The sequence below is a fragment of the Papio anubis genome, chromosome 10 (genome assembly GCF_008728515.1).
Source record: "Papio anubis isolate 15944 chromosome 10, Panubis1.0, whole genome shotgun sequence".
NCBI classification, from domain to species: Eukaryota; Metazoa; Chordata; class Mammalia; order Primates; family Cercopithecidae; genus Papio; species Papio anubis.
Genome location: NC_044985.1, coordinates 107324185 through 107396273, shown reverse-complemented (window position 1 = coordinate 107396273; position 72089 = coordinate 107324185). Strand labels below are relative to the sequence as shown.

At 39.5% G+C, this 72089-nt stretch overlaps 1 protein-coding gene and 1 long non-coding RNA gene across 2 annotated transcripts; one reads left to right on the top strand and one right to left on the bottom strand.

Annotated features, from left to right (window-relative positions):
• Positions 1-13623: 13623 nt before the first annotated feature.
• Positions 13624-19172, top strand: SCG2 (secretogranin II). The gene is made up of 2 exons (XM_003908006.3): positions 13624-13835; positions 16816-19172. Exons 1-2 carry the CDS (start codon positions 13799-13801, stop codon positions 18681-18683), a joined length of 1905 nt encoding a protein of 634 aa, XP_003908055.2. The 5' UTR covers positions 13624-13798; the 3' UTR covers positions 18684-19172.
• A 15409-nt stretch (positions 19173-34581) lies between these two features.
• LOC103876562 lies at positions 34582-42320 on the bottom strand. The gene is made up of 3 exons (XR_635838.4): positions 40855-42320; positions 35965-36497; positions 34582-34598 (listed from the first exon to the last, which is right to left on the bottom strand). It is a non-coding gene; the product is annotated as an uncharacterized LOC103876562 (long non-coding RNA).
• Between the last annotated feature and the right edge of the window lie 29769 nt (positions 42321-72089).

The following is a 72089-nucleotide window of genomic DNA, read 5'->3' as shown; positions in this document are numbered from 1 at the left end:
GGGATTAGTCTACTTATTTTTTCCTCTCCTTTGATCAAGGGCCAGTTGGTATAGAAAAAAGAATGTTGCAATCTCAAAACGTGCTAGGCACTTATTTATTAGCATATCCAATTTAACAACCACTGCCCCCCAACATCCTTATGAGGGTAGAAACTATTATTAAGTGGTGTCACCAGAAATCAAACCCAGATCATCTGACCACAGTTCACTTGCGTCTATTCATGACCCTCTCTAAGCTGCAGTTTCCCCATCACCAGAATGGTAATGATATTAGCTCGAACCACATGAACTTGCTATATTCGATCATTTTCTAAATTGAAAAATGGCAAGTTAACATAGTTCAACATGTAATATTCCCAATAGGTTAAGTGTAAAGATATAGTAATTGTAAACGGTGTGATGTATAGTCGGCTTAATAAACATCAGCTATTCTCATGATCACATACCCTTCGTTTTGCCACTTTATCTTTCTTCATCCAAGAAATTCTGAAAGGTCATTAGCTGAGTGTCCTATGGTGACTACTTGATGAAAGCTATGAGAACTTAATTCCAAAGCCCCAAGATCAGGAATATCCTAAAAACAAAGAATGTCTTAGCCTCTGGCAAGTGTTTGATCCCTTTCTCTCTCTCTCTCTCTTAAAAAAAGAAGACCCCTTCTTTCACTTGATTTGTTATCTTCAGATGCAAGAGACATAGTAAACTCCTGGAGCATGTAGTGTCTTCTGGAGCAGCACAGGTGTGGGGACAGGACCCAGACACAGAGATAAGGCTCTAAAACATCCACATATCCTGTGGGTCATGTTCAGGGTCCGGGATCAGCCTGCTCTTCTCTTTGGACAACTGAAGAAAGCTCTGTGTAAAGCTGCAGACTTGCTGAGAGACTGAGATGAAGCAAATGCTTCTATTCTTTCTTTGTTTTACTTTGAGACAGGATCTTGCTCAATTGCCCAGGCTGCAGGCTGGAGTGCAGTGCTGTGAACATGGCTCACTGCAGCCTCAATCTTCTGGGTTCAAGTGATCCTCCTGCCTCAGCCTCCTGAGTAGCAGGGACTACAGATGCATGCCGCCACATCTGGTTAATTTTTATTATTATTAATTTTTGTAGAGATGGGATCTCTACATGATGCCCAGGCTGGTTTTGAACTCCTTGGCTCAAGGAATCCTCTTGCCTCAGTCTCCAAAAGTGCTGGGATTACAGGCATGAGCCACCACACTCAGCTGCTTCCAATCTTTTCCTGGTCAGTTTCTGTCCATCTTAGACACTCAAGTTCAAAGGTTCCCTGCTATCTAAAATCTCCAGCCCTCCTATGCAACACTAATCATGGTCTCTCTCCAGCCACTGGTCCCTTGTCTTCCCATTTATCACAGCCTGCTATGATGTGTGATATGGTTTAGATGTTTGTCCCCATCCAAATCTCATGTAGTGATGTAATCCCCAATGTTGGAGTTGAGGCCAGGGGGACTGAATCATGGAGGTGGATCCATTGTGAACGGTTTAGCACCATCCCCTTGGTAACAAGTGAGTTCTCCCTCAGTTCATGTGAGATCTGCTTATTTAAAAGTCTGACTGCCCAAACCTGCTCCCACTCCTGCCATGTGACATGCCTGCACTTACTTTGCCTTCCACCAGGACTGTAAGCTTCCTGAGGTCCTCACCAGAAGCTAAGCAGGTGTTGGTACCATGCTTGCACAGCCTGCAGAACCGGGAGACAATTAAACCTCTTTTCTTTATAAATTATGCAGTCTCGGGTCTTCCTTTATAGGAATGCAAAACAGCCTATGCAATGTGTATAGATATTTTCCTCACTAGTTTCCACATGAACAGCCCTTGAATTTTATTTGCTTTGTATTGTTGGTGCCTGATGTAAGTCTTGGGGAAAGTAAAAGTTCAATAAATATGTCTTAATGATAATAGCACTATATTTATTGAATGCTTATTGTTCTGACTGAAGTCACACAAAACCCTGTGAGGTACCTGCTATTATGATTTCTGTTTTATAGAGGAGAGAGCAGAGGCATGAAGACAATAAATAAATAGCTTGAGGCTCCACAGCTAGGAAGAGGAAGAGGCAGGTGCAAACCCAGGCAGTTTGGCACCAGAATGTGCCCATTAACTGACTCTCTGTCTCTTTTAATACATGGATGCTTCTTGACTTTTGGCTAAAATAAAGAGTAATGAAGCCGAGTTTAGAAGAAAGGGATTCACCATTGTAGGGAAAAAACCCCCCAGGATTTTAATCTCCTTGTTATTGTTAAAAGACCCAAGTCCTACTTCAGCTGGTGGATGCTAGCCAGACAGATGCAAACAGTTTAGAGATGTTAGGGTTGAGGTCCGGAAATAAATACCCCAAAGGGAATCTGAAGGGGCTCATTCACTCAGAACCCTCAAAGACGTCTGGGGGCCTTGGAGATGGTCGTCATTTCGGGGTTTGCGTGTGAGCCCCCGCCCTGGTTCCTCTGAAACCGGCTGCATCACCAGCATCATCGTGTAGTTCTTCCATCAGGAAAAGACACAAAAGCATCGTGACATTTAAAGCCTTGCTCCTGAGTCTCATTAGGGCAGAGCCTGAGGATGACTGTAATGAGTGGCTGCGCCTCTATGAATGTGTAATGTGCAAACTGCTCCCGCCGTGCCCCTCCAAGCGGGGCTGTGCGGAGACACTGATGATTAAAACCGTGAACCTGGACTTGGGCTGAGGAGGCGGTGGCGCAGGCCTGGAGGAGGCGTTCATTTTCATTCATTATTGCGGCTGATTCCCCGGAGCCGCTCAGCCCCGGCGGAACATGACTCATCGTATTCCCTATAGCCATGTGTGTTTTGACTTAAAATCCTTCCGTCTGACGCCAAGCCCTGCTGAAGTCAAGGGAGCCAGAAGCAGCCTCCCAGAAGAAACTCCACCTCCGCCGGCTTGACAGAGAAACAGGCTTCTAGCAGTTACGCAAACACTTGCGTTTCGTTTCTTTTTCAGTCTAATGGAGGAGAGGCTGCAAATGACTTGCTTTGCGACGCCGTTCAGAAATCAGTTCTAATCACATCAGTATAAAGGAAATTCTTATTTTTTTAGGTTGGTTACAATGTTAAAATTCAGGCATGGCAAGCCCTGTTTCAGTGAATTCCCAGGGACTGGGAGCTGAATAATAATCAGGGAAGGCATCTGCAGAGTGCCTCAGACCTTCCAACGCGTTTTCTACAACTATTATATAATTGAATCCTTGCGGCAACTCTCTGAGGCCTCAGCCTAGGTAATGTTACCCTCATTTGACAAATGAACAAACCGAGGCCCAGGGAGGTTAAGTAATTTGCCTAAGGCCGCACAGCAGACCCAAGCCCAGTTTTCTACCTTCTGCTGTACATAACTCCTGCCTATTGAATATGTTCTGAGGCGAGTTTTGCTGTGGAACTAAAGTGTTAAAACACACACACAAAGTTTCTGGTCACTGAATTTTTTTTTTTTTTTTTGAGACAGGGTCTTACTCTGTTGCCCAGGCTGGAGTTCAGTGGCATAATCACAGTTTACTGCAGCCTCAACATCCTGGGCTCAAATGGTCCTTCCCCCTCAGCCTCCTGAGTAGCTGGGACTACAGTTGTGTGCCACCATACCTGGCTAATTTTTAAAAATTTTTTGCAGAAATGGGGTATCTCTACATTGCCCAGGCTGGTCTTCAACTCCTGAGCTCAAGTGATCCTCCTGCCTCGGCCTCCCAAACTGCTAGGATTATAGGTGTGAGCTGCCTGTAATTACATGGTGCGCTGCCTGCTCCGTGAAACTTTAGAACCCTTGGAGACAGGAAGAAGAGAGAGGCGAGAATATACAATCAAGAGTTTTGGACTCCAAAATGGGGATTAGGCCTCGCCCAAGATTGAACTACAAGATAGTAGAAAATTTCCAAAAAAATTAGTCTTTTTTAAAGTATTACTTTGTTATCTCTAAGCATTATTCGTACTACTATTTACTTAATTTTTTTCAATATTGAACATCTTGTTAAGCCTAAATCAAAGAAGGTTTACATCACTTCCTCAACTTGAAAATTTTATTGCCTATATAAATGGAAAGAAATTCAAACCATAAATTCAATACAACTATAAAGATGTTAATAAATTTCTGGTTAGATCCTGCAGCCTGCAGAAAGCTCAGAGTCTAAGGCCAAAAAGGAGGATTTTCAAGCATCAGAAAGGTGTTCATGCTAGCCTCCAACTGATAGTTTCTTTTTTGTGTAACTAGGAGAATTGCACAAGGAATACATTTCAGACAACTATAGAACCTAATGCTACTTAATGCCATGTCTATGCTTGGCAGAAAAATTCCAATAGTGTTATGGATATGCTTTTCATACTCTGGGAAACAGATGCATCTGATTGGCCCCTTGGAGTACATGAACACCCAGGGGAAAGCAGGACAAGCTTCTCACTGTCAAGTGATCTTATCTCCTTTCTTTGGGTAAGATTTTAACTAAAAATCTGTCAACATTCATGCTATAACAATATTCCAAACCAGTCGTGTTCAATAGTTATATCAATCAAGCTGGGCTAGGTTATGTGTGATAACAGTGTCTCAAAATCAATGGCTTAAACAACTTTATTTCTTTATTTTCTCACCTTACCTGTTCATGAAAGGTCTGGAAGGTAACTCTGCACATTGCAGCCAATCACAGAGGAAGCTGTGTGAGCAACCACCACCTCAAAACTTGCCCGCATCTATGGTGAGAGCAAGTGCCCTGGGACATGTCATTCAACTCTAAGCTTATTGACTAGAAGTTGTCACATGGTGCCACTCAATCACAAGAGTTCAGGCGGTGCAATTCTATCATAAGCCCAGGAGGAAGGGGAGCCAGAACTATTTGGTGACTATTACTAAGAGTTACAACAAAATCTCAAGGTCATAGATTCACTTGAGAACTTCTTTATAGCCCTGAAGCTTCCTGCAACAAAAAGCACATGATCACATTTACATAAACACGTGCCTTTAATCTCATAGGATTCAAGGGACTTCCGGTTAAAAACCTGTACTCTGATAATGGGGTAACTGCATGCAAAGGGTAAAGGTTCATTAAGGAAAGTGTTACTGAGAAGATACATATAGTAAAACTTTGTTTTTCTTTTCTTTTCTTTTCTTTCTTTCTTTTTTTCTTTCTTTGGAGATAGGCTGGAGTGCAGTGGCAGTGGCATGATCATGGCTAACTACAATCTTGAACTCCTGGGCTCAAGTGATCCTCCTGCCTCAGCCACTCAGGTTCAGCTGGTGGTACATGGGCCTACAGGCATGCAGCACTACACCCAGCTAATTAAAAAAAAAATTGTAGAGATGGAGGATAGAGTATTACTGTGTTGCCCAGGCTAGTCTTGAACTCTTGGCCTCAAACAATCCTCCCACTTTAGCCTCCCAAAGCATTGGGATTATAGGTATAAGCCACTATACCAGTCTCAAGTAAAACTTTTTAAAAGAATCAAAATGGTGGGGAAGAGAGGAAGAACATTTTCAAGGCAAGGAGAATGATGCAGATAAAGATGGACTGAGAAGATTAAGTATATCTTCTGGTTGAGAAGATTATAGTACTAGCCAAAAATCTAGGGAGGGTGGGAATGGAGAAGTATGAGGGAGCATAAAAAAATCAGTGGAAGACCTTGAACTATGGAAAGTTAATCCAGTTGGCACCAGTTGAGCAGGGGAGGCTCACGATGGAAAAATGTTGAAAGATAATTTGCTATGGTATTTGAAAAGATGGAGCCCCTTGGCTTGTACTTAGGCATTTAATAGACATTGATTGCTTTTTTTTCCCATTGTCGTTCATTTTTTCCCATTGTCATTTCCCATTAGTTATCCAGTCAGCAGTAGTTCCTGAGTGCTATTTCAAATTAGAAGTAGATATTATTTCCCTTAAGGTGCCAACACCTAACTTCCTGGAAATAGAAAGGCATGTATGAAAGGAGATTAGTGATAGACACTTGAAAGTCTGGGGAGAGATTTTTTGAATGGCCAAACATAAGAGAATGCTAGGAGGCTATGAAAATGGATAAACCGGAAAGGGGCAACTGGGAAGAATTGGCAATGGTTGGGGAAATAAAGGGGTGAGACAGTGGAGAAGGATAAGGTACAAGAATAAGCCAAGGAGATAATAGTTCCATGATTGAACTGGAGGGATGAGACTAGAATCAGTTAGGAGAGAACTTTGAGAAGGAGGTAAGGGATTAGAAGGAAATGTGGTCAGTTTGGATCTTGATATGCTTATTTTTAGATGTTATTATTATTATTATTATTATTTTGTGTGTGTGTGTGTGTGTGTGTCTGCGTGCTGAAACTCAGGTCTGTAAATGTGATTATTTTTAAGCATTGGTTTGGCTGGGTTTTGGGTATAATGGACTTACATCCTAGACTTCTTTATGTCCTCAAAGACATTAAAGTCATTTGGGAAGACAGTAATCTAAGAATCCCACAAATAAAAATGCTATAATATATTGCAGCTATACTAAGTACTAACCAAGAGAAATATTTGGTTCCATGAGAGAATATTCTAGAGAGAACTGGCCGAGTCAGGAAACTCAGATCAAATTCTCTTAAGGAAATGAGCTTCCTCACAAACAAGATGTTGACTGGGCAAAAGCGGGCAGCGTGGAGGGGTTGGGGAGAACTTTCTAGGCAAGGGGACTGGGATGAAGGATAGCCACTCTGAGCTAGATGCTGTTTTCAAGTCTTATGTTGAATTAGGCCAAGGACTGTGCTTTGGAGCTGAGGACCAGCACCATGAATTATGGAGAAAATTTAATAGAACTGTTTCATTTAGAAAAAGCAAACTGGCTGGGGAGGCCTGGTTCTGGCGACAGAAAAGATGACCAAGACTTGCTCCACATAGCCTTCCAGGGCAGAACTCAGATCCATGGTGAAGCCACAGGGGATCATATTTCAGCCCAATACAAGGGGGGAAATACCCACAAAACTTGAGAATAAATTTGCCCAAAGGTGGAATAGGGAGCATTGGGAGGTAATGAGTTGCTATTTATTTGGAGGTATTTAAGGAACCTTAATATTATATGCTGCAAGGCTGTTAGGAATTTGACAGAGCAGATGCAAGCAATGAGCCAGGTTAAAGTGGATGACATTTTATATATCTTTCCAATCATAGCAATCTATGAGCTAATTTGTACTCAGATAAACCCATCTGTATTTATGCAAGAATCAATTTGAAATCTCTATAAAGCCAGGAAGAGACGTTCTTTGCAAACATCAGTAGCATTTCCAAATCGGGAGCAAATAATGGGCTGGTGAGCCAGTCTCTAGGAAGGCTGTGGGGAAAGGTCAAATGTATTTACATTTATATTTGGTTTTATGCTAAATGAACCCTTCTGGGTGGGGTCTGAGAATGTGTGTTGCTAACAGATTGCCGAGTGGTGCTGATATTGCTAACCTGGGACCACCCTTTGAGAATCACGACTCCAATACATGCTTTTAATCATGCCCCTGTAGTATACAGGACCTGTGTCCTTTCTTCATTGTCAAAGTAGTGAGATGATTTGATTTGTGTGCTAATTCCTGCTAAGGAGGTAATAACTGATTAATGAATTATCCCTTACAATGGAGCTCCTAAGGACCCTGTACCAAAAATTCTAAAAAAACCCCAAACCATCTGTGATGTAGAATACAGACAGGCTGGCTGGATTTGGGGGAGAAAGTTCTGGGTTAAGGAGCCTTTTCTCAGTTCCCCACATCATATTATATATGCAAGTGCCCTACCTCCAGAAGTGATATATTCATTTTGCCAATATAGAAAGCACTCCAGAATTCCTACAAAGGCTAAGTGAACTGTGAAAAGTCATCTGGTGAATCTGTGGGAGCCCTGGACACAAAATGCTAAACTTAACCATAAAGATGCTGCACTTTAACCTTGAAGACTTTCTTACATCTCTCTGGGCTTCTGATTAAAAGGAGGGGTAAGAGAGTGTAGATGGAAGATTTCCAAGCCAAAAAAAAAAAAAAAAGAAAAAATTCGTTATTAAAATATTGGCATGTAAATGCTGAAAACATTGATTCACAAAACAATTATGCCAGGAGAATCTGAAAGATTGAGACATTCAGTGTTGTTTTAAGCTAAGTAATTAACTTCCAGTGCACAAACTTCCTTCTCTCGAAATCCATTGAGGGAGCAGATGCCCAAACATTCATGGTATTAGATTAAGAAAATGCTACTTGCTTTTCTTCCAAGTACCAGGTGGTTCCAAGAATCCAAAGTCAATGAAGAGAGGAGGCTGTGTTTATTCGGTTTATACAATTCTTATTGAGGGTTTATGAGAAAAATCATATTTTAATACCTACTAGACAAATAAAAAAAATTTCACAGCAGACTCCCATTTCACAGGGTAAAGAGGTCAAAGGGTAGAAAGAGCCTTAAATGTTATCTAGTCCACCTAGGGCTGTCAGTAATGTGGTTCCTTGATATGCAGAGCAAAAATATTACAAAGAATAAACAAATACTGGAATTAAGAATAGCTCAATTTTCTTTGTATGTGCTATATTTTTACTCAAATACTTGGAAAATATTTTACAAAATGAAGCAAAAGTTAGAAAAATACAGAATGCTCCTGTAGTGGAGGAAAATATTCCTTAAAAAAACCTAAACTTAATTTACTAGCAGTGCATGCAACGCAAATGAATAAAGTCAGTGCATTTGCATAAGGATGCTGCTGTAAGAGGATTAAAAAACTCCAAGAGGAAATGTGTGAAGCTTTGGTAGTAGGAATGAGAAAACTTTAATTCAACTCGATTCACAAACATATTTTTGGCATGAGGGTACAATAATAGAAAACAGTTTCTACCTCCTAGAACCTAGTGGATTTTGTCTGGGAAACTGTGCAGTCACATTATTAAATAAAATATACCCTGTTTCTGACTTGTGTGTTCTCCAAACAGCAGTTTGGCAGGCCCTGCCTCTGCAAGGGAAGTGGAAACGTATTTCACTCTTCTTTGACACTGAGTTAAAGAAACAGTCATTTGTTAGTAAAGCGTACTACAACTAAGAATGGAATTTAAATTTTGGAAGTAAAAGGTAAAGGTGGTAAAGAGTAAACAAGGAGTATAAAGGAAAAAAAAAATGTAACAAGAAGAGAAGGAAGGCAGGCCAGTGAGGACTGAGCAAGGACAAGCAGCCAAGACCCTGAGGGGCCAGGGTGGACACTACACCCTCCTTGCTGGCCACAGTCAGGCGAATGCTGGAGGACCTCAGCTTAAGCGTGCTGCACCTGGACTCCTCTGTGAGAGTCTGGTCTTCCATGGGAGGAAAGGGCAGGCAGGGAGGCAGTTAGAGACAGGGAAGAAGCAGACAGGAGAAAAAGGAGAAACAAGACATATTGGTTTTCTGGATCTCAATTGCTTTTACGTAAATTGAAACAAAATGAGAAATGTAATGAAGTGTAAGAGGGAGAAGTTTCAAATGAAAAGATTACTAAGGTAGAGGATTGCTTGTATGAATGATAGAAATCAAAATCTTGTCTAGATAAAATGTGAAATTGAATAACAAAGAATAAAATGACCAAGATTTAAGAAAATCCCGTCATAAAAACAAACTCATCTGTTCTAATTACTTAGAGTTAAATTGTGAATGATTAACTTGAAATTAACAGTACCCTGGTGAGGATGCAAGCTAATTTTGTAAAAATCCATTATTATAGACAGTACATAATTATTTTGAAAACGTTCACAATATAGAGATTCATTTCTTGGCGGCCATGATAGTTGGCAATTTAGTCCTAACAGGAAAATTAAAATTTTGTAAGGCATGTTTAAATCATTCCTTGAAACAGGCTCAGTGATGCAAAGATTTATAGGTTATTTTAATGTTTTATACATGCTCTAAAATATTTTACATCAATAAACTATTCAGATATATACATGTGTGTGTACATATACGTGTGTGTGTGTATATATATATATATATCATTTTAAATTCTTCTCCAAATAGATTTCTATTTGAGAAATAGCTCCCTTTAGAACAAATAACTACTGGCAAAAATTTAATAACTTTTGGAAATATGTTAAATATAACACACTGGAAAATCTATAAAAACAAAAAATAACAGATATTGGCAATGTTGTGGAGAAAAAGGAATGCTTATACACTGTTGGTGGGAGTGTAAATTAGTTCAGCCATTGTGGAAGACAGAGTGGCGATTCCTTAAAGATGTAAACTACCATTCAACCCAGCAATCCCATTACTGGTTATATACCCAAAGGAATGTAAATTGTTCTATTATAAAGACACATGCATGTGTACATTCATTGCAGCACTATTCACAATAGCAAAGATGTGGAATCAACCTAAATGCCTATCAATTACAGACTGGATAAAGAAAATATTGCATATAGGCTGGGTGTGGTGGCTCATGCCTGTAATCCCAGCACTTTGGGAGGCCGAGACAGGGGGAACACGAGGTCAGGAGATTGAGACCATCCTGGCTAACATGGTGAAACACCGTCTCTACTAAAAATACAAAAGAAAATTAACTGGGCGTGGTGGCGGGTGCCTGTAGTCCCAGCTACTCGGGAGGCTGAGGCAGGAGAATGGCGTGAACCTGGGAGGCAGAGCTTGCAGTGAGCTGAGATGCCACCACTGCACTCCAACCTGGGTCACAGAGTGAGACTGTCTCAAAAAAGAAAGAAAAGAAAATGTGGCACATATACATCATAGAATACTATGCAGCCATAAAAACAATGAGATCATGTCCTTTGCAGGGACATGGATAGTGGTGGAGGCCATTATCTTTAGCAAACTAATGCGGGAAAAGAAAACAAATTACCGTATGCTCTCACTTGTAAGTGGGAGCTAAACGATGAGAATACATGGACACAAAGAGGGGAAAGACACAGCCTATCAGAGTGTGGATGGTGGGAGGAGGGAGAGGATCAGGAGAAATAACTAATGGGTAGTAGGCTTAATACCTGGGTGATGAAAAACTCCCATGACACAAGTTTACCTATGTAACAAACCTGCACATGTACCCCTGAACTTAAAAGTTAAAAAATATGTTTGGGGAGTCTGATTTTGAAAAAACAGGCTGGTGAATAGAATTTTCCTAATTCAACAACTGCTCTCTTATTTGGAAGATGTATGCCCCATTGCATCAAGGCCGTGATCTACTGTTTATTCTTGTTTTCCATTGGTGCTGCACCAAATAGAAATCCAGGCCTATGCCTATGCTTTTCTTAGACCAGGAAAAGCAACTGGACAACTGGGGATTTTTGTCAAAGAAACTCAATTCTGGACTTGGGTCTTTAATGATTAAATTCATCCCATATTTATTTCTGTATTTCCATCTCTAGCAGTGTCTGAATCATAGTTTTTGTTGTAGAAATACCACAGAAAGGACTTAAATTCAAATTCTAGCTCTACCAATTATGAGTCAGAAAATAGTGGGCAACTTACTTATTTCTGAGCTTTAGTTTCTTCATCTGTAAAATGGAGATGAAATACCTACTTGTTACAGTTGTCAGGAGGATTAAATTAGGTTCCAAATACAGTGCTTGGGCCGTAACAGAACTCAATAAGTGAGAGGTATTCATCATAGTCTCATAAGATAGGCAGAAATTCAATAGCCCACAATGGCTTATTGTTCTACCCACATCTTGAGCCTAGTGGAGCCTATCCATCCCAGCAACAGCCTCCTGGCATCTCACATCTACTTGGAGATTTTGAATGAGATTCTGCATGTCTTTTGGATGATTGAAGATATTTCCAGGCAAGACGTTGACTCTGGAAGAACTGTAGCTTCTGGTTCTTGCCAAAAAAGTTTCGTTCCACATAAATGAATTAGCCTGGCCAGGATGACTTTCTTGAGGGCTTTTGAGACCTATACTGAACTAACTCAACATTTTAAGAATAATTGCCAAGTTTTCTAAGGCTGTGTTGATACTGATTATTTGAACTGGTCACACAGAACTAGCTGCTGGACAGGAAATTAGGTCAAACTCAGAGCAGCTAGCCAGGGCTTTGTTAAAATTTAAGACAATCTTAGCTCAGGATGTCAGTGAATGAACTGGTGCCATTGAGATGATGCTTGAGAAACGGGTCATGTTTAGGTCTCTTCAACCCAGCATTTGATCATGCCCTAAAAAACCACTATGAGGCAAAATTTGTTGGATGAATTGGCCATATAACCCCAGTCTGAGTGTATATGAGTTCATGTCAATCCAAAAATGATGATCTCCTAGTCGTTTAGGAATATCAAATAGGGAGAATCAAGATGTGTTTTTTTTCCAAGATTTTTTCCATAAGACTTTAAGCCATTTCCTGCTTTTTCAAGGAATTCAAAAGTACTAGCATAGTTAGAAATCATTGTAAGAAAACCTGATAGTGAGAACTCTCAGCTTAGGCCTTTTATTCCATGGCATTGCTTCCCCCTGAATTTCTAGGTTGAACCTATTGGCTATCCAAATGGTCCCAAATACTGCTAGCTAACCTCTCTATTGCTGCTTTCCAATTTATATGAAAATTGTGTGTTTATTTGCATATCATCCCCATTAAATGAAAGGCTCATCAAAGGCAAAAAAAAAATCACTCATTTTTGTATTAGTTAACAATTGTGCATTTAGCAATGTATCTGGCACCTAGTAGGTATTACAATTTATTGAATCAGTGGCTGATGGTTCATTTAGCAGAAACACATGGGATCTCTTATATAGCAAGATTCTATTGCATTCTTAAAGTATATGTCAATATATACAGTTTTTAGAAACTCATATCTTTAATAAAATAAAGTTTAAAATTTATATTTATATAAATTATTGAAATATATAATCAGGTTATCTGGCAAGGCAGAGCAATGATTATGAATTATAAATCTGAGAGATTGAGAGTTAATTGCTGGATTGTTCACATTCATGGAAGGTATTCAACTCATCTGATTCAACAGGAGAAGGGAAATATTTATAGTACAACGTCCTTTCGATTGCAAATGAATTCTAGTTACGTATGTGTCACATTTTTTCCAAACAGTGAAAAGACTTTTTTTTTTTTTTAGTAGATGAAAGTATTTTCATCAGCACTCAACTTCTGAGCTTCCCTTTCTGAGATCAGATATTGTAAAAGACAGTAAGAGAGATACAAAGAACTATTAATTACTAAGCTTGAAGTCTTATAAACACCCATTTAAAAAACTATGTAAGCTATTAAAGTTGACTCTTATATAAAAGAGAGACAACTCTCTGTTTTATTCAAAAAAATATGATTTTGAAAGAATGATGGCTATGGTCATGATAAGAAATATGGCCTTTCATATTTATAATGTGTCCTTTATTCATCTTGGGTATACCAGGAAATGGTAATGTAATTTCTTTGTGGGCAAAGATGGAAAAATAATCCTTGTCTGTAAAACTTTCTTATAACAATGACGACAACAATTACAACAGTGACCCCAAGAAACTATTATAACAAGATGCTAGAACATAGATGAGATTGTCTTGCAATTAGCTATGTCTGTCTGACACACATTTCTTTCTTTGTAAGAGAAATCGCGTCGGCAGTTTATTATTCTGTTCAGTGTTGTTTTGATTAAAGAAAAAGGAAAACTGCAATTTTTGCCACAAAAAGACAGGTGGCGTAAGCATGCAACTTTTTTTTTCTTTTCTTTCTTTTTAATATAAAGTGATTATTTTCTCTCGGTTCTTTGAAAAAGCTCGCTTGTGCTGGGGTTTGTGGCTGAGCCCGGTGACGTCAGTGTGGCAGTGCGGAGTCAGGCGCAGCAGCTCCCTATAAGCAGAGGAGCTGTCCGTGTGCTGAAACGGCCGAGAAGCTCGCCCGGAGAACGGGGAGGAACATGCTGTGGAGCTCCTCTGCCATAGAAACAAAAAGAGGTAAGGCTGCTTTTCTCTTTGATTTACTGGAAAGTTCTAATATGCATGCTCTTCTTTTAATTCCTAGCTGAGGAGAAAAAGACTGTTTGGCAAGCTTATGTGATAGGATAACTGAATAGCAACCTGCTGCTCATCAGCCGATGTGAGGACACTACATATGTGTAGATACATGATCGGGTCTATGCTTTATACTACTTGATGTTGGATATTTACCAACCAGAATGTTATTTAGATAATCATATTAAAAGGAGTGAAAAAGTTAAGGATTTTAGTGTGAATACACAGATTAGTGTAAAGTTAACCAAGCCCAATACATTGTTTCTTTCCAAAATTTATTATTTCTGCTACTAAGAGCCAGATATGAAGCCAGGGGAGTAATTTATATGTTTAATATTCTTAACAGTAGGTTTCCAATGATTCAAAGGCTGTTAAGCATGTTAGTCACAAAGACAACCAATTTTGGAACTAGTTTTTTTTTTCTTTGATATTCATCTCACAAGAGCTCTGAATTAATTAACCATATGAAATTCTTTTCTGAACTTGTATATTTGAAAGAGCTTACATCATTATCTCCTAATTTTAGTCCTAAGGTATTAACTTAGGATTTTCCTGAACACTGGATTCTTCCTTTTTCCAGGGCAAAATATTATCTGGGGTTATAGTTTGGTTGTGACCATGAATTACAGAGAAATGATAGTTTTGAATACATGAGAAAATATTCATAACTTTGTAAATTGTTGTTATTACTATAATTTGATTTAAAGAGGATGTTCAATATGTTGTTAAAGTCTGGGACAAGTATTTCTTTTTCTCTGTTTCCCGACCAGTTGAATTGCTTAAATTATATATAGTCACCTGCATGTGTCAATGCTCTAGTCTGATTTCAACAGAAAAGACATTTTAACTTGAGAGATATTAATGATAGCTGTCAGGGGAAAAATAATGTTCTAATTATTTGGATTTCAGAAAATTCAATTTTAAATCAAACCTTATATAGAGTAGTAGAGCTGTTGAAACATCTTTACTACTTGAAAGGGCTGCTACCTGGGAAAAAAATCCTTTGGGTCTCACTCAAAGGCAGTAACTATGTCATTCAAACTGAAGCAGAATAGATAAGCAAAGGGTAGCACTCGTTAGGCTGTGGTGTAAACAACTGCAAGGAGTATTGTGCTTCAACTTTACAGCAAAGTGCAGTTCCAAGATAATGATTTTAAAGATAAGCATATAATCCATATGTTAAGACTATTTCAGTATTGTGGCTTCAGAGAAAATAAGTTCAATAAGGTTTTTAAGATTATTATTTCAAATCCCAATGTTGAAAATTGATTACCAAAGCTAAATTAATCCTGAAATAATATAAACAAGAGTGCATAATGTATTTTTACTTGAACCTCATTATTTTATGAATAAAATTACTTATAGTAAACATGTATTTATAGTAAATACTTTGGAAGTATCCTCTCAAATGCCTTTCAAGATTTTTCTTTCAATAAATTACGTATTCTGGTAAATGTGAATCATTTAAATAAATATATATGTATGCTAAAATGTTTTCATAACTAAGCCATTATTGGGCTCTAAAAAACTGGAAACAAAATCGTCAATATGATCTTGTGAACAATGGTATTTTCTACAATTGATGTCTAGGCTAACAGAAAATTGTATACATATAACTTAGCTTATCTATCACAAAACCATGATCTGGTAAAGATATGAACAAACTTATAAACTCCTTTTACATTCATTCTGTTTACAACAAAATAACAAATATTAAAATAGTTTTTTTCAATGTTAGCAATATTAAATGTAAGGCACATAAAAACTAATCCTCTTACCAATTCCTATGTGAGATTTTAAGGCACTGGAGAAAAAATGAATGGAGATTTTTAAGTAGGAAGAATTCAGCACATCATCTGTGTTTATTTGAATTGGGATTTACATAGTGGTTATTTTAACATTTTTCTAAACAGTATGAGTGATTTAAGATTTCACAGGTCCATACCAAAATAGACACAGACATAAGACAAACTGAATCTGAACACTCACAAGTTCAGAAATAGACTAGCTAAAAAAACTTATGTTCTCTCTGTAGCATCTGTTATTATTTACTATGCACTCTTGAGGGCTGATGAAAAGTATAACCACAATTGCATTTTGCAAGACAGTCATAATAGAAATTATTGGAAGAAATATGGAGCAAAGAGATTTTAAAACGCTTTATTGGTTTAGCACATTTACACAAAAAGAAACTTCATTGGTTTAGTCAACTGGCTGGAATCTGAGAAGACCTGTGTTCTAGAGGTTATTTATGGATCATTGGATTTGCTATCAGATTGAGAACAAGTTATTTCTGAAAAATATATGTGGATAGGACTCCCCACAAGGTAATTCAGTATGATTGACATATAACAGAATCACTTTGTCATATATGGTCATGTAACTGCTGCTGTGTTTCAACAACAAAATTAGAAGGACACTTCAGGAAATAAACCACATGTTTTCTGACACAACTTTAAGGACATAGTTTGTGGGCGTGTATGTGTACATGCATGTTTTAAATTAAGCCAACACATTATTTTGCCAATGACTTCAATACATAACATAATTAAAACATCTTGGGAAGTATTTGCTGCTTTATTATAAAGAAACAACATGTACTAAACATCCAACTGCAAGTTCTGTAAATGAAAAAATAAAATTTGAGAAATCTCATATCAGTGTTTTTGCTGTTGTTTTAATTAAAAGAATGCTATGCAAGTTTTTGGTGAATGAGTAATAATTTTGCTAAAGATTCCTGTGGTTTGCTTGTGGGAATCATGTAGAAAATATTCATGAATTTTTAAAAAGAGTTATCCTAAGCTTAATGTGAAATAATATCTACTATGTTTTTTTTTCTCACCTCAATGATCAGTTATTTCTTTTGCTATAGTGTCTTCTAGTTTGTTTCATTTGTGTTAACTCATATTTTCTATGTTTTAAGGAAATCTTTCAAACATGGCTGAAGCAAAGACCCACTGGCTTGGAGCAGCCCTGTCTCTTATCCCTTTAATTTTCCTCATCTCTGGGGCTGAAGCAGCTTCATTTCAGAGAAACCAGCTGCTTCAGAAAGAACCAGACCTCAGGTTGGAAAATGTCCAAAAGTTTCCCAGTCCTGAAATGATCAGGGCTTTGGAGTACATAGAAAAGCTCCGGCAACAGGCTCATAAGGAAGAAAGCAGCCCAGATTATAATCCCTACCAAGGTGTCTCTGTCCCCCTTCAGCAAAAAGAAAATGGCGATGAAAGTCACTTGCCCGAGAGAGATTCACTGAGTGAAGAAGACTGGATGAGAATAATACTTGAAGCTTTGAGACAGGTTGAAAATGAGCCTCAGTCTGTACCAAAAGAAAATAAGCCCTATGCCTTGAATTCAGAAAAGAACTTTCCAATAGACATGAGTGATGATTATGAGACACAGCAGTGGCCAGAAAGAAAGCTCAAGCACATGCAATTCCCTCCTATGTATGAAGAGAATTCCAGGGATAACCCCTTTAAACGCACAAATGAAATAGTGGAGGAACAATATACTCCTCAAAGTCTTGCTACATTGGAATCTGTCTTCCAAGAGCTGGGGAAACTGACAGGACCCAACAACCAGAAACGTGAGAGGATGGATGAGGAGCAAAAACTTTATACAGACGATGAAGATGATATCTACAAGGCTAATAACATTGCCTATGAAGATGTGGTGGGGGGAGAAGATTGGAACCCAGTAGATGAGAAAATAGAGAGTCAAACCCAGGAAGAGGTGAGAGACAGCAAAGAGAAGACAGAAAAAAATGAACAAATCAACGACGAGGTGAAACGCTCAGGGCAGCTTGGCATCCAGGAAGAAGATCTTCGGAAAGAGAGTAAAGACCAACTCTCAGATGATGTCTCCAAAGTAATTACTTATTTGAAAAGGTTAGTAAATGCTGCAGGAAGTGGGAGGTTACAGAATGGGCAAAATGGGGAAAGGGCCACCAGGCTTTTTGAAAAACCTCTTGATTCTCAGTCTATTTATCAGCTGATTGAAATCTCAAGGAATTTACAGATACCCCCGGAAGACTTAATTGAGATGCTCAAAACTGGGGAGAAGCCTAATGGATCAGTGGAACCGGAGCGGGAGCTTGACCTTCCTGTTGACCTAGACGACATCTCAGAGGCTGACTTAGACCATCCAGACGTGTTCCAAAATAAGATGCTCTCCAAGAGTGGCTACCCTAAAACAGTTGGTCGTGCTGGGATTGAGGCCCTACCAGATGGGCTCAGTGTTGAGGATATTTTAAATCTTTTAGGGATGGAGAGTGCAGCAAATCAGAAAACTTCATATTTTCCCAATCCATATAACCAGGAGAAAGTTCTGCCAAGGCTCCCTTATGGTCCTGGAAGATCTAGATCGAACCAGCTTCCCAAAGCTGCCTGGATGCCATATGTTGAAAATAGACAGATGGCATATGAAAACCTGAATGACAAGGATCAAGAATTAGGTGAGTACTTGGCCAGGATGCTAGTTAAATACCCTGAGATCATTAATTCAAACCAAGTGAAGCGAGTTCCTGGTCAAGGCTCATCTGAAGATGACCTACAGGAAGAGGAACAAATTGAGCAGGCCATCAAAGAGCATTTGAATCAAGGCAGCTCTCAGGAGACTGACAAGCTGGCCCCGGTGAGCAAAAGGTTCCCTGTGGGGCCCCCGAAGAATGATGATACTCCAAATAGGCAGTACTTGGATGAAGATCTGTTAATGAAAGTGCTGGAATACCTCAACCAAGAAAAGGCAGAAAAGGGAAGGGAGCATATTGCTAAGAGAGCAATGGAAAATATGTAAGCAGCTTTCATTAATTACCCTACTTTCATTCCTCCCACCCCAAGCAAATCCTAATATTTCTCTTTAGTGTGTTGACTTCTATCCTGTTAACACTGTAATATCTTTAAATGATGTACAGGCAGATGAACCCAGGTCACTGGGGAGTCTGCTTCATTTCCTCTGAGCTGTTCTCTTGTGTATGAATATGTGTAAATGTTATGACTCCTTGATAAAAAATTTATTATGTCCATTATTCAAGAAAGATATCTATGACTGTGTTTAATAGTGTATCTAATGGCTGTGGCATTGTTGATGCTCACATACGATAAAGAGTGTCTTATAATTCTATTGAAAGTTTTTAATATTTATTGAATTATTTTGTTACTGTCTGTAGTGTTTTGTGGAGTACTGGAGCAAAAAAAAAAATAAAGCATTATAAATATATAGTTTTATTTATAAGGCCTTTTCTATTGTGTGTTTTACTGTTGATTAATAAATGTTATTTCTGGACAACTCTGGACTCTTAATTCTGGAAAACCAGATACAATGTCTATGGAGCAAGCAGTATGAAGCTAAAAGAGAAAATCATCTTCACCAGACAATTCAGGTAAGAAGTAATGAATTTTATACATGTGATCATGATACCTGCTTGCAGAATGCCACATCCTCTCTCAGCCCACTAGTTATGCTTGCCCATGGTTTTCCTCAAATATATAATTGATAGGGTCTTTGTTTTAGGTATTTTTTTACTCTTGATTTATATAAGTAAAAGAAATTTCAGTCTCCAATACCCATAAGCAGCATCAAAACAAAAAACAGAAAGAAAAAGAAAAGGCTGCGTAGATGGCAATCAAAAATGACTACAGACTTGAAAGGAACCTGTGTATTCCCAGGTCATGTTGGTCCCCAAAAAACAAGGCTGTTACCTCTCTTATGTGACTTAAGGGGAGCCAAAGGACCCCCAAACTGACCATTAGGTAAGTGAAGAAGCACACTAGTGGTGGGAACAGACCAGCCCCATCTCCTGCCCTAGTGGGCAAGGTAGTGGATGATTATGACAGCACACATCACTTTAGTACAGTGTCAACCACCTAACACATCAACAGAGAATCAACACAACATCAGCAAGAAAATGTATAGAGCAACAAAACAATAATGGTCATAAACAAGGAAATAAACAATAGCTTTTATTTTTTGAATGCTTATTGTGCTATAGGCTCTATACTAAACACTGTACAAACTTTGCCTTGTTTAGTCTATAATTTGTAATTATAGACTATAATTTGTTTACTTTATAATTTTCCCTTCCCTTTTACAACAGGAAAAATCAAACTCAGAAAGATTAAATAACTTTCCCAAAGTCACTTACCATTGTGAGTTGTCACATCTGTGTTTTCAACCACTTCACTACACTGCCTCTCTGGGAAGTGCCCTTTCAACCGAGGAATGGGACATTGGGGTTGAAGCGTGAGAAGCTCCCAAGGTTTTAGTATGGGCCACTTCCAAAAAAGGACACATGTGTGTGTATGTGTGCATGTGCATCATGTGCGTGTGTGTGCATGTGCCTAGGGGACCATCCCTAAACTATCAAAAGGCTGAACTGTCATAAGGCAGTCCCAGAGCCTGGATGCTTTGGGGGAAAACATTGAATGTATGTTTCCTAATTTATAACTTTGCCCAGATTCTTTTCTGTCCAATGATCATGCAATTTTGTGGTATTCTAGAATCTGCAAGTGAGCAGAAACTTAGAAGCATTATCTCTACAGTATTTCTAATATGTAGACTTTATTCTCAAATACTCTCAAGATAGGGGGTTTCTCCCTCACAATTCAGTATTATAAATTGGACCCTATGGAGTGGCTGCTCCACAGAAGGATTATTACAGGTTATTACAGTTCACTTTCTACATAGCCTTCTGAGACTGATGTGTTCTTTGTAGCTTTGGAAGCTCAGGTAAAATAAGTTGCTTCATTTGTACAGCAGGTTAGTAGTGAAGTGGACTTTAACCCACAACTAACCATAGGTCTCAGGCATGCACCCGTCCATGTGGGTCTGATGCTTTATCATACATGGAGTTAGGTATGGGGGGAAGCCAGAGAACGTGGGGCTCCTTCCAGTGGAGAGATCTAGGATACTCATGTGGCTTAAAGTTTAGAGAACATATTTATATGCCATGCTTTGCAGGTATCCACACACACCTTCCACCCATTGTATACTCTGTCCAATCTTCTGTGTCATGCTATATAACTCATTCCTTGGATCCTAACTCAACTGCGTGCATATTTCCATGGTAGCCCTAAGCAGAAATAAGAACTTGGCACGTGCATCTCTACCGAAAAGAAATTTGCCTTCACTGTGATGTTTAAACAGTTTACTGAGAGGTCAGGCAAGGAAAGCAGTGAAACTGACACGACACAGCAGATCAGGCTCCTATCTGGGATTTATACACAAACCAGGAGCTGCCAAAGCCTGCACTCTTGGCTACACCATGCTGCTTTGTTCTTAAAGCCTCAGTTAGGTCTGAAATTCCAGGATTTTCTAATGGAGACATTTCAGGCGTCAGGATTGGCAGTTGAGAAGATGTATTAATTTGAGATACGTATTCTTCCCCGACCTCACTTAGGCATCAGTCAGCAAGCACCTTTGCCTTTTTGCAGTACTACCGTATCTTCAGCTATTGACTCATCAGGTTTACTTACTTCTGATCCAAAGTTGGTGTTTTTTTTGTTTGTTTGTTTGTTTGTTTCATAAGTACTTTAGTGTGTAATTCCCTAACATAAGAAATTAAGCTCTATGCACAATTCAAAGATGTAGATGACAAATTAGTTACAATTAGGGCAACACTGCCCCTGTCCCTGCCCAGAAGCCTCCTTCATTAGAAGTCAGGAGTAGCTCAGAGCTCCAAGCAGACACTCACTGCAGGCTACTTTGGGAAGAGAAGAAAATTGCATGTGCACTATAACAGGCCCCCTTGCAGGAGTCCTTGTCTCCATCAGTAGGAATCAGATAGGATCTTGGTACTTTATGTTCTTCACAAGCCCCCACCTACTAACCCTTCCTTCCCCTCTTCACTCACAGCATATCCTCCCATCCGCTTGGGGACAATTAGTACTAATTTGATTGTGTCCTTTATAACAAGACTTTTTTTTTTTTTTTTTAGATAGAGTTTTGCTCCGTTGCCAAGCTGGAGTGCAGTGGCTCAATCTTGGCTCACTGCAATCTCCACCTCCTGGGTTCAAGCGATTCTCCTGCCTCAGTCTCCCGAGTATCTAGGACTATAGGCGCATGTCACCACACCCAGCTAATTTTTGTATTTTTAGTAGAGACGGGGTTTCACCATGTTGGCTAGGATAGTCTCGATTTCTTGGCCTCATGATCGGCCTGCCTCAGCCTCCCAAAGTGCTGGCATTACAGGCATGAGCCACCGTGCCCGGCCTTAAACCAAGACTTTTTGTTTTGTTTTGTTTTGTTTTTTGAGACGGAGTCTTGCTCTGTCACCCAGGCTGGAGTACTGTGGTGAAATCTCGGTTTACTGCAAGCTCCGCCTCCCGGGTTCATGCCATTCTCCTGTCAGAGTAGCTGGGACTACAGGCGCCCGCCACCACGCTGGGCTAATTTTTTTTTTCTTTTTGTATTTTTAGTAGAGACGGGGTTTCCCCTTGGTGGCCAGGATGGTCTCGATCTCCTGACCTCGTGATCTGCCCGCCGCGGCCTCCCAAAGTGCTGGGATTACAGGCGTGAGCCACCACGCCCAGCCTTATACCAAGACTTTCAAGTCAGCCTCTTCCTCACACTCAGACCTCCCTAAACTTTGTATATCACCTTCATGGACTGTGATGGGTAATACTGAGTGTCAACTTGATTGGACTGAAGGATGCAAAGTATTGATCCTGGGTGTGTCTGTGAGGGTGTTGCCAAAGGAGATTAACATTTGAGTCATTGGACTGGGAAAGACAGACCCGCCCTTAATCTAGGTAGGCACAATCTAATCAGCTGCCAGTGTGGCTAGAATATAAAGGAGGCAGAAAAATGTGAAAACCAGACTGGCCTACCTTCCCAGGCTACATCTTTCTCCCATACTGGATGCCTCCTGCCCTTGAACATCAGGCTCCAAGTTCTTCAGTTTTGGTACTTGGACTGGCTCTCCTTGCCCCTTAGCCTGCAGATGGCCTATTGTGATTGTGTGAGTTAATACTTAATAAATTCATATATGTATATATATCCTATCAGTTCTGTCCCTCTAGAGAACTACATGGACCCAAACTTCCCCTTCTTCCCTTATTCTATAACCTTTCTCAACATGCCCTTTGATACTCAAGGTTAGTCATAAGCACGACACCCTGCATCCTCAACCTCTTCTATGAATACTCTCTTCAACTTCTTGCTCTAGGGGAAACCTACCTCTCCTTTAAGGTTGCTGCTTTCCCTGCATCCCTCTTCCTTGCTCCTTTCTTCTGCTTAAAGTACAGTTTTTTCTCTCTTCCATAAAAATATCCAATGCTGAATCTCTTGCCATCAACCATTACTACTGGCGGTTGCAGTCGTCTGCTGTGCCGGGTTACTTCATCTCATTCCTGAAAGGTAGCAATGCCTGCTCACTGTTGCATTTTCCAGCACTGCTTCTGCCTTAATGTTTGTTGGTTTCAATATGCATAAGATGATTTTTCCAGCCCAGCCTCTGTTTTTCTATCAGCTCTTCACTTACATGGTTATGCCCCTGATGTTTTCCTTACCAATAACTATCCTAAATATGAATTCCAAACATTTCACTCTATCAATCGCCTTCTTTATTGTCAGTGTGCTTCCTCTGGTACTTCAGTTCTAATAATCCCTCCATCCCCAAAATTGAATCCAGGCATCCTGCCATATTTCCACTCTCCATCATCTCTTTTATTCTTCATCACCCATTTTGTCAAGCATAGATCTCGTGGTGAGTCATTGTAATCACTACCTTGTAAACATTTTAACTCTCTTCTGTCTCTCATGTTCCATTGCATTCTCTTTGCTAAACAACTATTCTAGTTAAGTTCAATTCTCCACCCTGTCTTACCTTCTCTCTTACAACTGAGCATAGCAGAAGCAAGATACATAACAACACTGACTGATTTCACTTTAAATTCTTGCTCACTGCCCTCAAGTGAACCATAATGCTGACCCATAATCCTCATACACCCCTCATCTATTCAGTCTTTCACTCCTTCGGCAATAATATCACATTTTTCCTGCTGTCTGAAAATATCCAGCACCGTCTGCACATTCCATATTCTCCAATGGTTATCTGGCTTCGTGTTTCACCAAAAAATAAAGCAACACCAAGGAAGAGATGTACAGATGCCCATCTCCACTTTGCACCACCTACCTGCATCTGCAATGCACTCTCTGCTTTCCTGTTTCCTTTTTTGGGAGACAAGGGAGGTGACTGGTCTGTGCTCCTGCCTTATTAAATCTATCCTCTTGCTTACTTTAGAACCCTGTTTTAGTAAATTTCCCCCTTTTTGTTGAATCAACTTTCCCCTCTCTACTGAATCATCCCTATGAGTATACAAATAGGCTGCTTTCTTTCATCTGCAAAACCAGCCAGATAAGCAAACAAACCCTCTCCTGACCCCACGATGTCCTACATCTGCTGCCCCATGTCTCTTCCCCTCACAGAAAAATTCTTGTAAAGAGTTGTGTGTCCTTATCCAAATCCTCTCTTCCCATTCTCAAATCCCTTCAGTCTGGCTTTTGACCTCACCTCTTCACAGAAATGGCTCTTGCCAAGGTAAACGGTGACCTCCATATTGCCAAATCTGATGGCCAATTCCAAGTTCTTATCTTATTTGACTTAGCAGCATTAGACGATATCATCACCTTTTTACCTTTGAACACCTTCTGTGCCTGGTGTCTGGCCACTAAATATGCCTGGTTCTCTCCATACCTCAATGGCTACTCTTTTAGTGTCCTTTGCTATTCATCTTTATCTCTCTGGTGGCCAAACACTGGAGACCAGAGTCCAGACCTTGAAACTCTTCTCTACTCTATCCACATTTATTCCATAGGTGATCCAGTTCTAGCCTCATGGCTTTTACCATCAACTATTGGCCAACAACGTCCAGTATGTGTAATTGATAATGTTTCCATTAACTCCAAACTCATACATTCAACTGTCTAGATGACAACCTCACCTGGATGTCCAATAGGTGTCTCAAATGTCATATAGCCGTAGAAGAATTCCTGATTTCCCATTCCTTGGCAAAATTCCAGCTCCTCTTGCAGACTTTTCTCTCTCAGTTGTTCAGAACAAAACCCGTATTTTCTTACTCATTTATTTCATCCGAACACTGCTCTTTATCTTACAATACATTCATGACCTGGCATCAAATCTTGTTGGGCCAATCTACAATACATCTGCATTTCATTTTCTCACCACACCCACTGTTGCCAACATGCAATAAACCATAATAATCACTCATTCGAGTTATTGGAATATCTTCCTTTTGGTTTTCCTTCTTCCACTCTTACTTTTCCTATACGTTAAACATAGCAACTAGTGTAATCCAATTATAACCTAGATTAGAGGATACAGAGTGAGAGAGTTCTACATAACCTAGCTCTGAACTCATTTCCTGGTACTCTTTCCATTGTTATTGCCATGATCTACAATGGCCTACATGACCTAGCTCTGAACTCATTTCCTTGTACTTTTTTCATTATACCTTCCTTCCTAGGTGCACTGACTTCCTCACCGTTCTTGAAAGTGGCAAGCACATCCCCACCTCAAGACTTCTGCATTTTCTGTTTCCTCTTTCAGAAATGCTATCTCCCCAAATAGCTGCATGATTTTCTCCTTTACTTCCTTCAAGTCTTAGTTGAAATATTGACTTCTTGGTCAACTTTAATTCCTACACACCTTTCCTATCCCCTTTTCTTGCTTAATTTTTTTCTCCTTAGCATGTATTACATCCAACATTCTCAACTTACAATTATATCTAAGTTATTGCCTACTTCTTTATCACTAGAATGTAGTCTTTCTGGGGGTAGTTATTGTTTATTTTATTTATTGTTGCATCTCTAGCTCTCTAGATCAGTAACCAAAAATGCAGAAAGTGCATAGGAAATAGTTATTGACCTAATGAATGAATAGGGGATGAAGGAATGAGGGTAGAAAAAGGAGACAAAATAGTGTGTTGTTTGGTTCTTGCATTGCTATAAAGGAATACCCGAGACTGGGTAATTTATAAAGAAAATAGATTCAATTGTCTCATGATTCTGTAGGGTGTACAGGAAGCAAAGCCCAGCATCTGCTCTTGGTGAGGGCATCAGGAAGCTTACAATCATGGTGGAAAGCAAAGGGGGAGCTAGTGTGTCATGTGGAGAGTATGGGTGCAAAATGGGGGAGGAGGTGCTACACTCTTAAACAACCAGATCTCAAGCGAACTCAGAGTGAGAACTTCACTCATTATTTCAAGGACAGCACCTCTCCATTCCCCATGACGCAAGCATCTCCACCAGGCCCCACCTCCATCACTGGGAATCACATTTCAACATGAGATTTGAATGATTGATTCAAACTGATGTACAGACCATATCAATAGGAAGAATAGAGGTTGACTTTGAATCTAGAAGAATGAAACAAAGTAAAGCCTTACTAAAAGAATAAACTTGATAAGTATACAATTTTATATATAAATTATTATATTAATTTTTTCATCAGTTACATAAAGTAGCAATTTTATTACAGTACATCAATATAGATTTGGGTGACATTTTAAATTTTGACAGAATGAAATTAGTGGGGGAAATAAAATTCTTGATCCAGATTTCAGTATCTTTCTTTTGCAAGTCTTTTAGCTTTGCCCCAAGGAAATGTAGCAGCAGCATTAGAGCTCAATTACCTCTCTAACCTAGCAGGAAGAGGGTAGGTAGGAGCTGTAAGCTTGTGAAAACTGGGCCCAGCTATATTTTTCAATTTAACTTATGCATTATTAGAAGGACTCAGATCATAATTAGGCAATCCTCTAAGATGCCGTAGTTTTCTTGAATTACAAAATTACAGTTATTTTGGTATTTTTATCAATATAAGTGAGAATTATAGTTATTTTGCCCTAGAGAAGAAAAAGATTACTGTTATTATAATGCTATGGAAATAGTCACATGCTGATAAAAGTCATGCCAGCCTGAATACGTAGCTACTACGGCTAATGCTATTTATGCTTCGACTATTATTCTTCACAGTTGGAAGGCTGGGAAGCCCCGCGGGCTTTGATCAAGGAAGTTCTAAAGGGTGAAAAGAACTAGGGACTGAAAAGCCAGTGGAGTTTTCTTGGTGACTTTAAGCCTTTTGATTTGGAACAAAGATGATAATTTGTCTGCAAGTGTTCAGACTTTAGTATCTACCTTCCAGATGGTTTATTATAGCAACCATCAGCAGATTTTTTTCTGGAGAACTGAAGCCACATGCGTATTTATAGTTAATTTCCATGTCATTTACATGTGCCTACATTCACCCTGTTTTCTATTTTCGGGACATATTCACCGCAAAATGTATTGTTGATACCTTGAGATTTATTATTTTTATCAGAGTCTTTCTTTTCCCTTAATGCCCTTTTATTAAAGCATTATCATTGAGGTGACTTCTGGACATCATAGAGGGTCAGTGGGTTTGGGGGCTGGAAGGCTTAGGTAAATACTAGACTACAGTGTCTCTGCTAAGACTTAATAATTGATATAGTTTGGCTGTGTCACCACCCAAATCTCATCTTGAATTGTAGCTCCCATAATTCCCACATGTTGTGGGAGGGACCTGGTGGAAGATAACTAAATCTGGGGGGCAGTTTCCCCCATACTGTTCTCATGGTAGTGAATAAGTCTCACGAGAGTCGATGGTTTTATAAGGAGAAATCTCTTTTGCTTGGTTCTCATTTCTCTCTTGCCTGCCACCACGTAAGATGTGCCTTTCTCTTCTGTCATGACTGTGAGGCTTCCCCAGCCATGTGGAACTGTGAGTTCATTAAACCTCTTTTCTTTATAAATTACCCAGTCTTGGGTATGTCTTTATCAGTAGCATGAAAACGGACTAATACAATGATGTAATAGCCACAGTGGTATCTCCTGCTGCTCCAGCTCATACTCATATCTTGCTTTTGGTTCCTCCCTCCTTTATCTGCTGCTGATATTTTAGTCATCCTTTGAGGTTTAGTGCACACACTGCTACCTCCCCTGAGAGTACTCCTTGGCTTACCCAGTATTTTTTAAAATTTTCATTGTAATATTTATTTTTCTTGGTCTGGCTACACAGCTGTGGCTAGGCAGGTTGACCTGTCTGTCCCACCTATTAATTTAGAAGCTCTTCGAAGTCAGGGACCAGTTCTGAACATCCTTTCAGTGTCCTGTACAATGTCCAACCCTGTGCTTCTTTCATGTGAACTGCTCAAAACTTGTGTGTTGAATAAATAAGCAGGTATTATTAAGCATATCTTCCTCTTTGCACTCCACGTGGTCATCTGCATGGTCTTTTGACCTTGGCATTTTCAGAATATCTGAAATATCAAAATGGTGCCATGCTTTAAAGGGTACCTAATTCAATATGTGGCTTAATTTAAGTTAAAAGCCTATCCTAGAGTCCTGCACGGCATCCCCTTTTAACTGTGATTTTCTAATTCTGAGGACCAGAAACACTCAAGAGCTTTCTATTTTGAACAATGAAATCTTCACACATGTCTTACTGAGTGAGTTCAGCCCACCACATAACAATTTAACTTTTCTCATGTTGACTGGCATGTCAATTCCTGCATCCCAGCTCAAAGAGCATTCAGATTTCCATTCCAGAAACTTCTCTGATCTGATGCACTGGAGCTTTTAAAGAATACATTTTGGGGATAATAAAAAGGTGCAAGAGTAAAATCCTGGCTTTCCTACTTACCTGACAGACATGGGATCTAGCTGGGTCTAAGGTGGGATTCTATTTACCTTTCAGGGCTGTTGTAAGGATTTATTGACAATACGTGTGAAGTGGCTTTACAGTCCCTGAAACAAAGTAGTTGTCAAATATAAGGTAAATTTGTCCAATCAATTAGCCAACAACTATTACTAATCATTTGCATTGTGTAAATCTTAATATTAGGCATTATATAGGGAGTGAGCTATAAGGGATGCATATAATGGTTTCCCCATAAACAGACCACATTGTGAAAGCACTTTTGTTCCATTTACAAACAGGATTATTTCTCATGCTGCAGCTATTTTGAGAAAGTGGTTTGTAATGAAGCAACAAGTTCTGATTCCATCTGTCATGGGGTACAATTTAACTGGGGCCATTTCATGGGAATTGGAATGTTTAGAAGCCTGTGGGTGGTATGAACCAACACTTCAGGTTTATTTTAAGTTTAAAAATCCCAATTTATGCTAAAATTATCCCATATGGACAGGGAAACAGATGAGATCAAGTTTCATTTTGATATGATTTTCCTATCTACCTACTGTCCAAATTCCATTATTTTTAAAAAGAAGTGAATTTGCAATGAGATAATGAAGATTTTTAAAATTTGTTCCCTACTGCCCACAGGTGATACAGTGATAAACTAACCCCTATAAGCTTAACATGGATATTTAATAATCCTGATAGTTTTAAAATACAACATATATTTTGAAAGAAACAACAAAATCATTCCCTTCTGTTCTTCCCATTCATAGGCATTGCACAGTGAACTGATGAAAAAGTAAATAAAACAGAAGCCCCTCCCTTCCTCTTTAGTGATAATCTCATAATTCAATTCATTCTGAACCAACAGGTTGCTATGGTAGCAGGAGACTCAGGGTTACGGCATTGAACCGTTCATTCTGCAATGTGAGATCAGTGCAGTGCAGGAGGCGCTTCAAAATTCATGGCAGTGCTGAAAGCAATTTTGTGCTTTAACCTGCAGGCTCCCTGCATCTTTAAGAAAATAAAAATAACAAGGTGACAATGACAGCCTGAGCCTCTTTAATAATTTAGCAGCTTTTCCAGGGTGCCGAGGGCAGTAAGCTGTGATCTGTGCTTTTTATTTATTGAGTTTAAGATTTGATCCTGATAAGACTCATATTATTAAAGAAAAGCTACATGCAACAAAAAATGAACGAGAAGGGCTTCTAATTATGTGTTCCAGGTTTCTATTCATTTCCAGTCAGAAAGAAGCTAATGGTTTAATTTTTTAAAATGTGTATGTTCAGACACACTGAAGCTGTGTTATAACCAGAATCCTTGGAACACAGAATTCAGTATGAAATGTTCACTTTTGCATCTATTCATTATGCGAAAAATGCCTTCCTAATATAAGGTAATATATATGTAAATATCACATATACATAATATATGATACCTAATATGTGAAGCTATTGTAAATATATATTATGCACATATGCATAAAATATGTATAATAAAAGGTATTTTTGATATAACAAAGTCATATGAAGTACTCCACATACATTAATATTACTTATACATATATGTAAATATATATGATCATTTAGTTTAGCTATTTAAGGTCTTGAGTTTAATGATTGCTAATATCATCTAATATACCCTCTCTGTTTTCTCCCATATAGAGTTATTATCTCTCCTTTACCCAACTGAAATCCTAATCTTTTCTGTGGATGCAGCTGTAACCACAAAATTAAAGAAAAATAGCTAAGCCAATAGATCAGCCTGATTTCATAAGTGCACGGTTTATTCTTATTTGCTATGACTTGGAGCATCTTACGACTGGGCTGCATTAGGGCTAGAGATGTGTAGGGTCTAGTCCATTCTGAAACTTGATGTATCTCCAGGGAGATGCTCCAATTAGGGAATTCAGGATAGGAAGGATGTTCTACCAGGATGTTTTGTGCCTCAGTGACTTGGCATATTTCATTCCTTCCACCTGCATGATCCTCCACTCTTATTTTTCTGCCAAGCTTTTTCGTTCATTTTTAAGATATGACTTGTGAACTCTTTTCCCACTTGCTTCCTGTTCCATACACCCTGCCTTTTACAGCCTACTTAATACAGAAAAAAAAAGAAACAATGAAATCTTTTCCTTCTTTACAGTAACTACTCCAATTGCACTTACCATATTCTATTGCAATTCTCTGTGTGTATGTAACTCTAGGATAAAACATTGAACTATTGAACTATTTGAGAACGTGCAACATGTAGTGAGGAACTAAGTAACTTTTTGTTTTGTTTTTGGCATGCTCAGCATCTCATTCTACCTTTCTTCTGGTCACATCACCACACCTTGCTTTGAAAATCTGCCTCTGTCATGCACATACATTAGGACTGGTAAACTTAGCATCTCCCGACCTACAACCTCAATGCCACATGGAGCCTCTAGATTGATCAATCATGGTAGCCCATCCTGTCATCCATAGGGAAGGTTCAAGGATGGTCATATGACCCAAGCTGGGTGAATCAATATGAATGCTTATAGCAGGGAATTTCTTGAGACTTTAAATATTTTATGCCTGAATATATCTGCTGCCTTGTTGGATGGCCAGGCTTGAGGCTGATGAAGAGCATGGCAGATGTAGTCACGTGTCACTTACTGAGGGGGACATGTGCTGGGAAATACAGCATTAGACGATTTAATCTTTTTTTTTAAGATGGAGTTTTTGCTCTTGTTGCCCAGGCTGGAGTGCCGCAGTGCGATCTTGGCTCACTGCAACCTCTGCCCCACTGAGTTGAAGTAATCCTCCTGCCTCGGGGTTACAAGTAGCTGGGGTTACAGGCACGCACCACCATGCCTGGCTAATTTTTTAATATTTTTATTAGAGATGGAGTTTCACCATATTGGCCAGGCTGATCTCGAGTTCCTGATCTCAGGTGATCCACCTGTCTCGGCCTCCCAAAGTGCTGGGATTACAGGTGCGAGCCACTGCACCTGGTCTATTTTATCATTGTGTGAATACCATAGAGTGTCCTTACACCAACCTGTATGTATAGTCTATTAAGCATGTAGACTATATGATGTAGCCTATTGCTCCTGGGCTACACACCCATACATCTTGTTTCTATACTGATAGCTGTAGGCAACTGTAGCACAATGGTAAGTATTTGTGTACCCAAACATATCTAAACATTAAAAAGATACAGTAAAATATGGCATAAAAGATTAAACATGGTACACTTGTATAGGACGTTTGCTATGAATAGAGCTTGCAGGGCTAGAAGCTGCTCTGGGTGAGTCAGTGAGTGAGGGGTGAGTGAACGGGAAGGCCTAGGACTGTACACAACTGTAGACTTTATGAACTCTGTACACTTAGGCTATACTACATTTATCCACAGATTTTTTTCCTCCTTCAATAATAAATTAACCTTGCTGTGCACGGTGGCTCACACCTATAATCCCAGCACTTTGGGAGGCCGAGGCAGGCGGATCATCTGAGGTCAAGAGTTCAAGACCAGCCTGGCCAACATGGTGAAACCTTGTCTCTACTAAAAATACTAGCTGGGTGTGGTGGCAGGAACCTGTAATCCCAGCTACTCAGGAGGCTGAGGCAGGAGAATCGCTTGAACCCAGGAGGCTGAGGTTGCAGCGAGCTGAGATCATGCCACAGCACTCCAGCCTGGCTGACAGAGTGAGACTCCATCTCAAAACCAAAACAACAAAACTAAGACACAAACACACACATTAGTCTAGGCCCACACAGGGTCAAGATCATCAATATCACTGTCTTCCACCTGCACATTTTGTACCACTGGAAGGTCTTCAGGGGCAATAACATGCATGGAGCTGTCATCTACGATAACAATGTCTTCTGGAATGCCCCCGAAGGACCTGCTTGAGGCTGTTTTACAGCTAATTTTTTAAATAAGTAGGAATACACTCTAAAATAGTGATGCAAATATTATATAATAAATACATAAACTGATCACATAGTTTTTTCTTATCATTATCAAGTATCATGTGCTGTATATAATTGTATGCACTACACATGACTGTCAGCACAGTAGGTTGGTTTACACCAGCATCAACACAAACACATGAATAATGTATTGTGGTATGAGGTGTGATGTCACTAGGCAATGAGACTTTTTCAACTTCATTATAATCTTATGGGATCACTGTTGTAGGTGTGGTCCATACGTGGTTATATGGCACATGACTGTACTTAGAGGAAAGAGTTCCTGGGGAAACTGAGGTGAGGCTGAATTTGCCAGGATCCACTAACAAACACTGACAAAGGTGACAGGGAATGGACCGTGGGTCAGGTCAGGCACAGACTTCAGCTTGAAAAGCCAGCAGGACAAGGGTCCCTCAGTTGGACAAGGGATATCATCTCTGGGTGCCAATAGGATGCTCCAGGAAGCAGACCCCAGGAATGTGGAAATATGAAATGTACTTTGGAAAGTAACACCGCTGAAAGAAAAAGAAAGGAAGCAGGATGGAAGGGGCAAGCTCTGAGACGAGATACAGAGACACAGACATGAAAGTCACTGGCAGTCCCATGGGATGCTCCAGATGCTCTCTTCATCTAGAAGAACGGCCCTCCTGTGCACGGAAATGGCCAGGCCCCATCCCACTTGCTCAGGCATGGCATATGCCACCACAGGAAGAATATGGCTAGATGATCACTTTCTTGCTCAGACATTGGATAGGGCAGCCCAAGAAGAGTGTGAGCCCAGCTTGAAAATTGAGGCAGACCCTGAAGGAACTAACAGGTGGAGACTCTCAGACAACCCCTTGCAGTTGGGCAGGGAGTTGTTTCTTGAAGGGTGATTTGAGAGATGCACTTTTAAGTCTCAAACACCCAGAGACCAGAGTGAGATGGTGACATTTCATCAAGGAACACCCACTCTTTCCTGGGGTTACGAGGACACATAAGCCTTCCTCCTACCCTGACCCTATTTTAAGGAGGAAAGCAGAGGAGATGGGAGATTAAGAGACCTAGTATTTTTAACAAATGGAAAGCTATTTCCTAAAGAGACTGTTTAATATATTGTTCTGTGGTTTAATTTGTTTTTCTACTAATTTAGTGATGAAAGTGCAGGAGAAGAAATGCTTTAGTTACAGGCAAAATAAAGATATTATATTTTCTCTTTTAGATAAGTAGTAGTTGAATTTTGTGGTGCTGTCATGAACGTTATTATTACTGTTGGATTCATAATGTAGTGCTAGCAAATAGCTACAGAGAATATTTTTGCTGTGAGTTTGAGCAAAGTACTTCCAGGAAATATTTTTAAGAGTTTATATATTTTGTAATTTTTTCCTTTTTTGATGGTGGGCAGCATTGTTGGAAAGAAAAGCAGTTGCTCCTTCTTTTTTCTTTCCTTTGATAATGTGTTTCTTCCTTTGCACTTACATTATAAATCAGTAGAGAGTAAGGAAAATTGCGTCCTTGCAGTGAATGTATGTTGGATGGTGACTTTCATCTGAGGATTTCAAAGGAATGCAGTTTATTGGTTGCATGTTACATATTGTAGCTCATGTATTTTTTTCTGCATTGCAGGACACAAACACTCACACAGTCTGGCTGACTTCTCTGTAATGGATGACACAGCTCAAAGGCATGAGTCATGTGACTCGTTCAGGCTACAAGAGAAATAACAGCAGGCTATTGGAGCTGAAGTCTGGAGAACGGGAGCTTAGTTTTCTACTGAATTCATTCTATTTCATACCACTTCAAACCGTTCATTCATTTATGTATTCATTCATTCTTTCACTTTCATTTTGCTTTTCAAATCACTCATTATTTGTTGCTTATTAAACGTAGGGCGCTAATGGTTAGCATGGTAAAGATAAATAAACATAGAATTTTCCCTTTGAGTTGGTGACAATCTAGTTAGGGCAACTGCCTTATAAAAATGCTTATTTGGGGAAAGAAACTATAAAATAAAGCTACATGTAAGCTATTAGAGATGCATGAGGAGTGAGACATTTAGGGAACTGTCTGTGGAACAGCTCCGATTTCCTTGCTCTGCAGAGTAGACCCAGATACCTGAAATGGACAAATAAAACAACAAAACAAATGCATTAAATCAAATCAAATCAAAACAAAATAAAAAACACATAAAGCGGAACTAGGTTACAGGCATCCTGTGAAGTCCTAGTAGCTTCTACTCAAACTAACCAGGCACGTTTTGGTGCCCTCCTCCCCTCACCTTATGCATCATGATATCCCCTTTATCTTCTTTGAGGATTTTGGAACTGTCTAAAACATCCTGGGAATTGGGATCTGGAAATCACAAGGTGCTGTGTCAGTCCCGACGTTGGCTCTGATTTCTACAGGTGCTTTGGAAAGATGATGGCAGGAGAGGGGCTTGAGGCTAGGAGCCTGGTTTACTTCCTGTGGACTTGCGCCCTATCCCAGTGCTTCTCACACTTGAGAGTGCACAGGAGTCACCTGGAGATCTTGTTAGAATGTGGATCCTGGGCCAGGCACGGTGGCTCATGCTTGTAATCTCAGCACTTTGGGAGGCTAATGGGGGCGGATCACCTGAGGTCAGGAGTTCAAGACTAGCCTGGCCAACATGGAGAAACTCTCTACTAAAAAAAATACAAAAATTACCCAGGCACGGTGGTGCACACCTGTAGTCTCCCCCCTCCTGTACTCAGGAGGCTGAGGCAGGAGAATTGCTTGAACCTGGGAGGCGGAGGTTGTGCTGAACAGAGATCAGAGCCACTGCACTCCAGCCTGGGAGACAGAGCTCAACTCCATCTGAAAAAAAAAAAAAAAAAAGAAAAGAAAAGCAGATCCTAGTCCAACAGGTCATGGGAGAACAGGTCATGGGAAGTGGGCTGAGATTGTGCATGTGTAACAAGCTCCTGGGTGAGGTTGATGTGGCTGTCTGAGCCCTACACTTTGAGTAGCAAAGCTGAGGGATGGATTGTTTCTGAGTGGGGTTAGGGCTAGGGTTAGGTAGAGCAGACGTGGCACTCCTGTAACTCTATTATTCCTCCGAACACTACACTTAGTTGGGAGCAATTGAGACATAAATGGATTCTCTTTGTCATCCCTGGATTTTCTATTTTCTCCTCCTGGGACCTCTTTCTGGCTTCCACTGGACCCCAGTATCCTTATATACTCATTATTATCTTCTTCCTCTAAGAACAGCAGGTGAGGGGTCAGAAGATCTGGCTTCACATATTGGCCAAAATTAACTGTATATGGCAGATAATTACATTGCTCCAGTCCCAATTTTTTTCATTTGTAAAAATAGTCTGTGACCAGATGATTTATAGGACTCATCCACTGCAGCAGTAGGATTTACGAGCCTGGGAACGCCTTGTCCATGAAGATACTGTTGTCATTTTCTACAGTGGTATTGATTCCACTCTGAGCATTGTATTGGATTTATACTTACCTCAAATAGTGAAATGAAAGGTTTAGATCCTGATAATAGACTACCCTAAATAGCATATAGGAGGCAAATAGGGAAGGTTGCGCTTCATAAGTATAAAAGCTTAACTTGGGAACTTTTTAAGTATAAAAGCTTTCTCTTCTTCCAAAAGGTGCCATATGTGGTTTTGAGTGGGAACGAAAGAAGAGGGAACAATTCATTTGTCTATCAAGAAATAGCATCATTCAAGCTTAAGCCTTTTGAGAGTGATACAGAGGTCACGGTAGGAAGGTGAAAAGGTCCCAAGGGCATGTATTCATGCATCTGGAGCAACATCCTGGCTCTGTAGAAATTGCATCCATTGACTGCAAAAGAAACAAACAGGTGACTCATGAAATCTTCAATAGGTCACTGGGCATCAGGAAGCAGAGCATTTTCTGCTACAAAGTTAATGAAATTGATTCATCCAGTCAAACATTCTACAAATTGACATGCTCTCTAGTCTTCTCTGCCTCATTCTGATGAGCAACTTCCTTGGATCACTGGGAACAATTCTCCTAGACACAGGAAAGGTAAGAAGAATATGGGATTATCCAACCTGAAGAGACATTACTTTCTTTTCTTTTTAAAATTTTTATATAGATTTAGGGGATGTGATTACACTTTTGTTACATGGATATATTGCACAGTGGTGAAGTCTGGGCTTTCAATGTAACCATCACACTAACAGTGTACATTGTACCGATTAGGTAATTTCTCATCTCTCAGCCCTCTGCCACCCTCCCTCTTTTATTTTTATTTTTTAGAGACAGGGTCTCAGTCTGTTGCTCAGGCTGGAGTGCAGTGGTGCTCTCATAGCTCAGAGTAACCTCCAACCCCTGAGCTCAAGCAAGCCTCCCAGTTCAGCTACCTGAGCAGCTGGGACTACAAGCACACACCACTATGCCCAGCTAATTTATTGATTTACTTTTTTTGTAGAGATGAGGGTCTTGCTATGTTGCCAAGGCTGGTCTCGAACTCCTGGCCTCAAGCGATCCTCCCATCTTGACCTCCCAAAGTGCTGCGATTACAGGTGTGAGCCACCACACTTGGACCTCTTTTATCTGAGTGAAGAGACATTAATTTAAAAGGGAAATAAACAAGGAGGTTTTAAAAATTCCTTTCTCACCTTGTGCATACACAGGATTCAGGGTTGCCTCTAGGACAATAACTTCCATATATGTGTCTTCAAAAATATTAGGTCCTCAAACCTCTTTTATTTATTTTTGTTGAGACGGAGTGTCAGTCTGTCACCCAAGATGGAGTACCGTGGCATGATCTCGGCTCACTGCAACCTCTGCCTACTGGGTTCAGGCAATTCTCTTGTCTCAGCCTCCCAAGTAGCTGGGATTACAGTTGCTTGCCACTGCATCCAGCTAATTTTTGTATTTTTAGTAGAAATGGGATTTCACCATGTTGGCCAGGCTGGTCTTGAACTCCTGACCTCAGGTGATCCACTCGCTTCAGCCTCCCTGATTGCTGGGATTAAAGGTGTGAGCCACTGTACCCAGGCATAGGTCCTCAAATATTTTATATGGAATGTAGTATTAACCAGAGAACCTTGATACTGAGGTCTTGTATCTATGTAACCAAACTGCTAATCTTCAAAGAGAAGGCAGCTAGGATGTAGAGCCCTCAGAGAGTGAAGCGTAATGCTCCTCCCCTTGATTTGCATGGCCCTTTCCATCTCATTTTGTTCCCTCCCACTGGAGCCTGAGACCTTGGTCTATGCCAGTGGATCAAGACATGGTGTGGACTACAGGAAGGAAGAAAACAGAAGACCTTATGTGCCTGTTTGCCAAGAGCAGTGCAGGTTTCAGTCTATTGTCTTGGTGTCCCATCTGCTTAACATTTTTTTTTTTTTGGATTTTCATTTTTTAATGACATGTTTTTATAATGAGTAGTGGACCTCGACTGTGTACTTTCAGCTTCTGCCTTGGTCACATGGTTTTGAGATTCCTGTGCAGAGAACAAAGTTCTTACTTTAATACAGGGTTAAATCTGAAAGACAATTATCAGTAACTGCTCTTTCCCTATCTCATTAAAGATGCATGGTAAAACACAATTTTCTCAAAGAGAGCAGGGAGAATAAAATCAAGGACGCTCAGACATAAGTGGTTAGGAAAACCCAGCTCTTCTCAGTTTCGGATGGTGGTGGGAGAAGTATTTGAGGCTGTTGCCTTTGCTAGCTTTCGTTGTGTTACCAAGTTATGCCCTGACTTTTACTGTGACTAGTGAGATCAGACATTTGTAGAGGCCAAGTGCAGTGACTCACCCCTGTAATCCCAGTACTTTGGGAGGCCGAGGTGGGCAGATCACGAGGTCAGGAGATCGAGACCGTCCTGGCTAACACGGTGAAACCCTGTCTCTACTAAAAATACAAAAAATTAACCAGGCGTGGTTGCAAGTGCCTGTAGTCCCAGCTACTCGGGAGGCTGAGGCAGGAGAATGGCCTGAACCCGAAGGTGGAGGTTGCAGTGAGCCAAGATGGCACCACTGCACTCCAGCCTGGGTGACAGAGCAAGACTCCATCTCAAAAAAAAAAAAAAAAAAAAGAATTACAAAACAGTAAAAGCATTCTTACTATCCACTAGTCAACGAACAACACTGATTCAAAAACGGACTAATACAATAGTCAGATAGCCCAAAAATATTGAGATCAGGATCTCGAAGAGGAGGGGGTTGATTCACCTGTGGTCTAAGCATATCATGAAATACTATAAAATAAATGAACTAAGTAGAATAAACAAGAAAAATCACAAAACATAACTATAAGTTTAAAAAAGAAAAAGATCTGATGGTATACCATTTATGTCATTCAATATAATATATACTAAATTTAAATACTAAAAGTATGAACTTTTAATGTATATAATATATACACAGTATTTACTAATACACACATATATGATAAATGTATAAAACCATACCTTAATGTGATATACATCAACTTGGAGAATGGAGCTTACAACTACAATCTAGGCTGTGCATTTCACGAAGAAGGAACTTATTTACAGCTATTCCTCAAACCTAGAAGACTGCCCTCAAAATAGCAGATGCTTGATAATTATCTTTGAATGAACCAATGAATGAATGAATGGTTTCATCTGGGAGGAGAATGAGATGAATAGAACAGGGGTGGGGAAACTTTTAGGTGTATATGTAGCATTTTCTTTGTGGAGCAGTTATGATTCACATAAAACAAAATCATATTGTCAATTAAATCTAAGTGATGGGCTTTCTATTTTTTAATATTATATGATTTCACTTTAAAGTTTTTAAACATGTCTGTTACACTTTTTTCTGATAATAAATAGAATTAGCACCCCCTCCCACTACCGAAGAATTCTTTAGAGAGCCCATTTTTTTATTTCATAGGAAAAACCTTTCAATGCACAAATCAAAGAACTGACCTAAATTTTTAAGTGTTGTAGAATAAAACTTTAACTAAAAAGTTGAGGTATTGCTGTACTTACTACCATAAGTAATAATCTCCTTTATTTAAAAATTGCATTATCACCTCCTTTGATAAATTTAAATGAATTTCTAGAAGTGATAGGTAATTACAGGGGAGAAAGTAGGTATACTTCAAAGCAGAGTTAATTTAAATTGCCCACCTTTTGTGTAATTACATTTATTCTCTATGGAAAAAGATCATAACACAAATATACTACAGGCTATACACTACTGTAAGATCTAGATAATCAGAAGTCCAAATATAGTTCCTCTATGACTTCACAGCAAGTTAGAGAAGTACATCGTTAATTGTGATACCTCATTGTAACTATAATCATAGAATTATTCAGAGGAATATGTAAGCACATAGAAGAAAGCTCTCACAATCTGGGGCTGCAAGGAAGGCTTCCTGGAGTACATGACACATGAGCTAGACCTTGAAGGATAAGTGTTTGCCAAACAGAAAAGTTGATGGAATAAGGGGTGGTAAGTCGTGAAGGACTTTTTCCAGACAAAGGTACAGTAGTTGTAAAGTTCCAGTCAAGTAAGAAATAATAGCATATTTGGAGAGCTATAAGTAGGACGATCAACTGTAGCCTGAAGATGCATTTTGTATCAATTTTGTATCAAAAGACAAATACAGGGGTATTTGTCTTTATCATATTGGTTTGGTAAGATTTATTTTATTTTTTATTGTATATATTTGAGGTGTTCATGACAGTCTGATATACATTGTGGACTAGTCACTGCAATCAAGCTAATCAGCATATCCATCACCTCAAATAATTACTTTTTTTTTTGGTGGTGATAACTCAGAATCTACCTTCTTGTCCAATTTCAAGTATATGGTGCAATACTGGTAGCTATATTCACCCTTGCATTACACATCAGCTAAGCATTATACATAGATCTCCAGAACTTAATTATTTTTTATCTCTGAAACTTTGTATTTCTTGACTAACATCTCCTCATATTCCCCTCCTCCCAACCCCTGGTAACTACCATTCTACCCTCTATTTCTTTGCATTTGACTATTTTAGACCCCACTTATAAGTGAGACCCTGCACTATTTGTCTTTCTATGTTTAGCTTATTTCACTTAGCATAATATTCTGCAGATCCATCCATGTTGCTGCAAATAGCAAGATTTCCTTGTTCGTTCAATGGTTTAATAATACTCCACTGTATTTATATACCACATTTTCTTTTTTCATCCATCTATTAATAGACATTTAGGTTTTCATATCTTTGCTATTGTAAATAGTGCTACAATAAACATAGGAGTGGAGATATCTCTTTGAGATCCTCATCTCAATATTTTTGAACTTTATGACTATTATATTAGTTCGTTTTTACACTGTCATAAAGATACTACCTGAGACTGCATAATTTATAGAGGAAAGAGGTTTAATTGACTCACAGTTTCGCATGGCTGGGGAGAACTCAGGAAACTTACAAAGGCGAAGGCGAAGCAAGTACCATTTTTACAAGATGGCGGCAGAGAGAGAAAGAGCAGGGGAAACTGCCACTGTTAAACAACCCAGATCTTGTCAGAACTCACTCGCTAACGTAAGAACAGCATGGGGAAACTGCCCCCATGACCCAATGACCTCCCACAAGGTCCCTCCCTCCACATGTGGGGATTACAATTCCAAATGAGATTTGGGTGGGAACACAGAGCCATACTATATTAACTATAAAGGTTCAGAGGTCCCATGATCTGCTGTCTACAAGCTGGAGAATCAGAAGAGCCAGTGGTGTAACCCAGTCTGAGTCTGAAGGCCCAAGAGCCTGGAATGCCGATGTCCAAGGGCAAGAGAAGATGGATGTCCCCCCTCAAACAGAGAGCAAATTTGCCCTTCCTTCATAACTTCTGTTCTATTCAAGCCCTCACTGAATTGGATGATGCCTGCCCACATTGGTTAGGGTGATTGTCTTTACTCAGTCTATTGATTCAAATGCTAATGTGTTCTGGAAATACCCTCACAGACATGTCCAGGAACAATGTTTTACCAGTTATCTGAGTATCCCTTCACCTGGTCAAGTTGAACGTAAAATTAACCATCACAAATGCCATGGAAATTTTGACAGAGAATGCACTGAATCTGTAGATCACTTGGATAATACGGGCATTTTAACAATATTAGTTATTTCAATCCATGAGCACTGGGGGTATTTTTCCATTTATTTGTGTCCTCAATTTCTTTCATCAATGTTTTATAGTTTTCAATCTACAGTTCTTCCACCTTCTAGTTAAATTTGTTTCTAAATATGTTATTCTTTTTGATGCTATTGTAAATGGGATTATTTTCTTAATTTCTTTTTCTGTTAGCTAGTTATTAGAGTCTAGACATGCTGCTGATTTTTTATGTTGATTTTGTACCTTACAACTTTTCTGGACTTATTGATTAGTTTAAGAACTTTTTGTTCGAGTCTTTAAGATTTTCTATATACAGAATAACAACTGTGAACAGGGACAATTTTACTTCTTTCTTGCTGATTAGGATGACTTTTATCTTGCTTGCTTTCTCTAGGATTTTCAGTAATGTGTCAAGTAGAAGTGGTGAGAGTGGGTATCCTTTTCTTATTCCTAATCTTAGAGGAAAGGCTTTCAACTTTTCACTGTTGCACATGATATTAGCTTTGATATATGTGACCTTTATTATGTTGATGTACATCTCATCTATACATAATTTATTGAGAGTTTTAATCATGAAAGAATGTTGAATTTTGTCAAATTTTTCTTCTGCATCTACTGAGATGATCGTATGATATTTATCCTTTGTTCTGTTCATGTGATATATCACTTCATTGATTTGTGTATGTTGAACCATTCTTGCATCTCATAGATAAATCCCACTTGATTGTGGTGTATAATTCTTTTAATATGCTATTGAATTTGATTTGCTAGTATTTTGTTGAATAGTTTTGCATCTATGTTCATGAGGGATTTGGCCTGGAATTTTCTTTTCTTGTAGTGTTCTTGTCTGGCTTTGGTGTAAGGGTAATCCAAGCTCCATAAAATGAGTTTGGAAATGTTTTCTCCTCTTCAATTTTTGGAAGAGTTTGAATATGATTGGCATTAATTCTTCTTTAAATGTTTGGTAGAATTCATCAGTGAAGCCATCTTTTACTTTTTTGGAAGATTTTTGACTGATTCGATCTCTTGTTAGTCTGTTCTGATTTTCTGTTTCTTTATGATTCAGTCTTAGTGGTTATATGGTTTTAAAATACCATCTTTCAGGCAGTATGTCTTTTAACTTTCCTTATGATGTCTTATATTGTGCATAAGCTCTTTCGTTTTTAAGGTAGTTTAATCTCATTTTTTCTTTATAGTTTGTACAATTTAATACTTGCTTACTAAATCCTTTTCTGTCCTCATTATAGAAATCTCCTATATTTTCTGTCAAAAGTTAGAAACTTTTTCTACATACACATAGATTTTTAGTTCATTTGGATTTTTCTTTTTAATAATGTGCTATCAGACAGGGACCTAATATTATCTTTTACCTGTAGTTATTCACTTATCTCTTTTTAATTAACTAGTTCATCTTTTCTCTTTGCAGTGTCACACCACATTGACGTGGGTTCCCCTTGCACTCAGTGATCCGGGTTTTGATGGCTCAACACTTGAGTCATGTTTGTACACGAAGTACCTAGCACTTCCTCTGCCCTGGCTGTATGACTGTAACTAGATTCTTCTTTACTCCTTACAGGTTAAGTTACATTTTAGACCAGGCACGGTGGCTCACACCTGTAATCCCAACACTTTGGGAGGCCGAGGCAGATGGACAGCCTGAGCTCAGGAGTTCGAGACCTGCCTGGGAAACATGGTGAAACCCTGTCTCTACTAAAAATACAAAAAATTAGCTGGGCATGGTGGCACGTGCCTGTAATCCCAGCTACTCTGGAGGCTGAGGCAGGAGAATTGCTTGAACTCGGGAGGCGGAGGTTCAGTGAGCTGAGATCGCACCATTGCACTCCAGCTTGGACGAGAGAGCACGATTCCGTCTAAAAAAAAAAATTAATTAATTAAAAAAAAGAAAAAAGAGGGTAAGTTACATTTAGCTGAAATCTTCACTGTCTTAACTTGAGTGAGTCTTTTGCCCTTTTGATTTCTTTTATTTTCTTCTCACAGGCCATTGAGTTTCTCCTCTTATGTCAGATGGGTACACAATTCCATTCCCAAACTTTGCCCCTTTTTTCTTAATATTTTTACAGATGGCTTGAGATGTTGAGTAGAGAGGTCATCGTTCCCATACTACAGCACTCTGCCTCCATGGGGTTTTCATTCTGTTATTTGCTGATGATGCACTTACATGCCACTCTAAGGCCTCTGATCTGGACTCGCGGTACACAGCTTTAGGACATGTGCATCAGTTCCCTGCTCTGCCCTTTTCCTCTCAAATGTCCCCCTTTAAATCTCACTATGTATATAAAATACCAAAGTATGCTTTTTAGGAGTTATTAATTTGCTCCTCTAGAAGTTGCTTTTCAACTCAAAACAATTGGCTTGCAAGCTTTTTAGACACAACCATCTGAATGGAATGGTCAATACTCAATGGCTGTGTTAGTTTTATATTGCTGCACAACAAAGTGCCACAAACTTAGTGGATAAAACAGCATGTTTACTATGCCACATTCTCCATGGGTGAGAAATATGGGCATGGCACAGCTGGGTTTTCTGTTAGGGTCTCACAGGCAGATGTCAGAGTGTCAGCTAAGGCCGTGTTCTCACCTGGAGCTTGAGGTAGTCTTCCCAGGTCCTTTATGCTGTTGACAGAATTCAATTATTTGCAATTGCAGAACTGTAGTCCTTGTTTTTTTTGTTTTTTTGTTTTTCTTTTTTTATTTGCAGGCTTTGGGCTGGAGATTGCTCTGAGCTCCTAGGCATTTCCCTTGGGTTCTAGTTATGTGGCCCCATCCATTAGCAATTTGCAACATGGCTGTTTGCTTTTCTTCTAGGTCAGCCGCAGCACATCTCTCTGAATCTTTATGTTCTTTCAGAGAGAACAACTGATTAGTTAGACCCAATGAGGATAAAGTTCCTTTTTATTAACTCCAGCTAACTTGTTAGTAACCTAATTTCAGGAATAATAACCCAAAATATTCATAAGTGCCACCCATTCTCAAGGGAAGGAGACGATACACTGAAGGAACACCCAGGGGCTACCCAATGTGGGGGCCATCCTAAAATTCTGCCCAGCACAGTGGGCTTGTGTTCTAAAGCACTTTCCCCCTATTTGAATACTTGAATACAGTGGACTGTTTTTGGTGAAGTTTTTGGGGAAAGTCCAATAAATAGAACCCTTCCTTTCTGTGTGAATTTTTAAAAACGAAACTGAGAGGAGCCAGCATTTGCAGGAAAAAATTTTGTCTTTATTACTGATAAAGTTAATGGTAATGTAGCTTAGTGATGAAATCAAAGTGCTGTTACTTCCTCTGCACACCCAATTTAGTGTCTGGGACTCAGTTCAGGGCAAGCTTTAATCTGTAAAAAAATCATTTCCTCACCCTGGTGTAGGGAGGAGGACGAAGATGAAATGCCACTTGTATAGGTTTTGATAGATTAATTCCACCCAAGACCAATGGCTTTGCTCACCTACAGGTAACCAAATATATTTCCAGAGAGACGGAAGTTTTGGTCCAGAAGCTTAAAGGGCTTAGGGAAAATTCCTCTTCATGGAAACCAGAGATGGAGAAGAGAAGTTCCTCTTGGATACTTATTTATGCTTTGAATCTGTCTCTAAAGGTCAGACTTTCCTAAGTTGAATAGTCTTAAAATAATAATAAATACCTTTTCTCTTCCCACCAGAACATCAGAAGCACTTGCTGCTTACTGCTGATCAAGCCATGAAATGAAGAAAGCTATTTGGAAGATGTTCATTTCACATAAGAATGAATAATCTAAAGATTTGATGCATCAATCCAGGACACACTAGGTATGGCCAGGATGTTTTGGGCCATGCAGGAGGTGCTTCCTGTATTCACATGTGGAGCCTGGGAGTCTGACGAGCTCACTCACAGAGCCTGAGGAGGAATCTATCACTTCATTCTCTCTGCCCTCCCATCTCTGAGCAAGAAAAACAGTTTATTTTATTTTCATAGAAACTCAGTTCCCTCATGCAAAATGATTTTAGCTTATCACTAAACTGAATTAAAATGACATTGGCAAAAAAGTAATGTATTTTCCTTTATACTACACTGGTAGCCAGAGGAAAATTTGTTTTCTTTGGACTGAGTGGGAGGAGGCAAAGCACATAGACAACTCTGGCCACTCATTTCATCTTCCTGTCTAATTTGCAGTTTCTTTATCTGAGAAATAGAAAAAATATTCAGAATAGTCCACGGGTTTATGAAATATATGGCTCTGTTAAAAGAGTTACACAAATACAGTTTGTTATCAATTATTACTGAGGTGATTTAAAGCTAAATTCTCAAATTCTTTTCCAAAACATTGATATTTGAAGAGTCTATCGATTCTATAAAATATTGATTCAGATCATTTTTCACTTCATTTGATCAGGTATGAAGAAGTTTTTCTTCTTGAGCTTTACCGGGGATTGAAAAGACTGTTTAGTTTCCATCTATAGCACTATTAGGTCTTTTATATTTATTTATGATTTTCTTTCTTTAGTTTTAGTAGTGCATGACATAGTTGTCTGCCTCCCACATTCTTCTAAATTTAAGAATTTCAAAAATTTCAATTCAAGACTGTGGCATAGGCCAGGTGCGATGTTTCATGCCTATAATCCCAGCACTTTGGGAGGCCAAGGTGGACAGATTACTTGAGGTTAGGAGTTTGAGAGCAGCCTGGTCAACATGGTAAAACCTCATCTCTACTAAAAATACAAAAATTAGCCAGGTATGGTGGCCTGCGCTGGTAGTCCCAGCTACTTGGGAGACTGAGGCAGGAGAATAGCTTGAACCAGGGAGGTGGAGGTTGCAGTGAGCCAAGATCATGCCACTGCACTCCAGCCTGGGTGACAGAGCGAGACTCCATCTCAAAAAAAAAAAAAAAAAAAAAAATACTGTGGCAGAAGCTAATTGAGAAGTAAAGGCAACTTGGACTTGAAGGGTCCCAGGGGACTCAAGCCTTCTGGATAAGAAAGAAAATCTATTTGTAAAGCTTCTATTGATATTAATGTCAGTGTCCTCTTTGTAATTTAGGGTTAAGCATTTACAATTCCATTATTCTATCTCTCACATTTTGAAAATTTAATTCAAAGCCCTTAAAGGATGAGTTTGCTTGGATTACTGCCCTCCCTTTGGCATCATTTGGATTCTTGAGTCATGAGTGGTGATATCCAGAATGTCAACAGAGTTCAATAATCTTTGATTAGACCAGTATTTCCTACAGATTTCAGAAAATCAGGGCTAGGCCAGAAATATTATTTGTAGAGCAAACACTCTGGGATGTTTACAGAAGAGCCTCAAGAAGAGAGAAGAACAAAATGGTATTTGGTGCCTCCAATTTCCTCCACCCTTTGAAATGCTGAAGGGGAGAATTGCTTGAACCCGGGGTGTGAAGGTTGCAGTGAGCCAAGATGGTGCCACTGCACTCCAGCCTGGGTGACAGAGGGAGACGCCGTCTCAGAAAAAAAAAAGAAAGAAAGAAAGAAAGAAAATGCTGAAGGGGGAATATCAGCATGCAATTCATCAGGCTGGGCAGGCCCATGGGCCTAGATGCTCCAACTGGCTACCTGACTACAAAGTGGTTAGTAGAAAAAAAAAATCAATTGACAACTATAATTAAGACATTGTATATTTACTATAACACACACATAAACATAAAAAATTAAAAAACACATTAAATTGGTTGCTAAGCTAAATAAGTCATTTAAATCAAGCACTTGGATGTCCAGTTTGCAAGTCATTTTCAATGTAAACCTCCAAGTTTGTCTCAATTTGTTCAGCTTTCTTCATCTATAAGTGAGGACTTCATGGGTGTTTGCTAATTTTATTAGCAAAGTGTTTTGCTGAGTGAGAATTATTTTGGGCATTCATTCATTCAAAATAAGCATTTATTAAGTAACTTCTGTGTATAAGGTATCACATTAAAAGCTTTATGATGATTTCCACATGAAGGTATACTGGGGCTTTTTAAAAAGTGGTTCCTATAGGCTGGATGTGGTGGCTCATGCCTGTAGTCCCAGCACTTTGGGAGCCCGAGCTGGGAGGATTGCTTGAGGCCAGGAGTTCAAGACCAGCCTGAACAATATAGTGAGACCCCACCTCTTAAAAAAAATTAGCTGGGAGTGGTGGCACATGTCTGTTGTTCCAGCTACTTGGGAGGCTGAGGTGGGAGGATTACTTGAGCCTGGGAGGTCAAAGCTGTAGTGAGTTGCTGCACTCTAGCCTGGGTGACAGAGCAAGACTCTATCTCAGAAAAACAAAACAAAACAAAGCAAAAATCTCAGTTTCTGTAGTAGACACATTACTTCATTAACACCACATCCTGCAATTGTATAAAGAATTTTATTCTAATTTTCATCTGCCAGGACAACCTTTAGATGGTGCCACAATATGTCAGAATGAGCAACCTACTTCCTAAAGTAGAATATCTGGGATGAGAGATTAAATATTTAAACGCTTTCAAGCATGAGAATTTCTGCTAGCAGAGATCATTGAGAACCACCCACCAAGGCTAGGTCATTCATTCATTCATTGACTAACTCAGAAAGTAAATGTGGAGGCTGGCTATGGTACCAAGAACTGTTGGTTCTCAGGGATACAACTGTGAGATAGGCATAGCCCATAACTTCAGGCAGTCTAAGTGAATGGGCATTTATAAAGCCTTTATCTGCAGTGATACCACAGTGGTGGGTGTAGGCCATTATAGAGGTGCCCAGGAGGGGTGTTGACTTTATCTTTTGGTCTCAGGGTAAGCCTCCCAGATAAGGAATATTTGAGTCAAATCAATAGTAGTGTTACCCAGACGACAGGGAAGAAGGGTAGAGTGTTGCCGCAAGAGGGAATAGCATGTGCAAAATTCCAAATTGAGAGTGTGACCCAAATTCAGACCCTGCAAGAAACTTAGTATGCTGGGAACACGGGGTTGGTAAGGTGGGTGCTGTCAGAGATGAGAAATGAAGCTGAAAGAAGGTAGGTAGGGTGAATGGTCCCTTTCGAGTCAGGCTAAGGGATTTGACTTTTTTCCTGAGGACACTTCGGAGCAACGTTCTGGGCATTGGTGCTGATCACCTCTTTCGTGCCAAGCACTGCCCAGGCATTGCAGGAAATTATAATAAAGTGAAAAATCTGTTCTGTGGCCTCTGAAGAACTTTAGGTTAGCTGGGATGATAGCAGAAACAAAACAATTAGTGAGAAGTTGGGAACTAACAATTCTTGGTACGTAGCCTCCATCTTTATTTTCTGAGTTAGTCAATGAATGAATGAATGACCAGCATTCACCAAATGGTGGGCCTGGGGGTTCTGATCACCAAGAGTTGTGTTGTGGATGGAAGCCACATGTACATGTAGAGAGTTACACCCTAATTAATTTCCATATGTATTCCTACTGTTTATTGCTCTTCAAGCCAATCTAAGTGCTGAGTATCCTACAAATTTTTCCAGTCTATATAAAACATCATACAAGTTTTGTCCCCTTCCAATGGTAACAGTTGCTTATCCAAAACTATTTTCTCTAACTAGTCTAACTAGTGGGGACTACATGAAGTTATTAAACATCTATTTGTTCGCTTTTCTAAAGTTCTCATTTCCTTTTCACAGAGGCCCATACAGATCAGGCAGTTAAAGAAGAATTGAATTTGGGTTGAACTCTTATCTTAAGAATTGGGGTGAAGCACACAGGTTTTTAGGTGATCCCGTGTTGTGAAAACGGCTGTTGAGATCTTCATTACAACCATTTTTATCCTTTTTCTTTTTGAGATGGAGTCTAACTCTGTTGCCCCAGGCAGGAGTGCAGTGGCACGATCTTGGCTCACTGCAACCTCTGTCTCCTGGGTTCAATCCATTCTCCTGCCTCAGCTTCCCAAGTAGCTGGGAGTGCAGACATGTGCCACCATGCCGGGCTAAGTTTTGTATGCTTAGTAGAGATGGGGTTTCACCATGTTGGCCAGGCAGATCTTGAACTCCTGACCTCAAGTGATCTGCCTGCCTCGGCCTCCCAAAGTGCTGGGATTACAGGAATGAGCCACCATGCCCAGCCCCTTTTTCTTGTTATTCACCACATTTCAATACTATTTTTTAAGCCTTTGATTCAACAGAAGCTATTTTCTGATCAAGTTAGCCCTCATATCTCATTGCATGTACCTAATAAGATAGAATACAAGGAAAGTAATTAATCAAAGCCATAGTGGGCGTCTAGAATGCCCCTGGCCATGACTGCAATGCGAAGGCAGCCCTGCCAGTAAGAGGGTCATCCCTTATGGAGGGCGCGTGCTCTTGCATCCTTAAATTACTTTGTGCTATTCAATAAAAACCACCAAATTGCTTTCTTTGCAATTACTCTGAAAAAAAAAATGTTCCATTAGAGGACATTCCCATAAAGCTCTTATTCAACTGCATAATTTCTTTTTAATCTATTATTTTTGAGGAGGACCTGAGACATGAATAAGTTTTCTTTAAAACTCTAGTGATTTGCATCTTACCTTCACTGAGTGCCTAGGTTTCCTATCATGGGTGTATTTACCCATTGTTTCACTTATGGGTTTTTTTTTTTTTTTTTTTTTTGGGCATTTCCTTAAGAAATGTCAGTATCTAGTCAGGCCGGATTCATGACAATGTTTCTTTCAGTTATGTTATAGTAAATGGTCTGAAATTACTAGATTCAAGGAACATAACTTAAATGATATCTTGACTTCATAAAGAGACCATCCCAGGATGGTGAAGCTATTTATTACTCATCTTTTCAACATTACAAGTTAAATAATTATATATAGGAAAAAATCCCAGTTAGTAAAAACTGCTTAATATTCCTAATTCTAAATTAGGGGTAAGTATGAACATATTAGAAGTGTAGACTCACCCCTTTTCCTTCACAGTTCTTGGTAGTAATTTATGCTCACAAAGAACTGAAAGCCTCACGGGAGCCTTTATAATGTCCCGTCAAGTTGCTTTTTACTGTGAAAGGCAGGGTCCCAGGCTATATTAAAAAAGGGTCCTTCCCTGATTTTCACCCAGAATTGAAGACAACCAGACAAATGGAGCAGGGATGGCCTGATTTCCTCATATGTTTATAGGCAGTGAAGTTGGAGGCTAGGAGGGAGGGAGGGAAAGTGAGAGCGAGAGAGAGACAGAGAGACAGAGAGAGAAAGACAGAAATTGAGGAGTATCAGGCTGTAGAGAGACAGAGAGAGAAAGACAGAAATTGAGGAGTATCAGGCTGTCTCTGGAAGGCAGATGGAAAGGCACAGAACCTGCCCCTTTGTCCTGGATTCTTTCTAAACAACCTGATGAGTCATTCCTCCTCCCACACATGGGAAGCTGTGAGTAATCACTAAACACAGATGATGGAAGTGTCCACTCCAACATGACACCTGCGGGGAAAAGAGAGAAAGCTCCATCCCCTTTAAAATGAGAGGTCTAGCCCTTCATGGCCCATGTAAAGAGAATAAAGAACCAATTTCACCTCTCCAGATGTTGCAGATTTTCTTCTTGCAAGTTTGGCAAAGCAAAGGCAACAATCAGAACTCCTTCTCACTTAGAATATTGTTTACTCTTAAAGGATGGTTACTACAAACAAATACCATGTGTATTACCAAGGTAGTTTTGTCCAACTCAATTTTGAATTTTATTTGAATGAAACATAATTCTTTATTCTCTAATGGGATTAATCTTTCATGCAACATCAGTATATTGCTGAGGCAGTTTGTTGAATGGGATGATCCTAGAATTCCCCAATTTTATCTGTCTTCTCTGGCCCTGACTTGAGGAGGACTTGCAGATGAAAATTCCAGAATGGAAGAATTGCTAATCATTCAAGGAAACATTGCCAATTCCTAGACAAAGTCCGTGGTAGTATGAGATGGAGAGAAAAGTGATGATTTTTAATTTTGGTTGAACTAAAATGTAGGTTTGGATTCAATGATTCTGTAATGCTGGGATTACAGATGTGAGCCACTGTGCCCGGCTTGAACTGTTTTAAATAATGCTGCAATGAACATGGGCATGAAGACATCTCTTCGACATACTGATTTTATTTCCTTTGGATATATATGCAAAAGTGGGATGGCTGAATCCTAAGGTACTTCCTACTATTTCTTACATGCTTTTTTTTTCCTCTTTAGATTATCTTGTAGGTAGAATATAATATCTAAGATAATTAGGTTTTGATTTCATTGTTCCCAAAATGAATTTATACCTGTATGTTTTTCCATATTTTTTTCTTTGGCCAGGACTGCCAAAAGCAAAGGTGACAATGGGCATCTTTGTTGCCTTACTGACTTTTATGAACGTGCTTCAAATGTTTTACCTAGGTAAAGTGTTTGCTCTCAATTTCCATTAGGTGATGTTTATAAAATAAATTTATTTTTATTTCTTATTTACTGATACATTTGAAAGATAGAAACAGGTGTTGAATTTTATCAAATACTAAGTAACTTGTCTTTAAGATGTGTTAAAACAATTATTTGGGTGTCTCCTTTAACTTATTAATGAATGTAATTTAATTGATGTCTATAGTTTAATAAATTGATTGTAATTTAATTCATTGTTTATAGTTTTCTTCTTTATGTTTTCTTTTTTCTGTCTGGTTTTGGTACCAGCGTTATAGTTAGTTTCCCTGAATGATTTGGAAAGTACTCTATCAATTATTTTGTATTCTGGAACAGGACATAGAAATTTATACAACATAGGTATATTCTCTATTCAGATTTGGAAAAATCTGCCTATGGAATCTAAGTATGAGGTCTTTTTTTTTTTTTTTTTTTGAGATGGAGCCTCGCTCTGTCACCCAGGCTGAAGTGCAGTGGCACAATCTCGGCTTCATGAGTAGCTGGGACTACAGACGCATGCCACCACACCCAGCTAAGTTTTGTATTTTTAGTAGAGATGGGTTTTCACCATGTTGGTGAGGATGGTCTCGATCTCTCGACCTCATCATCTGCCCACCTCAGCCTCCAAAAGTGCTGAGATTACAGGTGTGAGCCACCACATCCTGACTAAGTGTGATGTCTTTAAAAAATGTTAGTAGTCGTTTGACCAAATTGTTACTTTTGCCAGTGTCTCTTCATCTCTCCAAGTCTTCTACTGCTTATTGAGTGAAATACACATGTTTTTAAACTTTCTGCAAAATGCATCCCTTTCATGTATATTTTCAAGATTTTTGGCATACATCTGTGCAGAGCACTCTCTTACAGTTTAAGAAATCTCTCTCATGTCTGCAGTTACAGTCCTGAGACCTTTTGTTATTCTGGGATTCTGATGGAAAAACTCCCTTGCTGGCCTGCATGGAGTTTCTTGAAATGTCAACCACCCCATGAGGATGGGAACTCTTTCCCACAAGAATGCAAATGCAGTAAGAGCAGGAACGTCTGCCTGCCTGGCACAGAGTGTGCACTCGTTAATATTTGTTGATGAGTAAAAGTTGTAGATCAATATCGATTGTTTCATCTTTAACAATTTTTCTGCATTTTTGGAGCTGCAGTGACTGTATTTTTGTATTTCTTCTGGAATTGTAATGGTACTTGGGACAGAGAACACGTATTTACTTAGCGACTTTGAGCTGGCCAGCTGTGAACATCACTTGGCCGTGTGTGCGTGTGTGCGGTGGAGCACCATGAGCTCCTTCAGGTGGCATTAATGCCTAGGGATAATGACACACTGTTCCCTCAAGCAGTATTTGTCTTTTCTTTTCCATTTATACTTTCCCCTCCCCACAATTCTTAGATAGTCACATCCAAAAAAGGCAACTTCATTGAAAGGTTTAACACTCATTGTTACTTAATTCTTTATAGCCCCTAATCGTCTCAGCTTTTCTTGATGATCTTATTCTCACTCCTTTGCAGTAGGACTCTCCTCACTTTCAGTGTTGTCCAATAAGCTTCCTCTGCCCCCAACTTCTCACATCATTCTTCATCCATGTCTTCAAATGTCATGCCCCTTTACAGTGTGATCAGATCTGGATTCCAAACTGAAAAGTACATGTTATTGATTGGTCAGAACTTCTTGTAGCATTATTCTGTTCTTTTTATTGATTTTTATTTTTTTAACTCTTGTATCAGAAACAACATAGCTTTATGCTAATCATTAAAGAAGAAACCTCGAATTCACAAATTAGGGAATGAGGGCACCAAAAGGCTGCATTATTTAAAAAGAAACAACTAACCAAGCCAGTAAGTAAACACACAGACAAAACCAAATGCACAGAAATATAAACGGGTAATGAATTTAGGTATAGTGTATACAGGTATTCTTCATACATTCTTGCAAATTTTCTGTTCATTTGAAATTACATCTCAGTAAAAAGTTAAAAAACAAGCAAACAAAAATCGTGTAAGTGCATGCATACAGAGAATCTTGAGCATATCAGTGATCCTAGAAGAGCTTTTCTTCCTTACCACCTCATCCCCATCTTCCTGGCATGTGTTACCAGCTGTTGTTATGTGGTAAGATAGAGGTTGATCCCAGGCTTCCCAGGTGCAACCACCAGGGAAGCGATCAGGAGACACAGAAAGCTTTCTGGAGAATAACAAGGTTAATACTCCCTCGTAAAAACACTTCCCTTTTTTGTCTGACCTCAGAAACTTTTCCCTTCAGTAAAAGGAGGTTCCGTGATGAAATAAGAATCATTTGAAATGAGAGAACGCATTATATTTTCCCACATACTTTTGTGTGATAGATTCCTGGGTATCACAATACGTTCCCAACTCTTCCCATTTAATCTTCCTATCTCCAAAGCGATGAAGCTGTGCCAGGGCTAATGGCTTCCTACGAAGTGCTGCAACATCAATTGCTTCTTCAGAGACAAAGCTGTTGGTGGAGACTTGAAGTGGATACTTTCTGAACTCTTAGCTACATCAAGGGGAAGACGGAGGTATCCATCTCCCAGGACACTCAAAATGTGCAGTACGTGTCTACCCATAGCCTGGGCGGATGTGTACATGTGAATAATAATCTTGCAAAATAGCTTTGTGCAAAAATAAGGAAAGGGGGACAAGAAGTCACTGGATGCTGGGTGGCCTTATCTATGGCAGCTGTTCCATGGATCAGGTATCAAGCCACTGGGAAGGGACAGCAGGCACAACCATGCCATCCTTAGAGGTCCAGCATCAAGGAGAAATGAGATGAATCAACCATAGCTACGGTTCTCAGAGGAACAAAGACAGCTACTTGGGTCTATAAGCAAAGGGTGGCTAAAGAAAACTAAAAGGTGGCAGAGGTCGACATGATATCTGAAAGAATGCCAGGGAAAGAAAACAGATGGATGCCAGGTGGTGACAAGGATAATGTAAAGGACACCAGGACAGTGAGGCACAATCCAAAATAGCAGGAAAAAGATGTTTTCTTTTGAAAACAAAACAAAACAGAAAACAGAGGTGGCGTGGTTTCACAGTCTCCTTATCTGAAGTCTAGAAAGGAGGAACGAGAAAAGTAAACACGTGGGACTGGCACGTGGTATCCTGTTAGCATCTCTTTCCAGCTCTGCATTCAGTGGTGGCAGGCTGGTAGCTTGAAATCAACCACAGTGAGGTTATTTACACCACAGTAATCAGTAAATGTTACAAATCAGGGCTCTCCCACTCCAGAGTTGGTTGTTAAACGTTTACCAGCACACCATGGTGGCGGGGAGGAAGATTAGGTTCAGTGAGATGGCTGAATACTGATGTGAAGGGAAAGACCTGTTAAGTGATGATGATTCCTAAGAGGATGTGGGTGAAGTAGAACTTCAATGTCCCTGGAAGAGAAGAAGGTGCTGCCCTTTTCTGAGGCTAGGCCCAAACCTCCAGCTCCTTCTGTCACATCCTAAAGTGGAGGGCTGAGCTGGAGACAACTAGGGGAACAGAGCCAAGTCCAGCTCTGAGCCTGTTGCCTGCCCATCAAATTTCACTGAATTCCCCCTTTGAAGTTCACAAAGTACTGACAGTAGGGCACAGGCTGAATATTGGTTAGAAGATTGCTTTCCAGGGACAATCGGGCTCCAAGTGAAAAGTTTCGTGGAAAAAAATTATTTATTCTTTGAAGCCAGACTAAATGCTGATGTTCTGTTGAGAGTTTTATTTTGACCTTTAAAAAAAACAAAACAAAACAAAACAAAACAAAAACTATCCATCGGCAATGAAGAGCTTTCTTTTTTCATAGCAAAAGCAATCTGATAAACAGGATTTGAAATGAAGAAGCAAAAGATCAGATGAATGAGTATAACTTGCAGAAACAGCAAAGCAAAACACCAAAGCAAGCAGTTAGAAGCTCTTCTTTTTACAGGAGTTTTGGAAGCTAGTTGCCCAAGGGGGTGAACTAATATATGCTTCATTGGCATAGATATATCCATAATTCACTTGGAACGTCCCCCAAATTTAATCTTTATGAATGACCACTATTTAAATTTGTATAGCAGAATGTACAAAGTCATTGGTTCATATGAAATTGTATGCTGTCTGGTGGTGTTGCCTCATTTGTCTTCTTATTGCTGTATCCCCAGCTCTTTGTACAGTGGTGACTTGCACAAAGTAGGCACCCAATAAATACGTGCTGAATGAGCCAATAGGTTAAGGAGGTTTTCCAGGCTGGAGTTTCACATCAGTTGTCTGTGTTTCCCAACTTCAGGGGCATGTGTCAGATGCTCTTGGTAGTCCCACTGAAACTCTTCTCTCTAGATTTAAGGTGATAGGCAAAGATTCCCCTTACAGCTCCCTAATGGAGAGGGACACAGGAAATTAGTAGCTTTCAAGCAACACTCTTCTGAAATCCTCCCTCAATCTCCAGTATTCTAACCTTTTTCCCCTCCTTATTATGGATGAAAGATTTAAAAGATGGCTGATCTGGATCACTGAATTAAAAAGTTTAACACTGTGGTCTCCTTTGAATTTAATGTTTTCCTGCCTCAGCTAAAACTGGCACAGAAATAGTCTCATTATAACATCCTCTTATGTACTATCTTAGACATTTAATTTGCATTTCTCTAATTATGAGTGGATTGAACATTAAAAAATATTGATAGGATTTGTGTGTGTGTGTGTATGTGTACATGTTTGTGTGGATCACATCCTTGCTCAAATTTTGCGTTTTTTCACTTATTGATTTGTAAAAGCTTTTTGTATATTAAAGAATAAGCTCTTTGTCTTATGTCCAGAAGGTACGGAAACTGTATTTTATTCATGTATTCCCAGACATATATGCTACACAGATGAATGAAGAAATTGGTAAGTATTAGAAATATCTTTCTGCAGGGAGACTTCCATATAATTCTCCTTCACTGGCATCATAAAACCAGAGTAATAGGGCTACTGGCAATATGAAAATAGAGATAAAGCCTGTATGTACATTTGAATCAATAATCATTTACAACACTCACAAGACAAACATAGACCTTCTGGTTGCCTTTAGTATCAATAAAGGCAAATTCAACTGACACATGAACATATAGTTTTTTTTTTTTTTTTTTTTTGAGATGGAGTCTCTCTCTGTTGCCCAGGCTGGAGTGCAGTGATGCGATCTTCGCTCACTTCAACTTCTGTCTCCCAGGTTCAAGCAATTCTCCTGTCTCAGCCTCCCAAGTAGCAGAGAATACAGACACACACCACCACACTTGGCTAATTTTTCATTTTTAGTAGAGACGGGGTTTCACCGTATTGTGAACTCCTGATCTTAGGTGATCCACCTGCCTCGACCTCCCAAAGTTCTGGGATTACAGGCATGAGCAACTGCACTCAGCCATCGAATTTAGACTCAGTTTGAAAAAATTTGGAGGAGAGCCTTCCTTGAACAAATATAGAATATTATTATTAGTAATAGCTGCCATTATTGAGCGCATGTTCTGTGCCGGGCACAGTGCTAAATGCTGTACATAAATAACAAAGGAACTCTACTTTGGAACTTCCCTTATCAGTAAACTGGTTTCTTTCTTGTTCCCCATTTACCTTTATGGCCTCAGAGAAGTGGGCCTGTTGGATGCCACTACCAGAAGGATGACATGACATTGCAATGTCCCTTCCAGACAAAGAAAAGAGCCTGTATGAAGACAACGTTGTTGGAAAACAACAAATGTTTGTGTTTTTTTGTTTGTTTGTTTTGTGTGTGCACCTTTTTTTTTAATTTTTAAAAAACTTTTATTTTAAGTTTGAGGTCCAATGCAAGTTTGCTGCCTAGATAAACTTGTGTTATGGGGGTTTGTTGTACAGATTATTTCATGACCCAGGTATCAAGCCTAGCACACATTAGTTATTTTTCCTGATCCTCTCCCTCTTCCCATCCTCCACCTTCCAAAAGGCCCCTGTGTGTGTTGTTCCCTACCATGTGTCCATGTGCTCTCATCATTCAGCTCCACATATAAGTGAGAACATGTTGGTGTTTGGTTTTCTGTTTCTGTGTTAGTTTGCTAGGGATAATGGCCTCCAGCTCCACCCATGACCCTGCAAAGGACATGATCTCATTCTTTTTTACGGCTGCCTAGTATTCCATGGTGTATATGGACCACATTTTATTTATCCTGTCTATTATTGATGGGCATTTAGGTTGATTCCATGTCTTTGCTATTGTCAAAAGTGCTGCAGTGAACATACATATGCATGTATCTTTATAATATAATGGTTTATATTCCTCTGGGTATATACCCAGTAATGAGATTGCTTGCTGGGTCGAATGGTATTTCTGTGTTTATGTCTTTGAGGAATTGCCACATTGTCTTCCCCAATGGATGAACTAATTTATACTCCCACCAACAGTGTAAAGCATTCTTTTTTTTCTTCATCATATCACCAGCATGTTATTTTTTGACTTTTTAATAGTAGTCATTCTGACTGGTGTGAAATGGTATCTCACTGTGGTTTTGATTTGCATTTCTTTAGTGATCAGTGATGTTGAGCAATTTTCATATGATTACAACAAATGTTTTGATACCTCTTTTTGAACCAAAGTTCCAGGGAGGGCCAGAGTAAGAAGAGTGTTACTGCAGAACGAGATGTATTGGAAACAATGGCTCTGATCCCATTCCCTCTTTGAAACCCTGAGAGACGACTGCTAATGCTGTTGGCTCCAGTGTTCAGGGGAGTGATAGCATAACAAGGGAGTAGAGAGGTGGCCATACATGCTAGCTCTGTTGAGCTTCACTTATCTCCAGTGGGATATCAAGGGACCCAGCAGTTCCTACAAGCCTTTACTGCTGGCAGAAAGGAGAGTAGCTAAGAATTCTCTGGGGGTGGAATTGCCAGGGACAGGGAAGGACAGGAGTCCTGGCACACCTGTACACTGAATTGGGGCCCAGTGGGCAAAGCAAGTCTCGATCGAGCCAAATAAATAGATAATCAATGTGTCAGCTGCTGGCTTGAGCAGTGGGCAGCAGTAGAATGATCACTCCCAACCAGGTACAACCCTGTCACCTGGACCTTCACAGAGCCCAGGCCAGGGCAGAACCAGACCAGCTACTCTGCAGTAGAGATCAGTGAATACCAGAGTTGGCACCTGGAGTTGTCTCCCTTTTCCCTGCTACTGTAAGTCGTCCTAGCAATGCACCTTGCAGAAGAGAAGTAGGGTGGAAGATTTGACAAGGTGAATGTGTACATGAAATATGCTGTGTTACCCCCAAGAAGACTCTTAACTGGAAAGAACTGAGAGCTCTTAAATGACAGAGTGTAGGGTTTTGTTGTTTGTGTTGTTTCTTTTTCTACTCTTGGTGGGTTGGGGTGGGAATTCTTAGGGAGAAGATGTCATCAGTTAGAAATAAGAATTAATTTTTCTTAGTACATTGACTAGGGAGCCAGAATACTTATTTGCAACCCTAGTACATATTGAGTACTTCATTTAAATTTTTACCAAAAAAAATTGTTACCTGGGGGTCTAACAAATGAGGACACTGAAATTTAGTGAGAGTAAGTGATTTTTCCTATGGCCCTTCACCAAACCAAGTGGTGAAATCTATATCCAAATAAAACTTGGAATTTGGAGTCTTAAGCCCTACAGTGTTAATATTTTGTTAACTGTTAGATGAAGCATTGCAACAGTAGGAAATCCCTTTCTTAAGTTTTGGGGTGCTGTCAGGGTTAGCATGGTAGGAGCACAGAACCCAGAAATGGCCTGTTCAGCTTAGAGTGAATGCTTTGAGCTTGAAATTCATTGCTGATGCGGCACTGCACTGTGGGGTTATGAATTGCTTCTGGCTTGGCATCAAATTGGAAATGCGTGGGAATGCACAGTGGGTTGGCTGGGCTTACACCCTGGGTGAACGTGGTGCAGATGGTCCTACTGAGGATGAAAAGCCCGGTGGAGAGATGTTCAATAGGTTAATTGTGCACGTTCTTGGATGAATCAGCCTGTAATTGCTGATACCAATATGTTCGCTGTTGCTGCCTCAGGGGCTTGGTGTGTGAGTCAGATGATGGAAATGAGGATAAAGTTGGCCTTGTTTTCTGAAATCTTAGAAACCGAATCATAAGTTTTTGAACTTGGTATGAGATCAAAATCACTTTGGGAGAAAGATGAAAAGACAGAATGAAAAACTTGTGACTAATATTTCTCTATGCATTGTGAAGGTAATGGAATTGAGCAGCTCATTATAATGTAACTGGCTATTAGTCTTTATGAAGGTGAATGCAATCAGCCTAACCTAATTTTAAATCTTAATTCTCCTTCCCCAAGCCATATTTTCTGTTCACAGCCTCAGAATGCACCTTAGAAAGCCAAGGAAGTCCTTAAGACTGTACGTAATTGCACAGGTCAATGGCTGCAGAAAAAGTGGGTAAATTCAACCTGCTGATATTTTGTGTTTGTCTGACATGAATTTTTTTGTTCTTTTAATTCTAATTTTTGAATATGTGATTCAAAAGGCATATAAAAGTGTACTCGTAGAATTCTCATTTCTATCCCTATTCCCCGATCCTGTTGCTACTCAGCCCTGTAAGTAACAATTTTCATTTGTTTTATCAGTTTTAAAAATATATGTATTCAAAAGTATCATATTATGCCATGTGCACTGTTTTGCATCTTGTGCTTATAACTTTGCAATATATATGGAATTTTGAAATTCATTCCATACCCATTCATGAAGCTCTTTCTCATTCTTTTTTATAGCTGCAAAATACCCCATTGTGAGGATGAACCGAGTTTATTCATTAGGTCGCTAGTTGTTGAATACTTGGATGGTTTTCAATCTGTTACAGCTGTCAATGATGCCTATATGAATAACCTTGTGCCTATGTTGTTTCCTTTTGTGGGGAATAGTTTCAGGTAGGTTCCTAAAAATGGGATTGCTAGGTCATAGGATAAAAATGCATACAATTTTGTAAGATATTTCCAATTGTCCAGCTTAGGTTTGTGCTATTTTGTACATTCACCAGGAATGACCATAGTATCTGCTACCTCACGACCTTGCCAGCAGCATGTTTTCTCAAGCATTTGGTTTTCGTCATCTGTAGGTGAGACATGGTATTTCGGTGTTGTACTTTGCATTATTTTATTGTAAGAAAAATCAAGCCCCTTTTCTTGCTTATATGTCAATTTATGTGTGTCTTTTTTTCTGAACTATGTGTTCAAGTCTTTTTTCATTTTTTAGGTGCAATGTAATTAATTTTTACTTGTTTATTTTTAATTTTTAAAACAGCTTTATTGAGGTATAATTGGTGCATAAAAATGCACATACTTAATGTGTACATAAAAATTGATGGGTTTAGGCTGGGCATGGTAGCCCATGTCTGTAATGCCAGCAGTTTGGGAGGCTGAAGCAGGTGGATCACTTGAAGTCAGGAGTTTCAGACCAGCCCGGACAACATGGTGAAACTCCATCTCTACTGAAAAAGAGACGGGGCTAAAAATTAGCTGGGTGTGGTGGCACATGCCTGTAGTCCCAGCTACTCAGTAGACTGAGGCATGAGAATCACTTGAACCCTGGAAGCGGAGGTTGCAATGAGCCAAGATCGCCCCACTGCACTCCAGCCTGGGTGACAGAGCAAGACTCTGTCTTAAAACAAAAACAAAAACAAAAACAAAAACAAAAAGATGAGTTTAGATATATGTAAACATCGTGATACCATCAACTACAATCAAAGTAATAGACACATCCAACATCCATCTCCGAAAGTTTCCTTATGTCTTTCTGTTTTGTGGTAAGAACACTTTCCATGAGATCCATTTTCCAACAAATTTTGATGTGCACAATACTGTATTGTTAACTACAGCACTGTACCATATAGGAGATCTCTAGAACTTATTCATTTTGCATAACAGAGACTAGTTCCATTGAACAGCATCTCCTCATCTCCCCTTCTACCCAGCCCCTGGCAAGCACCCTTGTGCTCTCTGCTTCTATGAGTTTGACTATTTTAGATGCTTCATACAATAGGAAATATGCAGTATTTGTCCTTCTTTGACTGGCCTTGTTGTAGTTAGCACAATATCATCTAGATTCATTCATGTTGTCTCACATGGAAGAATTTCCTTATTGTTTAAGTCTGATTAATTTCATTGTATGTCTATACCACCTTTTCTTTATCCATTCATTCATTCATAGACATTTTGGTTGTTTCTATGTACTGGCTATTGTGAATAATGCTGCCATGAACTTGGGAATGCAGTTATCTCTCTGAGATAAAAATTTTATTTCCTTCAGACATATACCTAGCAGTGGAATTACTGAATGGTAATTCTTTTTTTAATTTTTTGAGAAATTGGAACGCTTGTGCACTGTTGATGGAAATGTAAATGCTGCAGCAGCTATGGACAACAATCAGAGCTTCCTCTTTTGTCCATTTTTGTATCAGGTTTTTGGTGCTTCTTTTTTCTTATTTTTAGGGACTTATTTATAGATTAACAAGGTTAGTACTTTGTCTACACAGCAAATATTTTCTGCCAGTTTATAATTTGCCTTTCTACTTTTCTGATAGCATTTTCTTTCCATGCAAAAAGTTTTGTTTTACACTGTTGTAGTTGAATTTATCAATCTTTTTCTTTCTATTTGTGTACCTTCTATTTAATTTAATTGGGCCACAGGACCACTCTGTTTTAATTATGCAGGCTGCATACTGAGTTTTAATCTGGCAGAATTCGTCTCCCCTCATTTCTCCTTTTTAGGGTTTTCCTAGATTTTCTCGAATGGTTAAAATGCATGTGATCTTTACAGTCAACTTATTTAGTTCCAGAAAAGTAAACTCCTTCGTTTTTAAAATTGAAGTCTCGTTGAATTTCTATAATGGGGAGACTTGGCAGGTTTATGATGTTGAATTGTTTTGTTCAAGAATAAGGATGTCTTTGCATTTGTCCCAATCTAATTTTGTCTTTTGGGGGAAATATTTGAAAGTCTTCTTCATTTGACTTTTTCAAATTTTTCATCTTTTCTTTTTTGGCATATGTGGTTATAAATAGGGTCTGCTCTTCCATTATATGTTCTAGCTGGTTAAAGTTTGTATGTATAAGATCACTAATTTTTGTATGCTGGTGTTCTATCTTTCCTGCTTACTAATTTTTTTTCTGTTTTTATTAATTTTAGCATTGATCCTCTCGGGCTTTTTTCCAGGGCACTATTTCATCATCTGCAAACCTAGATAGTGTAATGTCTTCTTTTCTAATTTCTGTGCCTCCAATTGCCACAGAGTGTTTATTTATTGATATTTGAATTGCTTTCTGTGGCAGGGCATATGCTCTCCATCTGCCTTATCTCTTCCACTGCCTCCTGTTCCTCTCAGCCTGCTTCATTCATTTACGTGGCTTGCATGGCTCCTGAAGGCGTTGAAATTCATGACCCCTGTCAAAGGTTCACACTATTGACCTAACCTGAACAGCTGCTGCTGCCCTTATGGTGCAATTCTTTCATTCCATTGGAGGTTAGTTTGGTCAGCGTGATGAGGATGGGTCAGCACCATAGACTTGAATTGATTTGGAGAAACTAACTATTCACTGTACTCTTTTGGGCTGCATACTCCAGAAAAGTGGAGAAGGAATCCAGAATTGAAATCAGACAGGTTAGGTGCAAAGGTTATGCTAATAAAGGAGCAAGAAGAAGATAACAAATGGAAGCAGTTGTGAGGAAGGACCCAGAAAAGGGTGGATCAATATAAGGTCGGGCCAGAAATGTGTAGAATGACTTCATTACTCATGGGTAGATGTTTGTACCTTACTTTTACGAGACAGTGGATGCCTGGGTGCTTGGGCTTATAGAGCTAAGAGTCTCAAGATCAAAACAGATAATAGTGATCACAACAAATGTTTAACACTCAGTTGAAAATGGGCTCCAGGGTTTTTTTCCAGGTTGTTTGTTGAGAAGGGCAAGGGCATAGTATCTGCCCTTTTGATCAGAATCATCTACAACTTTCTGCAATGAAGAAATGTTTTATAGTCTGCATTGTCCGGTGAGGTAGTCATGAGCCCCATGAGGCTACAGAGCACCTGAAATGCAGCTAGTGCAACTGAGGACCGGAATCTCTAACTCTATTTAATTTTAATTAATTTAAATTTAAATGATGTGGCTAGTGGCTACTGTATTACACAGTGCAACTCCAGAATATTTAAAAGGACAAAGGGTACAAATGTGTGGCAAAGGGTGCCTCTGACTTCAGTTTTGTGTCAACCACGTTCAACACGCATCATAACACAACTATGACCTCTCATTTGTAATAGATTTATAACAAAATGTAATAATAATGTAATATAATAATAATTTACAATACAGTGTAATAATTTACATGTTATAAGACTCTCCCATAGTTAGCTTATGTTACACTGATATGACTCTGAATGATGATAATCATTTCATTTTCATAGACAAGAAAATGAGTTAAAAAATCATGACAGAATTTATCCAAAGCTGTGAAAATTATTAGTTTCAAATGCATGGCTTGAATTCCACGTTTAATCTTCATTCCATTAACACAAAAATGTACTTTCTAGCTTCAAAAATAGTCATTGGCCAGACATGGTGGCTCACGCCTGTAATCCCAGCAGTTTGGGAGGCCAAGGCAGGCAGATCACAATGTCAGGAGATCAAGACCATCCTTGCCAACATGGTGAAACCCCATCTCTACTAAAAATGCAAAAAATTAGCCAGGCATGGTGGCGCGTGCCTATAGTCCCAGCTACTTGGGAGGCTGAGGCAGGAGAACCGCTTGAACCCAGGAGGTGGAGGTTTCAGCAAGCCGAGATCGTGCCACTGCACTCCAGCTTGGGGATAGCGATAGAGCAAGACTCTGTCTCAAAAAAAAAAAAAAAAGAAGTCATTAAAAATAGATTAGTTTTATAACATTAAACACACATTTGCCATATGGCCTGGAAGTCCCTTGCCTGTATATCTACCCAAGAGAAATAAAGCCATATATTCACACAGAAATCTGTACATGAATATTGACAGAAGCTTTATTCACAATTGCTAAAACCTGGAATGAACCCAAGTGTCCTCTGATTACTAAATGTGAAAATAAATGGTGGTACATATACATAATGAAGTACTGTTTGGCAACAAAAAAGATCTATTGATACATGCAACCACACAGAGAAGTTTCAAATGCGTTATGCTAAGTGATAGAAGTCAGACTCAAAAAGTTACATGCCTTTTGATTCCATTGATCAGATTTGAAACTATAAGGCTATAGTTTTAGTTTTTCCAGAATATCAGATTCCAAGCTGAAACCATAGGGAAATAGAACAGATCAGTGGTTTACAGAGGCTGGGGATAGGGCTGACTACAAAAGGAGCATGAGAATATTTTAGTGGTTAATGAAAATGCCCTGTATCTTTATTATGGTGATGATTATGTGACATTATGCATTTTGTTAAACTCAGAATTAGTCACTAAATTGAGTGAATTTTATTGCAAAATATACCTCGATAAACCCTTACATATACTATATATATATATATATATATGCATAGGAACTTCAGTAAACAAAATAGATACATAATATCTGTAAAATATGTTAGAACTGTATCCTTGGCTGGTGGGAATCGGGGAAGAAGATTTGACCAGACATGGTCAGGACTCTAGTAATGGATCGGGGCAGTTGGCCAGCAATCGAAAAAGTAATAACTAAAGAGATGTAAACAGATTTGTGAGAAATCGATCAGGTGGGTTGTGGGCTCAGCACAGGACCTCCAGGGTAGTGAGAACACATTGGTGGAACCTTCTGAAGGCGGGGAGTAAGAATAGCTACAGTTGTTGGCTAAAATAGTATATAAGCAGCATTAGGGACAATTAGAATAGTGTCTGACCCTAGGGATGCTACTGTTCTCATTCACTACTGAATCCCCAGCCCCTAGCTGAATGCTGGGTGTTAGTTGGTACTCACTATAGGAACCACCTCACTATGAATTAAGGATATCAACACATCATGTTGTACACCTTACATATATGCAGTGAAAATAATTGTTGGAAGAAGAAATAAATTATCTTAGAAACTGGATGGGACTGAGTTAGTTGGTTGCAGCTTATTATTGTCAGAAGCTGGCAGGGCTGAGTAGGAAGGGTCTGAGGAACTCCTATAATTATAATCCCAGTGGGTACAAAATTGCCACAATTGGTGAGCTCTTTAGACAGGAACCTTTATTCTGGCTCTCCATGCCGAAAACCAAGCATGATGGCAAAAGGCTGGAATAGCATTTGGTTCCATCGTGTTCCTGTTTATGTAACCAGTACTTGTTTCTCAAGTTTTCACACACAGAAGCTGTTCCTCTCAAGACTGGGGTGTTTTGCAGAGGGGTTTCTGTCCTTCCAAATATACGCTCATGCTCCTGCTGGTGTTCGCCGTGGTTGCTAAGACAGTTTCTATGGCAAAGCCCCACTAGCCAAGTGAGAATTACATACAGTAAATATTTCAAACAGATAAACTTGACATAGAAGCAGCTGCTTCTCACCAAACACAAGGCAGGAGTGTTCAGGGATCAGATTAGCGATTTGAGCAGCATTTTGCACCTTCCTTCCTGGAACGCAATGGCTGGCTTTTGCCATTGGCCTTTGTGGCCAAAAAGATCTGAAATCCGTCCACAGTGTGTATACATTTAGGAATATTCTGATGTACTGAAAGTAATATAGAAGCTATTTTATGAAATGGAAGGTTAGCAGACATGTTGCAATAAAAAGATGATTTTGGAATCAGCTGGATTCCTGCTACTGTTTGCTTGAAAAGTGATATTCCTGTTAGATTTTATATATATTTTTAAGCTGTTACAGGAAAGAAATGTGGGCAGGCTTAGCTTGGCTTGATGGCTTATCATGAAGACCAAAGGTTAGCTTCTTTCTACATCACACAGGGACCTTAAAATGTTTTGAACCAGTTTTTTTTGTTTGTTTTGTTTTGACAGGACCGGTCATCATTCACTCTTTAGAGACACACATGTGCCTACCTATTTTTCTTTACGAAATAGAAATTGCAGTCTTCACCTGCCAATTTCATACATTTCTTTCACTGATTCTAGAAGCCACATACACATTGGCCAGGTAACCTTTTTATTTTGCACAGAAATTGAAGCTAATCTCAATTAACATTTAAAGCATGGAACTTAAATGTTTAAGTACTCAGACCTTATGATATCCTCATCTGTGGCTTGTTCACGCTAAGCCAAATCTCACCTTCTCTCCAATATTTTTCTTTACAGTATTGAGAGAGAAGTTGTTTTCCTTGTTTTACAGTTTCTTTAGGAGTTTCCATCTAGTAATGTCTGGGACCTCCTGCTTTCCCCTTTGTCTTCCTTCCAGAGAACTATGCTTTACTCCCAGCTGTATGAGGATAAAAAGAACAATTGCTGAAGTGCAGAGCTTTCCAGCTCATGGTAAAGATCACACGTGTCCTCTCTTCCTTCATTCCTTTAAGATCAACAAATGCTTTTGAAAATCAACTATGTGCAAAAACAACAGTGATAGGGGTTACAGCAGGCAAAGGCATCTACAGTGATTTACAGTGAATCCATGCTCCATCAAATTTGGAAAAATACTGCAAGTATTTAGCCTACTTTTTAAATTCTTCCAGGATTTCTATAACTATCCAGGTTCACTTCAGCCTTCTCTAATACTATATTATGAGATCAAATGCAGGGCTGTGTGCGCATGGATACAGGCCAAGTTACATTTTGAGTAAAGTATCCAGGGAAGTTGGGCCTTGTAGTTTTATTTCAGACATGTCTCTGATTTTGGCATTAAATAATTAAAGGATATCTATACTAGAAAACACAGTGCAATTATTTAGAATGAAGATGTGAATGTATATTTAGTAACATGAAAAGATGTACATGTGTGTTAGGCCATTTTTGCCTCGCTATAAAGAGATACCCGAGGCTAGGTAATTTATAAAGAAAAGAGGTTTAATTGGCTTACGGTTCTGTAGGCCATACCAGAAGCATGGCACTGGCATCTGCTTGGCTTCTGGTGAGGCCTCAGGAAACTTAAATCATGGTGGAGGGTAAAGCGGGAGTAGGCATCTCACACGGCAGAGTGGGAGCAAGAACAGGGGAGACGGGAAGTGCCACACACTTTTAAACAACCAGCTCTCATGAGAATTCACTCACTATCTGGAGGACAGCACCAGGTGGTTGGTGCTAAACCATTCATGAGATGTCTACCCGCATGATTCAATCACCTCCCATCAGACCCCGCCTCCAATACTGGGGATTACATTTCAACATGAGATTTAGAGGGAACCAGCATTCAAACTATACCAGCATGCTTCATTGTTGAGTGAAGAAAAGTAAATTACAAAATATTTAATACATTTCAAGATGATTCCTTTTGTGAAAAGAATATATAGGTAGGCGTATACACATTTAAAGGTTTATAGGTACAAGTATATATTGACTGAAAAAAGACCAGAAGATTATAGCTAAAGCGTGAATGATGTGATTACTGACAGGTAGCATCACAGAAGATTGAGACTCCCATTGAGGTGTTTTTCCCCAAGTAATTTCTGTAACAAACATGTGGTCTCATGTATAGAGGCATAATCAGTAAAGACAGTTAAAGTAAAAGAACATGCAATGGTGTGAGAAGGATTCCATGCCACTGTCAATCTTCGCACACACATGTGAGTCCTCCTCGGGACATTTTCCCTCGAGAAAATAAAGACATTGGCATTTGGAAACTTGATTTTCTTTCCCCCTTCCCTTCCCTTCCCTTCCCTTCCCTTCCCTTCCCTTCCCTTCCCTTCCCTTCCCTTCCCTTCCCTTCCCTTCCCTCCCCTCCTCTCCCCTCCCCTCCCCTTTCTTCTTTCTTTCTCTTCCCTTCCTTCCTTCCTTTCTTTCTTTCTTTCTTTCTTTCTTTCTTTCTTTCTTTCTTTCTTTCTTTCTTTCCTTCTTTCTTTCATTCTTTTCTTTCTCTTCCCTTGCTATCTTCCTTTTCTTTCTTTCTCTTTCTTTCTTCTTTCTTTTTTCCTTCCTTCCTTCCTTCCTTTCTCTCTCTCTCTTTCTTCTTTCTTTCTTTCTTTCTTTCTTTCTTTCTTTCTTTCTTTCTTTCTTTCTTTCTTTCTTTTTCTTTCTTTCTTTCTTTCTTTCTCGGGTCTCAGCCTCCTTAATAGCTTGGATTACAGGCATGCACCACCACACTCAGCTAATTTTCATGTTTTTAGTAGAGACAAGGTTTCATCATGTTGGCCAGGCTGGTCTCGAACTCCCGACCTCAGGTGGTCTGCCCACTTCTGCCTCCCATAGTGTTGGGATTACAGGAGTGAGCCACTGCACCTGGCCTAATTACCTCTATTCTTAAATGGACTTACTTAAATTTAGAGAATATCCACAGTTCTTTCATACTGAAACCTATGTGGAAAAAAAAAAATAACAGAATGTGAAATGGGTAAGACAAAGGAATATCTCTCAAGCTCTTCATACAAAGTTTGATTAAGAGAGAGTGTTTGCAACTCTCTGCTTTGCTCCCAGCTGGGTCTGCTGTTCTAGTGAGCACCAGCAGTTATTGTCATTTTCTGCAGTATTCCCAGGCTGCCAAAAGGTTCTGCTCTGTAAGCTGAGAAAGACTCAACAGCTACAACACTGGTGTTCACAGCAGCAAGGTTTATTTCCCCACAAGATGATATTCCTGGGTTTGCATACATTTGCTCTTTTCAGTGAACCATGTCCTCTAAATGTCACCTTGCTTCCATTCAGCATGGTCTGTGTTCCGACTGTCCAGAGGCCTCCAGGAACAGCCCACAGATTGATGGCTTGCTGAAAGCTCCCTCGTTATCTCTCACTGTAAATTCCTTTCGTGAGTAATCTCTTGTGCCCTGGATGCAGCGCTTCTTTGTATGCGTGCTGTGAAATAAAATCTCAGATAATGTGTGAGCTAATTTTCTTTCTTCCCTCCCTACCCCCATTATCCCCCACAATGTGACCTCAGAGCTAATTGTTTGATTAGCAAAGCTCAGTTTAAATGGCCCTAATTGGTGAAGAATGGAAAGTAAAAGATATTAACATGTTTAAACAAAGAAAAGTGTGTATGTGTGTGTGTGTGTGCGCGCGCACACAGGCACCAATGTGCCACGAAAACACACTTTTGCAAAATTAGTAATGAAATAAACTATATTCTTATCCTGTAAGATATTGCCTTCATTACCCTTAAGTTTTAAAATGAAAGAAAATTGCTTCCTTTCTCCTATAATTTTTATCCAAATGAGGATCCCAAAACTCTTACAGAATTTTAAAATATATACATACAGGTTATAATCATTTTCTCTAGAGCAACTACTATTTAAATAGAATTAGATATACTCTTCTCCAGTTACAAATTCAAAAGTCTCAAGCTCATACCAAACTCTTCCTATAAACTATGTCATTCTTTGTAGAAGCATTTGAAGGAGTCCACATTCAAAATATTCACCTTAAAGAGGGCTCTGGGTTGGGTGTGGTGGCTCAAGCCTATAATCCCAGTGCTTTGGGAGGCTGAGGTGGGGGGATCACTTGAGTTCAAAAGCTTGAGGTTGCGGTAAGTTATGATGGCATCACTGCACTACAGCCTGGGTGATACAGCAAGCCCCCATCTCTTAAAAGCCAAACCAAACCAAAACAAAACAATGATCAATACAGGTTGGAGTGCAGTGGTGCCATCACAGCTCACTGTAACTTCAAACTCCTGGGCTCAAGAAATCTTCCCATTTCTGTCTCTCAAAGCACTGGAATTATAGGCTTGAGCTATTCCTTGCAGCCCAGAGCCCTCCTTAAGGTCAATATTTTGAATACAGAGTCCTTCAAATGCTACTGCAAAGAATGATACCATTTGTAGAAGAAAAATTTGGTACGAGCTTCGATTTTTGAGTATGTAACTGGAGAAGAGTATATCTAATTCAATTTAAATAGTTGTTGCTCTAGAGAAAACCACCCCATTCCTCTGCTGGGACATCAAGGGCAATGGCCATGGAAATTGGGAATGGAGTGTTCACTGCCACTAGCAAAGAGTTAAAATTCAGTCCAGCAAGGCTATATTGCTTTAGTACTCTCTCCTTTTTCTCTTACAACTACAGTGGATGCTCTCGCTTTCTCTCTCCTACAACTATGGAGTGCTAAGAAAATCTGGAGCTGGAAGAACAAAGTGGGTGTATCCATGTGATGGAATTCTATTTAGCAATTAAAAGCAATGAAATACTAAAATATGCTGCAACACGGATAAAACAACATTTGACTAAGTGAAAGAAGCCAGGCACAAAGACCACATAGTGCATGATTCCACTGACAAGAAATGCCCAGAAAAGACCAATCTATAGAGACAGAAAGTAGATTAATGCTCTCCTAGGATTGGTAGTGGGAATGGAAAATGGTTGTAAAAGATCTTTTAGGGTGGTAGAAGTGCTTGGAGATGCTCATAGCAGGAGCTAGAAGAACTCAAAGAAGTGTCTTTTGCTCTTGTAATCAATGCTGAGGGAAGGAGGCATTGCATATTTCCAACAAGATCATGTAGAACACAAGAAAGCCAAGAACAAGGTGAAGATAACATAGGTCTTCAGGTCAGCTGAGAATAGAAACATTCAGTCCTCACACAATCAGAGGAGGCATAGTCTTATCTGTTTCTGGATTTGTCCTGAGTGGAATTCAGGGAGGTGCTTTGGATTCTGCGTGGGGATAGACAGTTCTCAATCTAGGCTTTCCAACAGGACATTCCCCTTTCTTTCTTTTTTTTTTTTTTTTTTTTTTTGAGGCGGAGTCTCGCTCTGTCGCCCAGGCTGGAGTGCAGTGGCGCGATCTCGGCTCACTGCAAGCTCCGCCTCCCGGGTTTACGCCATTCTCCTGCCTCAGCCTCCTGAGTAGCTGGGACTACAGGCGCCACCACCCCGCCCGGCTAATTTTTTTTTTTTTTGTATTTTTAGTAGAGACGGGGTTTCACTGTGTTAGCCAGGATGGTCTCGATCTCCTGACCTCGTGATCCGCCCGTCTCGGCCTCCCAAAGTGCTGGGATTACAGGCTTGAGCCACCGCGCCCGGCCGACATTCTCCTTTCTTAGTTAGATAGTGGTGAGAGCTTTGTGGCTAAGGAAGTGCCATCTAGAAAATGGATTATCTTATCCTGTCAGTGCCAATGCCAAAGACTGCACTGGGTTTACCACTGCTTTTCAGACTCTGGCCTATGGCCACCTTCATAAGAATCACCAGT

Bases quoted from the DNA above. Each gene is read 5' to 3' on its own strand.
- SCG2 (XM_003908006.3), top strand. From the start codon at position 13,799: ATGCTGTGGAGCTCCTCTGCCATAGAAACAAAAAGAG. The intron at 13,836-16,815 runs GTAAGGCTGCTT...CTATGTTTTAAG, and splicing joins TGCCATAGAAACAAAAAGAG to GAAATCTTTCAAACATGGCT.